Below are 72,089 nucleotides of genomic sequence, written 5' to 3'. Positions count from 1 at the left end.
TCAACCACTTAGAATATTTTTATTAAACTGTTTATATACGAAATCTTGTGGTCTATATATATATTGCTGCCGGCACTAAACCTATATCTCACCAACTTTATGTTGACCTTTTAAAACATGTCTATTCTCAGGTGATTTCTAAAAGCTTCCGCTGTATTATGTTGAATTTGAGCAGGATCTTGCGTACGCATATTTGTGTCAAAAATAAGACTGCATATCCAAGAACTTGTGTTGTAAAATATGCTAGAAATCGTGTTGTTATCATCATTTGTAAAGTTTGTAAGTCGAAGATTATCGCTAAACGATAATCATCTTTATTTCGTCCAAAGCTTGTATCAAAAATAAGAATCATGGTTTGTAATGTATAATATATGCAGTTTTTCTTTTAAAAATGTCGCATATAGAGGTCAATACCTCGCAATGAAATCATACGTTATCTAACACGTTCTTACGGTTAAGGACGGGTTATGACATAAAGACTTCCAAAAAAGACACGCGCTTCTTGATTTAGGTCGGGAAGTTGTCGTCCAGACCAGCTATAGGTTGACGAAAAATCTATAAAAGTCATCTCTAAAATCAGCAGGATATCCACGGACCTCAGCATCAAACAGGGTCGCCAAGTGGTCAGATTTATCCTAACCATGAGAAGGATTTATCTCGTAAAATGGGGAAGGCGCCGTGCAAATTAGCTTGATAAGACTAATGAATCAGACCCCTAGAAAGGATAATCTCCTTAAAGATTAAAAATCAGCTTTTAAGCCTGATATTACTTAATCCTTGAGATTGACTTTAAAGATTGAGAATTACAAACTCATGGAATTCGATGATATCTAAACTCGAACTTGAACGAGAAAATATTTTGATCAAATTAAAACCGATTTGTTTTCTGAAAACCCATTTTCAATGCATTCATTACCATTGAACGTAAAATCCTAGGAATTCACCTGGAATTCATTAGGTCACCTGAACCAAATTGGGTGTCAACCGTAAGAACGGTGGTTGCATAGCATGGTCGAAGACAGGACCTTGTGCTAGACCGAAAAATTATAGGGTGATCTTTTCTATTTCTCCTACAAAGGATAGTAATTACATCCGACACATTTTAGACCATAATCAAAACCATGTCACGGGACATTGCCTTAACAATTGCTTGTTCAACGCTTTCCTTTACAACTGGACGGTAGTTTACCGAAAGGTAATATACGGATCAAGTATACTGGACGTGTTGCTTTCCCAATACAAGGTTAGCAAGTAGGTGACACAAAACCATAAGTTTTGAGCTAAAATTTTCAAATCTGAAACCCACCAAACCCACAAAAACAATTTGCAAACACCAGTGAAGGGTTATTCCGGAAAACTTATCTAAGGTAAAAGCTAGAATGAATTTTCAAAAGATCAAATATTTTCATAAAGATCCAATTTCCTTAAGGATCTAAATTTTATAAGTCATGTGGGACTGTAAACCACATCGTTACTATCATTGTTTATACCGCCGCATCAAAATCACTGATGTGACGACCCGGGAATTTCAGACCAAATTTAAACTTAAATTTTATATGTTTCCGATATGATAAGCAAAGTCTATAATGTTGAATCTCAAAATTTTGGAATTTATATTCATGTAATCAATTATCCTTTGTCTGTGCTCAACGATTCACGAACTATTGTGTGTAAATAAATGTGTATAATTATGTATATATATATATATATATATATATATATATATATATATATATATATATATATATATATATATATATATATAAACAAAAGTATATGTATAATAATTTGAAATAATACAATCTATTATTACTAATACTAATAGTATTATTATTATTATCACTTTTATGAATTTTAGTATCAATATTACTTATTATTAATAATGATATAATTATTATTTTTATTAATATAGATAGATATTAATTATTAATATTAATTTAATTGTATATATATATATATATATATATATATATATATATATATATATATATATATATATAAAAGAAATCAAGAACTGGTACCATTCAGTTTCACATCCACATCCCCACTGTATCTGATTTTTGTATTTGTCGAAGTTTGTTACAAGTCTACTTCAATTTTAATTACAGAACAAATTTTTTTTCATCATATATATCATCTTCTGCATTGTAATTAGATATTAACCAAAAATCAAGAAATAAGCTCGTATCCTCTGGTCTTCATCTTTTTCATCATATTTTGATTTTGAATGAAATTTCAAAATGTAATAATACAGTCTTGTTAGGAATCGTCTATCTAAACTATCTGTAAGTTTTCAATCCTCAATTCTTTCTATTAATTGCCAATTTGAGAGTCAAAGTTTTGGGTTTTAAAAGTCAACTAAGTGTTCTTGAATCAAATTCGAGTTTGTTTTGATATCTCAAGTTAATTTGATGATCCATAAAAATTATAGGAATGATTTTCAACACAATTCATGTTGTAATCATAACTTATAACACTCTTAATCTAAAAATCAATTTTTGAGTTCTTGAGTTTCTTCACAGTAATATACACTAACGTAAATTCGAAACAAATTTCAAAAACTAAAAATGCAGAGTTGTTAGGAATCATTTACTTAAATTTCCTGCAAAATCTCAAGTTCCAATTCTTAATAACGAATTCGAATTTGCGAGTCAAAGTTAAATTGTCAAAAGTCAACTGTTTTGTTCTTGGAGAAATTAGAGCTTGTTTTGATGTTTTAAGTTCAATTGATGATTTAGATAGATTTTAGGAATGATTTGAAACATGTTTCATGTTGTAAAGATTGTCCAAAACGAACTCAAAATTGAAAACAAATTTTTTTTTTCTTGGCTACAAGTAGGATTTTTTTTGTTTTTTTTTCTCATTTTTTTTATATCATGAACACATTTTTTTTTGTTTCATGTTGTTTACAAGTCATAAATGAAAACCCGTTCGATTGTTGTTGAGTTTTTGCCCCCGTTTGATTTTAAACTTGGTGAAGAAGATGATGAACATGGCTAAATGAAATACTAGATATATAGTTTGGGTTGCCTTATAAATTAGATAAACAAGACAGAGGGAATGGTTAAGTGTGTTTGCGGGTGAGCAGGAGGTCTCTAGTTCAAATCCGGTTCATGGCATATTTTTTTAGAAAGGCTTTGGAAGGTAGATTTCATTACCAAAATTATTATTATTATTAGTATTGTGATTATTATTATTATGGTTATTTTTAGAACACTTATTATTACTAATACAAGTATTATTATAAAGACTATAATTTATTATTATAATTATGATTATGATTATTATTATTATTATGAGAATGATACAAATTATTATTATTTTCATTAATATTAGTACTTGTAACATTTTATAATTGTTAGTGTTATTATTATCATCCGCATAGGTATTATTATTAGTATTATCATCATTATTATTAATATTACAAAGTATCATTAATAGACTTATCATTTAAACATTAATATTAGTGATATTGTATAATTACTGAAAATTTCTATTAAAACTATTAAAAATTACCATTATTATTATTAGTATTATTTTTTACTAAAACTATCATTATTATTGATATCAGTATTATCTATGTCATTATTATTAAAATAATTACGATTATGAAAAATAAAAGTCTTAAAGACGTTATTAAAATTATAAACATAAAAATAAAGATTTTATATATAAATATATATTTAATACACATAACTTAACTATACTAATATATCTATATATATAATGAAAATATATATAATGAACCTATTAGTCTACTATATATATAAATTACATCACTAATAATAATATAAATAAATATATTTGTTCGATTACAAGTATGTGTCTTAATAGATATATGAATGATATAGGTTCGTGAATCCAAGGCCAACCCTACATTGTTCAATGTCGTCATATGTATTTTTACTACAAAATACATTATGGTGAGTTTCATTAATCCCTTTTTAAATGCTTTTGCAATATATATTTTTGGGAATGAGAATACATGCGATGTTTTTATAACTGATTTACGAAATAGACACAAGTACTTAAACCTACATTCCATGGTTGAATTATCGAAATCGAATATGCCCCTTTTATTAAGTCTGGTAATCTAAGAATTAGGGAACAGACACCCTAATTGACGCGAACTCTAAAGATAGATCTATCGGGCCCAATAAGCCTCATCCAAAGTACCGGATGCTTTAGTACTTCGAAATTTATATCATGTCCGAAGGAGGATCCCGGAATGATGGGGATATTCTTATATACATATTGTGAATGTCGGTTACCAGGTGTTCAATCCATATGAATGATATTTTTGACTCTATGCATGGGACGTATGATTATGAGAAATGGAAGTATGAAATCTTGTGGTCTATTAAAATTATGAAATGATTATTTATGTTAAACTAATGAACTCACCAACCTTTTGGTTGACACTTTAAAGCATGTTTATTCTCAGGTATGAAAGAAATCTTCCGCTGTGCATTTGCTCATCTTAGAGATATTACTTGGAGTCATTCATGACATATTTTAAAAGACGTTGCATTCGAGTCGTTGAGTTCATCAAGATTATTATTAAGTCTATTATAGTAAGATATATTACGAAATGGTATGCATGTTGTCAACTTTCGATGTAATGAAAGATTGTCTTTTCAAAAATGAATGCAATGTTTGTAAAATATATCATATAGAGGTCAAATACCTCACGATGTAATCAACTGTTGTGAATCGTTTATAATCGATATGGACTTCGTCCGGATGGATTAGGACGGGTCGTTTCAGTTGGTATCCGAGCGGTGGTTTTAGCGAACCAGGTCTTGCATTAGTGAGTCTAACTGATAGTCGTTAGAATGCATTAGTGAGTCTGGACTTCGACCGTGTCTGCATGTCAAAAGTTTTGCTTATCATTTTTGTCAGAAATCATCTATTTATCATCCTTAGGAAATTACCTGCTTATCATTCTTAGTCTAGACACATCTTACTACAATGATTGCATGAATAGTGTATAGAAAAGATTCGTATCTTAGCGTATCTGCTAATTCATATCTTAGCATATCTTGTACTGTAGACTTTGTCTGACAACTTCCGTAGATTCCTCCGTAACATATGGGATTTTAGTATTGTATATGCATATGTGAATTATGTATTGCAGGGTACTAATCTACATCCTATAATCTGTTTCTTATCAAAAATACTTCATCTGATCGTACGAGATGAATTCCTCAACCAGTTCGAGTCCCTCAGACTTCGATAGCTAATCCGATAGTTATTCCGAGAGCTATTCCGACATGGATGTTCACCTAAGCTCCGGAGGCAACGTCACGAGAATGAATCAACCAATCAATCATCCCCAATTCATCTGATGGGTTCGTAGTCGACTTAACCGATGGAGATGAGAGGAAGGCGATCCTTTCCACCCACCAACCGAATTTACCTCTTGGCAATGAACCTGAAGCACTTACCGGCGAACCAGTCTGAAACACCATTTTCACCTCCATTTCCTGAATATCTCACCACGATTGTATTCTATCTAAAATTCTAAACCTTATTCATCCGCTCGTACCGACCGACAATCATCCCGGAATAATAGAAGAAGTCAACGAACTTCGCGCTCGAGTAATCAATCTGGAGAATATGGTGCAAAAATTACCAGCTTCAACAATATCACCGGCACCAATAGTACCATCAATAACAACACCAGTACCATCAACAACCCATGCCTCGACGTCTCATTCTATACCTTGAGTACAATTATCGTTCTACGTATCGATCTACATCATTTATCTTCGTTCGACATGGCGATTATGTAATCTCTAATGTTTTAGAGATTATATATTCTTGTTCCAATGGTAAATCAAATGAGTTTAATATCATATTGACTCATTAAATCCATGATTACATCTGAAGAAAATATATATGTATATATATTTTCATAAAGATTGTAATTAAAAATTCTTGTGTACAAACTGTTAATGGTGAAAATATTTTAATGAGTAGGTAATACCCGAGGAATATTTAGATTTCACATTAATAAGTTACACTGTACATTCTTCAAATCTTATTCAACAGTCGTTTACTATCCTACTTACGTCCACCGATATACAAATCCGTTCACCACAGAATAACCATATTCATCCAATTTCATATTTGGATTTTGATTTATCAAAAATCAAGTGGCATAATGAAGGAAACATTTGACAAAATAAAATTTGTTAGAAAAAAACAAATTAACTATAAGAAATTTTGTTAAGAATCCACGCTAACTGTTCCTAACTAATTGTTACCAGCTAACTGATTACACTTTATTTATCGCAATTTAATTATCGCAATTTACATTCTCGCAATTTTATTTATCGTCATTTAATTTCTGTTATTTACTTTACGCACTTTATTTATCGTCATTTAATTTCTGTTATTTATTTTACGCATTTTAAATATCGGGACACGTATACAAGGTTTTGACATATCATATCGACGCATCTATATATATTATTTGGAGTAACCATAGACACTCTATATACAGTAATGCAGGAGTTAGCTATACAGGGTTGAGGTTGATTCTATAATAATATATATAGTTTGAGTTGTGATCGAGTCTGAGACGTATACGGGTCGCGATACGTATTAATTAATTCGAATATTATATATTAAACTATATATGAATCATTGGATTGTTAACTGTGGACTATCGACTGTGGACTAATAATATTGGACAATTAAAATGAATTAAAATATTGATTATAACATAAGAAACTAAACAATTCTTCAAGTTTGTCACTTGATTTCATTTTAAATCTCATTTGTATCTTGACGATTACAATCTGCGTTCAAATCTTTCATAATTCTTGAAAACACCTCAATCGAGAGGATGAACCAACCGCACTTCATCTACGAAAGAAAAGATCTATGCATATAGCTATGCACCTGAAAACTCTCGAAAACTGAGTAAACATTTAACGCGTAGCTGTGCTAATTCCTTTATCGTTATTATTACCGAAGATAACTTTGCAATCTCTTTCCAAATTAGCCAATTTTTTCACAGCTCCAACAAGTCAACTCCGACTCTTCGTCCGAAACAACCTCATTATAACCTTGATATATATGCGTACTCTTTTATTGTTACCAGAGAACCTTTTATATTCCACCATATTACCAGCAGATATACCAGCAACCTCGTCGCTCCTTGGTTTAAATCTCTCCGACAAATCCCTATATTTATCTATTGAAGTCTCATCATGTACTCATCTGCATCTTGTAACAAGAATTGCCATACCAATTACCGAGAATCAGCAATCAGTATTTCGAATTTCGTAGTATTTCTACATCAATAGTTATATGTATACATATAACAATTATCTCCTAAAATTACGACCTTCAATTCTGAAATTTTGAAAAGCACCTAGCCTACGAATCAATACATTGAACTTTGAAAAAGCTGAATGAAGCAACAGAAACTGCGGACAACTGTAAACGACCTTAGTCGTCAGAAGTTTGATAATAAAGAATAATATGTTGGAAAAGCTCAGAAATGTTGGAACTGGAAAACGGATAAAGTTAACCATGAAGGAGACCAAGGACAAATACAAGGACCATACCCTATATTCAAAGAATCCAGATAATTCTGGATCCGTTGAAATCTTTAGAGAATATCTTGCTCCGAAGTCATGTTAAAATCTTACGGAAAATTTTTCTCCATCAACTATCAAACTTAGAAATTCCAAAATATCATCATCAATATCTTCAATATTTCTGAGGATATTTTCATAAATATTCTCGTCCGAAATTATATACCTCTTCGTGCTTCCTGTGTATCATTATATTTGAAACATTCAATAGAAAATTTAGTACCGAAAAGCGGATTATGCGAAACTATGAAGGAAGCCGTGGACAAATCACAAGGAATAAGTTTGACTTCAAGAAATCCAAATGATTCTATTTCTGATGAAATCTTTAGCGAATACCTTGATTCCGAATCTAAACCCTTACGGATAAATCTTCTTCATCATCCATCGATATTAGAAATTCCAAGATATCATCGTATATCCATTTATAAATATCCTCCATATTTCTTAAGATATTTTCATAACTGTTCTTATCTGAAATCATTTATCTCTTCGTGCTATCAGTGTTACATCATATAGAAACTGTTAGTTTGTAGATTTTGTAAACTTTCGAGCTTAAAATATGAAAGCTATTGAAGTAATGTTGGGAACTGATGCATGAGTTAGTATAATATAATGACACTTGATCAACGTGATTATATTACAGTAAGTCATGCTGAGTTTCTAAATGGAACATGATGATTCACAGATTATAACGTCATCATGTGTCAAGTTACATAACTCTTTAATTCTGCTTAATTTCTGAACATATCAAGAAAATATATTCTTGATAGTTCTATTCTCAGTGATTCTGGTAATTTGACAAATCAAATCGTGCTATTACGTTCTTTCTTGTTTAGAACATTAAGTTCATTCAAAATTTCATACTTACGAATTCTGGACCGTTACTCGCTTTACTAGAGGTCGAGAAGATAATAAAAAGGCAAAGAGCTCCAAAATATAAGAGAAAATATAAAGCCCAATAAAAACACGGAGGTTACAAACCGTGTGTAGTGACCCGAACTTTTCCATGTTTATATATATTAATTGAGATTGATATTTACATGATTAAATGTTTCCAACATGTTAAGCAATCAAACTTGTTAAGACTTGATTAATTGAAATATGTTTCATATAGACAATTGACCACCCAAGTTGACCGGTGATTCACGAACGTTAAAACTTGTAAAAACTATATGATGACATATATATGGATATATATATAGTTAACATGATACTATGATAAGTAAACATATCATAAAGTATATTAACAATGAACTACATATGTAAAAACAAGACTACTAACTTAATGATTTTTAAACGAGACATATATGTAACGATTATCGTTGTAAAGACATTTAATGTATATATATATATATATATATATATATATATATATATATATATATATATATATATATATATATCATATTAAGAGATATTCATACATGATAATATCATGATAATATAATAATTTAAAATCTCATTTGATATTATAAACATTGGGTTAACAACATTAATTGAGATCGTTAACTAAAAGGTTTCAAAACAACACTTACATGTAACGACTAACGATGACTTAACGACTCGGTTAAAATGTATATACATGTAGTGTATTTAGATGTATTAAAATACTTTTAGAAGACTTCAAGACATATATCAAAACACTCATACTTAACGAAAATGGTTACATTTACTTTCCCATTCTTTTCTTTCATCAAGAATTCTAGTCGTATTTTTACCCGTATTATACACAGCTTCAAAACGTACTTACTATGGGTATATACCAATAGGAACTAGCATGGGATTCCACTCTTGATTATGTCGTGTATGACTAATCAATTTTAACTTCTACCATGAGCTATTCAACTAACTAGAACTCCTTTTAACCCCACTCACCACTCACCAATTACCACTCATCATTCACTCCATTTCACTTCCAATTCTCTTTCTGATTCTCTCTCAACACACCCACACTATTATGAATGTATTTTTCCAGTAGTTAATCATCATCTTCATCAAAAATCACTTCAAGAATCAAGCTATAATCATCATAGGAAGAACACTTCAAGAACACTTCAAAAATCCCTTCAAGTTTACTAATTTACTTCCAAGCTTTCTAATCCATTCCAAGTAATCATCTAAGATCAAGAAACCTTTGTTATATACAGTAGGTTATCTTTCTTATTCAAGGTAATATTCATATTCAAACTTTGATTCAATTTCTATAACTATAAACTATCTTAATTCGAGTAAAAATCTTACTTGAACTTGTTTTTGTGTCATGATCCTACTTCAAGAACTTTCAAGCCATCCAAGATCCTTTGAAGCTAGATCATTTTTTGTCACTTCCAGTAGGTTTACCTACTAAAATTGAGGTAGTAATGATGTTCATAACATCATTCGATTCATATATATAAAACTATCTTATTCGAAGGTTTAAACTCGTAATCACTAGAACATAGTTTAGTTAATTCTAAACTTGTTCGCAAACAAAAGTTAATCCTTCTAACTTGACTTTTAAAATTAACTAAACACATGTTCTATATCTATATGATATGCTAACTTAATTATTTAAAACCTGGAAACACGAAAAACACCGTAAAACCGGATTTACGCCGTCGTAGTAACATCGCGGGCTGTTTTGGGTTAGTTAATTAAAAACTATGATAAACTTTGATTTAAAAGTTGTTATTCTGAGAAAATGATTTTTATTATGAACATGAAACTATATCCAAAAATTATGGTTAAACTCAAAGTGGAAGTATGTTTTCTAAAATGGTCATCTAGACGTCGTTCTTTCGACTGAAATGACTACCTTTACAAAAATGACTTGTAACTTATTCTTCTGACTATAAACCTATACTTTTTCTGTTTAGATTCATAAAATAGAGTTCAATATGAAACCATAGCAATTTGATTCACTCAAAACGGATTTAAAATGAAGAAGTTATGGGTAAAACAAGATTGGATAATTTTTCTCATTTTAGCTACGTGAAAATTGGTAACAAATCTATTCCAACCATAACTTAATCAACTTGTATTGTATATTATGTAATCTTGAGATACCATAGACACGTATACAATGTTTCGACCTATCATGTCGACACATCTATATATATTTCGGAACAACCATAGATACTCTATATGTGAATGTTGGAGTTAGCTATACAGGGTTGAGGTTGATTCCAAAATATATATAGTTTGAGTTGTGATCAATACTGAGATACGTATACACTGGGTCATGGATTGATTCAAGATAATATTTATCGATTTATTTCTGTACATCTAACTGTGGACAGCTAGTTGTAGGTTACTAACGAGGACAGCTGACTTAATAAACTTAAAACATCAAAGTATATTAAAAGTGTTGTAAATATATTTTGAACATACTTTGATATATATGTATATTTTGTTATAGGTTCGTGAATCAACCAGTGGCTAAGTCTTACTTCCTGACGAAGTAAAAATCTGTGAAAGTGAGTTATAGTCCCACTTTTAAAATCTAATATTTTTGGGATGAGAATACATGCAGGTTTTATAAATGATTTACAAAATAGACACAAGTAAGTGAAACTACATTCTATGGTTGAATTATCAAAATCGAATATGCCCCTTTTTATTAAGTCTGGTAATCTAAGAATTAGGGAACAGACACCCTAATTGACGCGAATCCTAAAGATAGATCTATCGAGCCCAACAAGCCCCATCCAAAGTACCGGATGCTTTAGTACTTCGAAATTTATATCATGTCCGATGGAGGATCCCGGAATGATGGGGATATTCTTATATATGCATCTTGTTAATGTCGGTTACCAGGTGTTCACCATATGAATGATTTTTATCTCTATGTATGGGATGTGTATTGAAATATGAAATCTTGTGGTCTATTGTTACGATTTGATATAAATAGGTTAAACCTATAACTCACCAACATTTTTGTTGACGTTTAAAGCATGTTTATTCTCAGGTGAATATTAAGAGCTTCCGCTGTTGCATACTAAAATAAGGACAAGATTTTGAGTCCATGTTTGTATGATATTGTGTAAAAACTGCATTCAAGAAACTGATTTCGATGTAACATATTTGTATTGTAAACCATTATGTAATGGTCGTGTGTAAACAGGATATTTTAGATTATCATTATTTGATAATCTACGTAAAGCTTTTTAAACCTTTATTTATGAAATAAAGGTTATGGTTTGTTTTAAAAATGAATGCAGTCTTTGAAAAACGTCTCATATAGAGGTCAAAACCTCGCAACGAAATCAATTAATATGGAACGTTTTTAATCAATAAGAACGGGACATTTCAGTTGGTATCCGAGCGTTGGTCTTAGAGAACCAGAATTTTGCATTAGTGTGTCTTATCGAGTTTGTTAGGATGCATTAGTGAGTCTGGACTTCGACCGTGTTTACTTGAAAAATGATTGCTTAACAAATTTTGTTGGAAACTATATATTTTTAACATGTGAATATTATGTGATATATTAATCTCTTAACGCGTTTGATATTACGTGATAGATGTCTACCTCTAGAACAAGTCCCATTGACTCACCTAATAATAATGAAGAGTCAAATGTAAATTGAAATGATTCGTGGACTGATTCACAAGTTCCCGAAGAGGAACCGGAAGAAGAGTTGGAACCAGAAGAAGAATCGGAACCGGAAGAAGAATCGGAACCGGATGAAGAAATAGAACCGGTGGGGGAAATAATAAAACGGTTAAGTAAAAGAAAATCCTCAACCAACCGACCAAGGTTAATTATGGTCAATGGTGTTTCCGTTAAGGAAGCAAAATATTGGGAGGATTACCAATTCTCCGATGAATCGGATTCTAACGAGAATTCCGATGATGTTATAGAAATTACCCTAACTGAATTTAAAAAGGCAAAAGAAAATAATAAGGGAAAGGGCATAAAAATAGAGAAATCTAATTCCAACCCCGATGAACTTTATATGTATCGTCAACCCCCGAAGTCCTTAAGTTGTAACAATGACCCGGGAACCTCTAAACCACCAGGTTTTTCTAAACCAATGTGGAAAACGACGGCTCGTATTAGGGGAACATCATATATCCCTAGAAACTTGGCAAAACGAACCAAAACCGAAGAAGAAGAAACAAGCGAGTCGGAATAAGATAGTTGTATTCGTGTGGTGTAATATATGTAATATAGTGTGCTTATGCTTTATGATATATGTAAAAATTGCTTGTATTAATAAGTATTTTTTTATGAATCTTACTCTTGTCTATTTTACAGTATAAAAACACAAAATAGATAGACAACCCAATATTTTAAGAGACCTACCCGAAGACATGATTGATGAAATCTTGTCTAGAGTCGGTCAGAATTCTTCGGCATAACTATTTAAGGCGAGATCAGTTTGTAAGACATTCGAAGAACGTTCCAAGAATGCCTTGGTTTATAAAAGGCTTTCGTTCGAAAGATGGGGGATATCACATTGGGAAATCCATAAGTTACGATGTGTTTACTTTGATGCATATATTGCGGGGAACCCAAATGCTATTTTACGCAATGGGTTAAGAAATTATTTTGACTCAATATATCCGAATATTGGACTTCGTGATTTAGAAAAAGCGGCTAACATGCAACATAAAGAAGCATGTTATGCTTACGGATTAGTAATGTTCGCTTCTCACCAAAGTGAGAACAAGAACATCGGGCTACATCTATTAAACAAAACGTTCCCACAAGTGACAGAGTCGGTAATTGGGGTAAGAAATGAGGTTTTTAGATTGTTACGGGACTGTTGGACATTACGTAACCCTCGTCCCTTTGACGACGTTACAACACGCTGTCTTATCAACGGCCATAACGGTTATGTTCCACAAGACCAAGGATGGGAAGTAATCCTAGTAAAATCAGAATGCATGACTTGTTTCTGGACGTATGAATTACGTGTCTTTATTGCCTTTGCTGAATGACTTGTGTACTAGCTAGAATTATCTTCACAACCATCTTGTATCAAATTTATTGTGTGCTATATTTCATGCTATATGTAAAATAAGCGGTATTGTAAGTTTGTAAAATTTGTGTAAAAGTTTGAACGCAAAATATTATTATAATCAGTTTTTCATATAGAATTGTAGTAGTTGAATTGTATATTAGCTACTAAGTATGAACTTAACGGGTAGGTACTACCCGAATTTAAACTTATAAAACGCTAATATGAAGAAAAAGCTTTTATAAATGAGTTCATATTATGCTACGAAATACTATTAACTACTCTTAATATTCTGTATGATTAACTTATTCCATATGACTATTTTGAAGGAAATGGCACCGACTACTCGACACACCGTGATTATGAATGAAGAGGAATTCCGTACTTTTCTAGCTTCAAACATAGCCGTAGTACAGGCTGCGCTACATACCAACAATAACCTTGGATCTAGTAGTACAGGAAATCATGTAGGATGCACCTACAAAGAATTCACTGCCTGCAAACCTTTGGAATTTGATGGAACCGAAGGACCGATCGGATTGAAACGGTGGACCGAGAAGGTCGAATCTGTGTTTACCATAAGTAAGTGTACTGAAGAGGACAAAGTAAAGTACACTACACATACCTTCACAGGTTCTGCGTTAACATGGTGGAATACCTATCTAGAGCAAGTGGGACAAGACGATGCGTACGCACTACCGTGGTCAGCATTCAAGCACTTGATGAACGAGAAGTACCGTCCCAGAACCGAGGTCAATAAGCTCAAGACAGAACTTAGAGGGTTACGAACCCAAGGATTTGATATTACCACGTACGAAAGACGATTCACAGAATTGTGCCTATTGTGTCCGGGAGCATTCGAAGATGAGGAAGAGAAGATCGACGCGTTTGTGAAAGGATTACCGGAAAGAATCCAAGAAGATATAAGTTCACACGAGCCCGCCTCCATACAACAGGCATGTAGAATGGCTCACAAACTAGTGAACCAGATTGAAGAAAGAATTAAAGAACAGACTGCTGAAGAGGCCAATGTGAAGTAAGTCAAAAGAAAGTGGGAAGAAAACGGTGATAAGAATCACCAATACAACAACAACAGCAATTACAACAATAATCGCAACAATTATCCCAACAATCGCAACATCAATCGCAACTACAACAAACGGCCCAACAACAACAACAACAACAACAACAACAACAGCAACTACAACAATCATCCCAACAACAATAATAATCGCAACAACAACAACAATCAGAAGCAGCTATGCCAAAGGTGTGAAAAGTATCACTCGGGGTTCTGCACCAAATTTTGCAACAAGTGTAAAAGAAATGGTCATAGCGCTGTGAAGTGTGAGGTCTACGGACCAGGGGTTAATAGAACGAAAGGAACAAATGGTGTCGGAACGAGTAATGGCGGAGCAAGTAGTGTCGGAGCAAGTTATGCCAATGTAGTTTGTTATAAATGTGGAAAACCGGGCCACATTATTAGAAATTGCCCGAACCAGGAGAACACGAATGGACAAGGCCGCGGAAGAGTTTTCAATATTAATGCGGCAGAGGCACAGGAAGACCCAGAGCTTATTACGGGTACGTTTCTTATTGACAATAAATCTGCTTACATTTTATTTGATTCGGGTGCGGATAGAAGCTATATGAGTAGAGATTTTTGTGCTAAATTAAGTTGTCCATTGACGCCTTTGGATAGTAAATTTTTACTCGAATTAGCAAATGGTAAATTAATTTCAGCAGATAATATATGTCGGAATCGAGAAATTAAACTGGTTAGCGAAACATTTAAGATTGATTTGATACCAGTAGAGTTAGGGAGTTTTGATGTGATAATCGGTATGGACTGGTTGAAAGAAGTGAAAGCGGAGATCGTTTGTTACAAAAATGCAATTCGCATTATACGAGAAAAAGGAAAACCCTTAATGGTGTACGGAGAAAAGGGCAACACGAAGCTACATCTTATTAGTAATTTGAAGGCACAAAAACTAATAAGAAAAGGTTGCTATGCTGTTCTAGCACACATCGAGAAAGTACAAACTGAAGAAAAGAGCATCAATGATGTTCCCATTGCAAAAAAATTTCCCGATGTATTTCCGAAAGAATTACCGGGATTACCCCCACATCGATCCGTTGAATTTCAAATAGATCTTGTACCAGGAGCTGCACCAATAGCTCGTGCTCCTTACAGACTCGCACCCAGCGAGATGAAAGAACTGCAAAGCCAATTACAAGAACTTTTAGAGCGTGGTTTCATTCGACCAAGCACATCACCGTGGGGAGCTCCTGTTTTGTTTGTCAAGAAGAAAGATGGTACATTCAGGTTGTGTATCGACTACCGAGAGTTGAACAAACTTACCATCAAGAACCGCTACCCACTACCGAGAATCGACGACTTATTTGATCAACTACAAGGCTCGTCTGTTTATTCAAAGATTGACTTACGTTCCGGGTATCATCAAATGCTGGTGAAAGAAGATGATATTCCAAAGACTGCTTTCAGAACACGTTACGGTCATTACGAGTTTATGGTCATGCCGTTTGGTTTAACTAATGCACCAGCTGTGTTCATGGACCTTATGAACCGAGTGTGTGGACCATACCTTGACAAGTTTGTCATTGTTTTCATTGATGACATACTTATTTACTCAAAGAATGACCAAGAACACGGTGAACATTTGAGAAAGGTGTTAGAAGTATTGAGGAAGGAAAAACTGTACGCTAAGATCAAGAAACCTTTGTTATATACAGTAGGTTATCTTTCTTATTCAAGGTAATATTCATATTCAAACTTTGATTCAATTTCTATAACTATAAACTATCTTAATTCGAGTAAAAATCTTACTTGAACATGTTTTTGTGTCATGATCCTACTTCAAGAACTTTCAAGCCATCCAAGATCCTTTGAAGCTTGATCATTTCTTGTCACTTCCAGTAGGTTTACCTACTAAACTTGAGGTAGTAATGATATTCATAACATTATTCGATTCATATATATAAAACTATCTTATTCGAAGGTTTAAACTCGTAATCACTAGAACATAGTTTAGTTAATTCTAAACTTGTTCGCAAACAAAAGTTAATCTTTCTAACTTGACTTTTAAAATTAACTAAACAAATGTTCTATATCTATATGATATGCTAACTTAATGATTTAAAACCCGGAAACACGAAAAACACCGTAAAACCAGATTTACGCCGTCGTAGTAACACCGCGGGATGTTTTAGGTTAGTTAATTAAAAACTATGATAAACTTTGATTTAAAAGTTGTTATTCTGAGAAAATGATTTTTATTATGAACATGAAACTATATCCAAAAATTATGGTTAAACTCAAAGTGGGAGTATGTTTTCTAAAATGGTCATCTAGACGTCGTTCTTTCGACTGAAATGACTACCTTTACAAAAATGACTTGTAACTTATTCTTCTGACTATAAACCTATACTTTTTCTGTTTAGATTCATAAAATAGAGTTCAATATGAAACCATAGCAATTTGATTCACTCAAAACGGATTTAAAATGAAGAAGTTATGGGTAAAACAAGATTGGATAATTTTTCTCATTTTAGCTACGTGAAAATTGGTAACAAATCTATTCCAACCATAACTTAATCAACTTGTATTGTATATTATGTAATCTTGAGATACCATAGACACGTATACAATGTTTCGACCTATCATGTCGACACATCTATATATATTTCGGAACAACCATAGACACTCTATATGTGAATGTTGGAGTTAGCTATACAGGGTTGAGGTTGATTCCAAAATATATATAGTTTGAGTTGTGATCAATACTGAGATACGTATACACTGGGTCGTGGATTGATTCAAGATAATATTTATCGATTTATTTCTGTACATCTAACTGTGGACAGCTAGTTGTAGGTTACTAACGAGGACAGCTGACTTAATAAACTTAAAACTTCAAAGTATATTAAAAGTGTTGTAAATATATTTTGAACATACTTTGATATATATGTATATATTGTTATAGGTTCGTGAATCAACCAGTGGCCAAGTCTTACTTCCCGACGAAGTAAAAATCTGTGAAAGTGAGTTATAGTCCCACTTTTAAAATCTAATATTTTTGGGATGAGAATACATGCAGGTTTTATAAATGATTTACAAAATAGACACAAGTAAGTGAAACTACATTCTATGGTTGAATTATCAAAATCGAATATGCCCCTTTTTATTAAGTCTGGTAATCTAAGAATTAGGGAACAGACACCCTAATTGACGCGAATCCTAAAGATAGATCTATCAGGCCCAACAAGCCCCATCCAAAGTACCGGATGCTTTAGTACTTCAAAATTTATATCATGTCCGATGGAGGATCCCGGAATGATGGGGATATTCTTATATATGCATCTTGTTAATGTCGGTTACCAGGTGTTTACCATATGAATGATTTTTATCTCTATGTATGGGATGTGTATTGAAATATGAAATCTTGTGGTCTATTGTTACGATTTGATATATATAGGTTAAACCTATAACTCACCAACATTTTTGTTGACGTTTAAAGCATGTTTATTCTCAAGTGAATATTAAGAGCTTCCGCTGTTGCATACTAAAATAAGGACAAGATTTGGAGTCCATGTTTGTATGATATTGTGTAAAAACTGCATTCAAGAAACTGATTTCGATGTAACATATTTGTATTGTAAACCATTATGTAATGGTCGTGTGTAAACAGGATATTTTAGATTATCATTATTTGATAATCTACGTAAAGCTTTTTAAACCTTTATTTATGAAATAAAGGTTATGGTTTGTTTTAAAAATGAATGCAGTCTTTGAAAAACGTCTCATATAGAGGTCATAACCTCGCAACGAAATCAATTAATATGGAACATTTTTAATCAATAAGAACGGGACATTTCACCGTGGATATTAATACGAATAGCAATATAAAGACATGGTAAAATTAAGAATAGTATCACCCTAAGGTAATAGTAGAAGTAAACAGATTTTTCTGGTGGAAGACTGAAAAGAAGGATGACAGAAATGATAATTAGGAAAATATCAAGGATGAGAACTGGATTAAACATTTTCACAATCTTTTGGATGTATGAACTAAGAAAGAAAGTATAGGAATGGTGAGAATAATGGAACAGAAGAGTTTAATTTATAATGGAAATATCAGACAGAGAAATCGAGGCAGATCACTGTATTTAATTATAGAGATCTTAATTTACTTATTCGCCGAAGAATCAAATCTTTTAGATATCAAAGATTTTCTTTAAATCCCTTGAATTTCGGAATTCAACAAAGACAACGGAAAAAATTAAGACGCACCTTATTTTCTAAATTCAACCACGACTAGTCAAAAGTTATGATGAAACTTGTCTTTCTCATTTCACTATTTAGTGATAGCTTCATTCGTGCGCTTCGAGTAATCGAATTGTCTTATTCATATTACTCAACGGTGATAAAACTCTATTTATCAACTCATATTCGTCATAAAAACATTTTTAATGTTAGCCATGATAATCTCGATCAAATTTCGGGACGAAATTTCTTTAACGGGTAGGTACTGTGACGACCCGGGAATTTCAGACCAAATTTAAACTTAAATTTTATATGTTTCCGATATAATAAGCAAAGTCTATAATGTTGAATCTCAAAATTTTGGAATTTATATTCATGTAATCAATTATCCTTTGTCTGTGCTCAACGATTCACGAACTATTGTGTGTAAATAAATGTGTATAATTATGTATATATATATATATGTATATATAAATATAAACAAAAGTATATGTATAATAATTTGAAATAATACAATCTATTATTACTAATACTAATAGTATTATTCTTATCACTTTTATGAATTTTAGTATCAATATTACTTATTATTAATAATGATATAATTATTATTTTTATTAATATAGATAGATATTAATTATTAATATTAATTTAATTATATATATATATATATATATATATATATATATATATATATATATATATATATATATATATATATATATATATATATATATATATATATATATATATATATATATATATATATATATATATTAAAAAAAAGAAATCAAGAACTGGTACCATTCAGTTTCACATCCACATCCCCAATGTATCTGATTTTTGTATTTGTCGGAGTTTGTTACAAGTCTACTTCAATTTTAATTACAGAACAAATTTTTTTTCATCATATATATCATCTTCTGCATTGTAATTGGATATTAACCAAAAATCAAGAAATAAGCTCGTATCCTCTGGTCTTCAACTTTTTCATCATATTTTGATTTTGAATGAAATTTCAAAATGTAATAATACAGTCTTGTTAGGAATCGTCTATCTAAACTATCTGTAAGTTTTCAATCCTCAATTCTTTCTATTAATCTCCAATTTGAGAGTCAAAGTTTTGGGTTTTAAAAGTCAACTAAGTGTTCTTGAATCAAATTCGAGTTTGTTTTGATATCTCCAGTTAATTTGATGATCCATAAAGATTATAGGAATGATTTGCAACACAATTCATGTTGTAATCATAACCTATAACACTCTTAATCTAAAAATCAATTTTTGAGTTCTTGAGTTCTTCACAGTAATATACACTAACGTAAATTCGAAACAAATTTCAAAAACTAAAAATGCAGAGTTGTTAGGAATCATTTACTTAAACTTCCTGCAAAATCTCAAGTTCCAATTCTTAATAACGAATTCGAATTTGCGAGTCAAAGTTAAATTGTCAAAAGTCAACTGTTTTGTTCTTGGAGAAATTAGAGCTTGTTTTGATGTTTTAAGTTCAATTAATGATTTAGATAGATTTTAGGAATGATTTGAAACATGTTTCATGTTGTAAAGATTGTCCAAAACGAACTCAAAATTGAAAACAGATTTTTTTTTTCTTGGCTACTAGCAAGCAATAGGATTTTTTTTTGTTTTTTTTCTCATTTTTTTTTTATATCATGAACACATTTTTTTTTGTTTCATGTTGTTTACAAGTCATAAATGAAAACCCGTTCGATTGTTGTTGAGTTTTTGCCCCCGTTTGATTTTAAACTTGGTGAAGAAGATGATGAACATGGCTAAATGAAATACTAGATATATAGTTTGGGTTGCCTTATAAATCAGATAAACATGACAGAGGGAATGGTTAAGTGTGTTTGCGGGTGAGCAGGAGGTCTCTAGTTCAAACCCGGTTCAGGGCATATTTTTTTAGAAAGGCTTTGGAAGGTAGATTTCATTACCAAAATTATTATTATTATTAGTATTGTGATTATTATTATTATGGTTATTTTTAGAACACTTATTATTACTAATACAAGTATTATTATAAAGACTATAATTTATTATTATAATTATGATTATGATTATTATTATTATTATTATTATGAGAATGATACAAATTATTATTATTTTCATTAATATTAGTACTTGTAACATTTTATAATTGTTAGTGTTATTATTATCATCCACATAGGTATTATTATTAGTATTATCATCATTATTATTAATATTACAAAGTATCATTAATAGACTTATCATTTAAACATTAATATTAGTGATATTGTATAATTACTGAAAATTTCTATTAAAACTATTAAAAATTACCATTATTATTATTGGTATTATTTTTTACTAAAACTATCATTATTATTGATATCAGTATTATCTATGTCATTATTATTAAAATAATTACGATTATGAAAAATAAAAGTCTTAAAGACGTTATTAAAATTATAAACATAAAAATAAAGATTTTATATATAAATATATATTTAATACACATAACTTAACTATACTAATATATCTATATATATAATGAAAATATATATAATGAACCTATTAGTCTACTATAAATATAAATTACATCACTAATAATAATATAAATAAATATATTTGTTCGATTACAAGTATGTGTCTTAATAGATATATGAATGATATAGGTTCGTGAATCCGAGGCCAACCCTACATTGTTCAATGTCGTCATATGTATTTTTACTACAAAATACATTATGGTGAGTTTCATTAATCCCCTTTTAAATGCTTTTGCAATATATATTTTTGGGACTGAGAATACATGCGACGTTTTTATAACTGATTTACGAAATAGACACAAGTACTTAAAACTACATTCCATGGTTGAATTATCGAAATCGAATATGCCCCTTTTATTAAGTTTGGTAATCTAAGAATTAGGGAACAGACACCCTAATTGACGCGAACTCTAAAGATAGATCTATCGGGCCCAACAAGCCCCATCCAAAGTACCGGATGCTTTAGTACTTCGAAATTTATATCATGTCCGAAGGAGGATCCCGGAATGATGGGGATATTCTTATATACATATTGTGAATGTCGGTTACCAGGTGTTCAATCCATATGAATGATATTTTTGTCTCTATGCATGGGACGTATGATTATGAGAAATGGAAGTATGAAATCTTGTGGTCTATTAAAATTATGAAATGATTATTTATGTTAAACTAATGAACTCACCAACCTTTTGGTTGACACTTTAAAGCATGTTTATTCTCAGGTACGAAAGAAATCTTCCGCTGTGCATTTGCTCATCTTAGAGATATTACTTGGAGTCATTCATGACATATTTCAAAAGACGTTGCATTCGAGTCATTGAGTTCATCAAGATTATTATTAAGTCTATTATAGTAAGATATATTACGAAATGGTATGCATGTTGTCAACTTTCGATGTAATGAAAGATTGTCTTTTCAAAAACGAATGCAATGTTTGTAAAATATATCATATAGAGGTCAAATACCTCGCGATGTAATCAACTGTTGTGAATCGTTTATAATCGATATGGACTTCGTCCGGATGGATTAGGACGGGTCGTTTCAACTGATGTATAAAGTGTGAGAATAAAAAAGTGATTCAAGTGAAGTGTGATTTTATTTTAAGTTCTGTATTGCTTGAGGACAAGCAACGCTCAAGTGTGGGGATATTTAATAGTGCTCCAAATGAACATATATTTAGGCACAATATCCTTCCAATATGTAAAGCTTTTAGTTGCAATTGTTCTATTTTTATGTAATATTCGTTTAAATAAATAAGTGCGAAGACAAAAAAAGAAAACGACGATTTGAAGACGCAAATGACCAAAAAGCTCAAAAGTACAAAGTACAATCCAAGTGGTTCAATTTATTGATAAGAAACGTCCAAAAATGATAAGAGTACAAGCCACAAAACGCAAAGTACAAGATATTAAATAGTACGCAAGGACGTTCGAAAATCCGGAACCGGGACCTGAGGCAACTATCAACGCACGACGCATCGGACAAAAAATTACAAGTCTACTATGCACAAGAATATTATATAATATTTAAATAATTATATAAATTATTTATATATTATATATATTTAAATAAAACGTCGACAAGCTAGAAACAAAAGAGATTGACCTGCATCCAGCTGGCCATGCGATCGCATGGCCTGGAAGAAGCATTTCCATGCGATCGCATGGTTTCAATTATGAGGCCACATCTATAAAAGCCAGCGAATTCGATGTATTTGATATATCTTTTTCTCTTCTCTTCATCTGTAACATAAATATATATATTTATAATTTTAATTTTAATTTAAGTTTAATAATAATTGGGTTATTGTAAGAAATGTTTTACGGGTTTTAAGTCGAAATTTTGTCCGTGTAACGCTACGCTATAAATAATCACTGTAAGCTATGTTCTTCTTTTTTAAATTAATGTCTCGTAACTAAGTTATTATTATGCTTATTTGAGCCAAAGTAATCGTGATGTTAGACTAAATATTAAGAGGGGTTATTAGATTTTGTACCATAATTAAGGTTTGGACAAAAGACCGACACTTGTGGAAATTGGACTATGACTATTAATAGATAGGGGGTATTGTCTAATTGAGCAACAACTCATTGGAACTTGTCGAACTTATCTTCAAATTAGTTAATCTAATAATTATTAAAATGATTATGTATGTCCTATTTAGTGACATTTATACGACATCTTTTACGATCATTTAATTAATTATTCGGGTTGGGTAATTGATTATTCATTCTGATCAAGTGGGTAAATTAATATTCATATCTCATTAAAACAGGAGTGGATTACATACAAGGATAATTGGTGTAATTGTTAACAAAGTATTAAAACATTGGATTACACGTAGTCGATAACCTGGTGTAACTATTAACAAAGTATTAAAACCTTGTTACAGTTCAAATCCCTAATTAGTTGGAATATTTGACTTCGGAAAAAAGGTTAATTTGACGAGCATTTTATAATTATGACCAATGGACTATCATGGACAAAAAACCAAATAGGTATCAAATAATCCAGGACAAAGGACAATTAACCCGGCCAACAATTAATTAAAATCAAAACATCAAACATCATGATTACGGAAGTTTAAATAAGCATAATACTTTTATTTCATATTTCATCGTACCTTTATTTACTGTCATTTTAATTACTGCAATTTACTTTATCACAATTTAAATTTTGTCATTTATATTATCGTCATTTATCTAAATATAGTTGTTAAAAATATAGCGTTAAACGGTAAAAACCCCCTTTTATAATAATATTACTATATATAATTATATATATTTTATATAAATATAGTTGTTAAAAATATAGCGTTAAACTTGGCTAGCTCCCTCTGGAACGAACCGTACTTACTAAAAACTACACTACTGTACGATTAGGTACACTGTCTATAAGTGTTGTAGCAAGGTTTAGGTATATCCACTTTATAAATAAATAAATAACTTGTGTAAAATTGTATCGTATTTAATAGTATTTCCTAGTAAAATATAAGCTATTTCGTATACACTTCGCAACACATCACTTGCAACATATTTTCTATCTGATTCAACAAGGTCTTCCCGTCCAACGAATTTTCATGCAAGTTCAAGCAAGTCCGACAGTACGCTGCTTAGGACCGGTGTACCCTGGGAACAGACGAAGAATCTGTTTAAAGGAATTGTGTCAAACACAAGCCCGGTTCCATTGTATTTCAGTTTGATCGTTTATATTATTGTTTAGTTAAATGTAATCAGTTTCGTTATCTATTTCCTACATAAAAAACTTCCAATTTTATTACGTTTGGTACATTTCAAATTTGTAACATCCCGTTTTTCCCGTACATATCTAAAGGTGCATACTTAATCGTAGTACGTTTGTAACTTGTTCGTTTATGTGATTAAATAAATTGTTGTGTTAGTTGTTGTATAAACGTATATGTATAAATACTTGAGAATGTATGCATGTATAAGTATAAACGCGGTTAGGAGTGTGGTAAGTCTTGTGAGACTATTTGGTGAAGTCTAAATGTGAATAGGAAGCGAGTACGAAATGTACAAATCGTGAAAATCATCGTGGGTTTAATTTATTGCGCGGTGGTCAGGTGGCGGCAATCGCCGCGCCGCGATGACCTTTGCTGCGCCGCGGTATCTCAAGCAAAACGAAGTCAGGAGGCATGCTAAGGAGGGTCAGTTTTTCCTTTATGTGTCGCGCCGCGACAAATGGAGCCGCGCCGCGGCAGTTCTGCTGGACTGACTCCGGATTTAGCTCATTTTAAGTGATTTTAAGGGGCAAATTGGTAATTTGGCGTATAGATCTGATGGGAGCATTTAATCTCCACCACTTATCCATTTTCCTCATTTCTTTTCCATTTTCTTTCTCCATTTTACTCTCAAACATAAATACCCATTTGAATTCAAGTGATATTTGTGAGTGAAGAATTGAGAGTTGATCTTTGGAGCAAGAATTAAAGTTGTTCTCCTCATTCTTGGCTACGAGTGGATAGTGTTGGTAAGTCTTAACTCTATGTTTTGAGTTTTAATTAGTTTATGCTAGGGTTTGGTTCATTTGGAACTTGTAAGACCCATTTGGTGGTAATATGGGTGGATTTGGGTTAGATTGTTGAAAGTAAACCCTAATAGCCATAACCTAGGGTTTGGTCTTATGATTTGAGGTTGTAAGTGTTAAATGGTGTTGTTAGTCACTAATACACCTTTAAATTGATGAAAGAAGTGTTAATGGGTAAGTTTGACTCGATTGTGAGTCTAAGTATTTAAAATGGGTCAAATGAGTACTAGTTGACCTAATTGGGTGAAATGGGTATGAAATACCCCAAGTTTGTGTTAGTTGAAGTTAGTAGACTTTAATTCACTAGCTTTAGTGATTAAAGTTGAGTCTTGGCCATTTATGGGCGATTTTGGTGTAGTTGAGCCATTTAATGCAAATTGGGTCATTAAATGCTCAAGAGTGAGTAGTGTGGTTAATTCTACTAGTTGTGTATTGAATGTGTACTTATGTATTAGGTACTTTGCTCGAAGCATACGGAAGCATTAAATCATCACCGAAGTGTTAAGGTGAGTGGAATAATTATATGCGTGCATATATGATGTATTTATTTGTGTAGTATGAGTTGTGAAGTGTCAATGTGTTAAGACACCACTTCTCACGTGGCGAATGAAGTGTCGATGTGTTAAGACACCACTCGGGAGTGAAGCATCGATGTGTTAAGATGCCACTTCGAGAGATGTAGCGAGTTAAGTGTCGATGTTTTAAGACACCACTCGGGGTGAAGTGTCGAAGTGTTAAGGCACTAATGGTTGTTATGAACTCTGACGGTCCTTTAAATACCGTTCCCTCGTTCGATTGGTTAACCATGGTCGTGTGTGTGTGGATTGTAGCATATTATGTTGTTTATACTATATGCTATTGTTATGCTAGCTCGTATGGTGGAAGGTTTAGTATTACACTTGTGATGGTATGATTATTTATATTGCTAGCACGTATGCGGTAAATGCGTAAATGATTGCAAGTAAGTAGGTTGTATATGTAATCGTATAATTGTTACACTCACTAAGCATTAGCTTACCCCTCTCGTTGTTTATCTTTTTAGATGCAGGTGCGGATAGGGGAAAGGGGGTTGTTGGGCACTAGGTGTCCTTTGATGATGTTGTTGGAGCTTTTGAAGTTGGCCTAGCGTTTTGGATAGTTTAGCCCCAAACCATGCTCGAAGTGTCGTTTGGATTATAAACTATCATTTGTAGTGGGTCGAACTTGTATTTAACTTGATTAATGGCCTTCGTACCTTTGTAAAAATTTAAATTGTGGTACATTTTAAATGGAACTTGTGGAATGGTTTACATATTTAATTGGCGCGTAAATATGTATCATAAAAAAAATTATCGTATGGAATACGGGTTGGGTTGTTTCAAGTGGTATCAGAGCATGGTCTAAGGGATTTAGGCGACTTGAGATAGGTGCCTAGACTTAGACTTTATTGTGTGTGCGCTTTATGCGGGACTTGTAAGACTTCGGGTCGGATCGGGAATTGTTAGTGCATAGGTTTATGTGATCTAACCTTGCACTAATTGTTTTGTGTTGTAGTTGAAATCATCAAGCGAGATAGATATTGTACTAATGATTTAATGCGACGTGCTCGCGTAACAATGACTAACTACCATTGTTACAGGTACAAATCGTGTCAAACAAGCGATGTACGACGATTGTTGAGCAAGATGGGGCGGTAAGGTGTATATGTGTATATATGCGTGTCATGTCTTTTCATTCGTTGTTTAACCTCTTTCGTTTTATAGAATGAAGATGCGAAATGGACACGACACAGATAATGGGGGCACGAGCAAGGACCCCGAATTCACGGCCAAATTTGAGGCCATTATGAAAAGTCAACATGCGTCTTTCCTTGAAGATGTTAAGAAAATGTTTCTAGATACGATTGACGAGCAATTAGTCAACGTAGTAAAGGAGCAAATTAAAGTTGTCCTTCAAGGGGACAATGTGGGGAGACGAGACTTTTTCTATAAGAATTTTAAAGATGCTCAACCTTCTACTTTTGAGGGCGAAAGAGGCCTGTTAAAGAGTGCCCGATGGATCTCTGATATGGAGGGGGCTTTTCAAACTTGTGAATGCCCTCTTGATAAAAAGGCGAGGTACGGTAGTAGCATGTTAAGAGGTGATGCTAAGTTGTGGTGGGATGCGAAAATCCAAGTTTATGGTGAAGAGCAATGCATGGATTTTACTTGGGACGAGTTTAAGGCGGAGTTTTTCCAAGAGTACCAAACTTCGGCCGATCTTACTAGGCTTAAGGACGAGTTGCGTTCTTTGAGGCAAGGGTCGATGGATTTGAACACTCTTAAATCCGTTTACTTGTCAAAAACCCAATTTTGCCCGGAGTATGTCGGGAATGATAAAATATTGAAGGAAGACTTTTACTGAATCTTGAATGACAATTATCAAGAAAACATTAGTGTGAACGTGGTGAAGAGTTTTGATGAGTTGTTTGATATGGCCAAAGGGTTTCGAGTCGCTCATCTTGAGAAAGAGTGGCTTTACCTTAGGCAAAAAGAAGTTTGAAGCCTCAAGTTATTCGAACTTTTCTAACAAGAAGCACAAGAAGGGCTCCGAGAGTGTTGGTAGTGTGAGGAATGGTGCTTCCGGTGATTTTACTTATGCTTGCTACAATTGTGGGCAAAGGGGGCACATGGCTCGTGAGTGCCCGAAACCATCGTCCACAACCAAGCTCAATTGTTTTAATTGCGGTAAAGAAGGGCATAAGAAGTCGGAGTGTCCCGATTTACGGGGTGATCATGTTAAGAGGTTAGAGAAGGCGGCGGGCACGACAAAGGGGCGAAATTATTTGATGACCAATGATGAGGCCAAGCATTCCAATGAAGTTGTTTCAGGTACTTTCATGGTTAACTCTAATCCGGCACGGATACTTTTTGATAGTGGTGCTAATTTGTCGTTTGTGTCTCCAAGATTTGTGCCTAAGTTAAATAAACCGCTAGCTAAGTTAAGTCATCCGGTAGAAGTCGAAATAGCGGATGGTAAGACGGTGCTAGGGGTTGATGTTAGTAATGATTGCAATGTTGTGTTTGGTACCGAAACGTTTAAGATCGATCTCATTCCGATGACTTTGGGTGATTTCGATATTGTTGTTGGTATGGATTAGCTCGATCGTTATAGAGCCGATATTGCATGCCATGATAAATTCATTCGTGTGAAGACCCCTAGTGGGGGAGAGTTAATTATTCATGGTGATAAGCGAAGAAGACTTGTGCCCATATGCACTTATGCACGGGCACGTCGTTTCCTTGTTAGTGGTGGCATGGATTTTCTTGCCCATGTAGTTGATACTTATGATGAGCCACCACTCATTCGTGAAATTTAAATGGTTAACGAATTTGAAGACATTTTTCTGGATGAGTTACCGGGTGTTCCGGCGGAAAGATAAGTTGAATTTCGCACTGAGTTGGTTCCGGGGGCTACCCCCATTGCTAAAACTCCTTATCGTTTAGCACCGACGGAAATGCAAGAGTTGTTAAATCAAACCCAAGAGTTTCTTGAAAAGAGTTTCATTCGGCCGAGTTCCTCGCCATGGGGTGCTCCTGTGTTATTTGTGAAGAAGAAAGACGGTAGTATGCGGATGTGCATCGATTATCGGGAGTTGAACAAAGTGACAATCAAGAATCGTTATCCATTGCCTCAGATTGACGATTTGTTTGACCAACTCCAAGGTGCAACGTATTTTTCTAAGATTGACTTACGGTCCGGCTATCATCAAGTACGGGTCCGTGAGGAAGACATAGAGAAAACGGCTTTTCGAATGTGTTATGGGCATTTTGAGTTCGTAGTTATGCCTTTTGGTCTTACGAATGCACCGGCGGCATTCATGGATCTAATGAACCGAGTGTGCCAACCTATGTTGGACAAGTCGGTAATTGTGTTCATTGACGACATACTTGTTTATTCTAAGAGTATGAAGGAACATGAGCACCATTTGCGTGAAGTGCTGAAGACGTTGTGGAAGGAGAAGTTGTATGCAAAATTCTCCAAATGTGAATTATGGCTAAGGGAAGTTCAATTCCTTGGCCATATTGTGAATAAAGAAGGTATTCAAGTGGATCCGGGGAAGATAGAAACGGTGAAGAGTTGGGGAAGACCGACTACGCCTACCAAAATCCCAAGTTTTCTCGGATTGGCCGGTTATTATCGTCGGTTTATCCAAGATTTTTCTAAGATTGCTTCTCCTTTGACGAAGTTGACAAGGAAGAACGTAAGGTTCAATTGGGAAAATGAGCAAGAAATTGCTTTTCAATTGTTAAAAGAGAAGTTGTGTCAAGCTCCGGTGTTAGTGCTACCGCAAGGGGTAGAAGATATGACGATTTATTGTGATGCTTCTTTAAATGGGCTCGGGTGTGTTCTAATGCAAAGGGGTAAAGTCATTGCTTACGCCTCTCGACAATTAAAGGAACACGAAAAGAGATACCCGACTCATGATCTTGAATTGGCGGCGGTGGTACATGCATTGAAAATTTGGTGCCACTACTTGTATGGTGTCAAGTGTACGATTTATTCGGATCATAAGAGTTTGAAACATCTCTTTGATCAACGAGATTTGAATTATCGTCAACGTAGGTGGATGGATGTGGTAAAGGATTATGATTGTGAAATTTTATATCATCCGGGCAAGGCGAATGTGGTCGCGGATGCGTTAAGTCGAAAGAGTCAACATCCGACAATACGAGTAGGATCGTTACGCATGATTATTACTAACGATTTCCTTGTAAAGCTTGGTGAGATTCAAATTGAGGCTTTTGTCAACAACAAGCATGAGGAACGAATCGTGGGGCAAATGGAGTCTATTACTTTAGGCCTGCATGGTTTGTTGTCTTTTCAAGGAAGAGTGTGGGTGCCTAAGATGGGTGATTACCGACGGGTGCTACTTGATGAAGCACATAAGTCAAAGTATTCCATTCATCCGGGGGCGAGGAAAATGTACCTTGATTTAAGGAAGGAGTATTGGTGGCCGGGCATGAAATGTGATGTTGTTAAGTATGTTGAACAATGCGTCACGTGTTTGCAAGTTAAAGCCGAACACCAAAAGCCGTATGGTAAGTTACAACCATTGGAAGTCCCGAAATGGAAATGGGAGCACATTACCATGGACTTCATTACTAAGTTACCAAAGACGGCGAGAACCCAATATGATACGATTTGGGTGATAGTTGATCGATTGACGAAGAGTGCTTTGTTTCTTCCCATTCGGGAAAAGATATCGTCGGAGACTTTGTCCAAGTTGTTTATCAAGGAGGTGATATCGAGACATGGGGTTCCTATATCTATTGTTTCAAATCGAGATACTCGTTTTACGTCTCGGTTTTGGAATAAGTTTCATGAAGATATGGGTACTCAATTGAAAATGAGCACGGCGTATCATCCTCAAACGGACGGTCAAACCGAGCATACGAACTAAACGTTAGAGGACATGTTAAGGGCGTGTGTTATTGATTTCAGCGGTAGTTGGGATGAGCACTTACCATTTGTGGAATTCTCGTACAATAATAGTTACCACACTAGTATTGGAATGCCACCTTATGAGATGCTTTATGGGCGTAGATGTCGAACTCCCATTTGTTGGGGAGAAGTGGGTCAACGAGAAATCGGGAGTACCGATTTGGTTTTGGAGATGAATTGTAAGATCGAGATGATTCAGACTCGACTTAAAGCGGCGCAAGATAGACAAAAATCTTATGCCGATAAAGGGAGGCGAACGATTGAGTTTCAAGAAGGCGACATGGTGATGCTTAAAGTTTCGCCATGGAAAGGAGTTATCCGGTTTCGAAAATGAGGAAAGTTAGCTCCTCGGTTTATTAGTCCCTTCAAGGTTTTGGTACGTATTGGTGAGGTTGCTTATCGACTAGAGTTGCCCGAAGAGCTCGCGGGGATTCATAATACGTTTCATGTTTCCCATCTCCGTAAGTGTCTTACGGATGACTCGACTTGGGTGCCGTTAGATGAGATTACTTTGAACAACAAGATAGAGTATGCGGAAGAACCAATTGCAATCCTTGATGAGAAGGTTAAAATGTTGCGGAGCAAGGAAGTTAGAACTTTCAAAGTGCAATGGCGACATCGAAAGGGTTTCTAGTTTACGTGGGAATCCGAAGAGTTTGTCTTGGTTTATCTTCCGGCTTGTCATGCGGCTTGGATCGCGAGGACGTGCTCCGATTCAAGTGGGAGAGAGTTGTAACATCTCGTTTTTCCCGTACATATCTAAAGGTACATACTTAATCGTAGTACGCTTGTAACTCGTTCGTTTATGTGATTAAATAAATTGTTGTGTTAGTTGTTGTATAAACGTATATGTATAAATACTTGAGAATGTATGCATGTATAAGTATACACGCGGTTAGGAGTGTGGTAAGTCTTGTGAGACTCTTTGGTGAAGTCCAAACGTGAATAGGAAGCGAGTACGGAATGTACAAATCGTGAAAATCATTGTGGGTTTAATTTATTGCGAGGTGGTCAGGTGACGGCAATCGCCGCGCCGCGATGACCTTTGCCGCACTGCGGCATCTCAAGTAAAACGAAGTCAGGAGGCATGCTAAGGAGGGTCAGTTTTTCCTTTATGTGTCGCGCCGCGGCAGTTCTGCTGGACTGACTCCGGATTAGCTCATTTTAAGTGATTTTAAGGGGCAAATTGGTAATTTGGCTTATAGATCTGATGGGAGCATTTAATCTCCACCACTTATCCATTTTCCTCATTTCTTTTCCATTTTCTTTCTCCATTTTACTCTCAAACATAAAAACCCATTTGAATTCAAATGAGATTTGTGAGTGAAGAATTGAGAGTTGATCTTTGGAGCAAGAATTACAGTTGTTCTCCTCGTTCTTGGCTATGAGTGGATAGTGTTGGTAAGTCTTAACTCTATGTTTTGAGTTTTAATTAGTTTATGCTAGGGTTTGGTTCATTTGGAACTTGTAAGACCCATTTGGTGGTAATATGGGTGGATTTGGGTTAGATCGTTGAAAGTAAACCCTAATAGCCATAACCTAGGGTTTGGTCTTATGATTTGAGGTTGTAAGTGTTAAATGGTGTTGTTAGTCACTAATACACCTTTAAATTGATGAAAGAAGTGTTAATGGGTAAGTTTGACTCGATTGTGAGTCTAAGTATTTAAAATGGATCAAATGAGTACTAGTTGACCTAATTGGGTGAAATGGGTATGAAATACTCCAAGTTTGTGTTAGTTGAAGGTAGTAGACTTTAATTCACTAGCTTTAGTGATTAAAGTTGAGTCTTGGCCATTTATGGGCGATTTTGGTGTAGTTGAGCCACTTAATGCAAATTGGGTCATTAAATGCTCAAGATTGAGTAGTGTGGTAAATTCCACTAGTTGTGTATTGAATGTGTACTTATGTATTAGGTACTTTGCTCGAAGCATACGGAAGCATTAAATCATCACCGAAGTGTTAAGGTGAGTGGAATAATTATATGCGTTCATATATGATGTATTTATTTGTGTAGTATGAGTTGTAAAGTGTCGATGTGTTAAGACACCACTTTTCACGTGGCGAGTGAAGTGTTGATGTGTTAAGACACCACTCGGGAGTGAAGCATCGATGTGTTAAGATGCCACTTCTAGAGATGTAGCGAGTGAAGTGTCGATGTGCTAAGACACCACTCGTGGTGAAGTGTCGAAGTGTTAAGGCACCACCCGAGGTGAAGTATCGATGTGTTAAGATGCCACCCGTGGGGTTAGTGTACGAGGTGTTAAGTGCACTAATAGTTGTTATGAACTCCAACGGTCCTTTAAATACCGTTCCCTCGTTCGATTGGTTAACCATGGTAGTGTGTGTGTGGATTGTAGCATATTATGTTGTTTATACTATATGCTATTGTTATGCTAGCTCGTATGGTGGAAGGTTTAGTATTACATTTGTGATGGTATGATTATTTATATTGCTAGCACGTATGTGGTAAATGCATAAATGATTGCAAGTAAGTAGGTTGTATATGTAATCGTATAATTGTTGCACTCACTAAGCATTAGCTTACCTCTCTCGTTGTTTATCTTTTTAGATGCAGGTGCGGATAGGGGAAAGGGGGTTGTTGGGCACTAGGTGTCCTTTGATGTGTTGTTGTAGCTTTTGAAGTTGGCCTAGCGTTTTGGATAGTTTAGCCCCAAACCATGCTCGAAGTGTCGTTTGGATTATAAACTATCATTTATAGTGGGTCGAACTTGTATTTAACTTAATTAATGCCTTTGTAAACATTTAAATTGTGGTACGTTTTAAATAAAACTTGTGGAATGGTTTACATATTTAATTGGCGTGTAAATGTGTATCATAAAAAAAATTTTATCGGATGGAATACGGGTTGGGTTGTTTCAAAATTAGAGTTAACACTTTTATTGAAATTATTATTTCCGTTTCCCAAACTATTTTGATTTCCTTCATTCATAAAGTTGTTTCCATTCACAACATTACTTGAAGAAGGAGTATTTGTCCCAGATTGAGCTAGAAAGACAGATGTTTGAGGCTTGTTATTGTCATCAACAAACAAGCCTTTATGAGATTCTTTTCTTGATAACATAGAATAAGCAGTTTTAATATCAAGCAATGGATCTCTAACAAGTAGATTAATTTAACATGCATATAACAATCATTAAGACCAATTAAAAATTGCATCAATTTAAGCATGTTATTATGTTGAACATTCTGTTGAGCAGCAACACAAGTATACTGAGTCAAATTAGTCATGGTATCATACTGTTTCCATAATGAGTTCAACTTATTATAATATTCAGATAAACAACTATTATCATGTTTAAAAGAACTTATATTAAAGTGTATATTAAAAACAACATATCCAGCTATCTATTCATAAGTTTCTTTTAACTCATTCCACACGTTATGAGCATTATTAGAAAAAATCAAACCAGCATACAATTCATCAGCAATAGAACCAAGAAGCCAAGACATTAGGGCCGGACTTGAGGGTGGACCACAAGTACAACCTCACTGGGCATCATAAGAAAAGGGGCATCAAATTGTTAGTTTCATTTTATTCTTCAAGAAAAGAAAAATGATAAGTTGCAGGAAGAATAATGGAGGAGATGGATGGAAGGGAAGAAAAGAAAGTTAAAAAGTAGAGAGATAGTAAAAAAATGAATTGTTACCGGGTAGTACTTTTGATGGGTAGGCTATAGGCATAATTACTTGTACTTTCTAGTATACAACACACTCCGTACAATGTTTACTCTAAAAGAAGGTGTACGGAGTATTTTTTACGGTGAATCTTTTATTCCATTGTTAATTTTTTTTAACTTTATGGAGAATATAATTTAATATTTAATTATAATCTTTTGAATTGAATTTATATCATAATATAGTGTATAAATATGAATATATAAACTTGACTAATCGTTAAGACAATACATTTATAGTTATTATACTATCTCAAATAAATATTACTCCACGATAATAAGTAAAATATTATATTTTACTATAATATATTTCAAAATTTTGAATTTTTCTAATATCAATTCTCAAAAGTCTTCTAAAGTTGTAAAGAGTTATTCTGTAACACCCTGATTTTTTTTAAACACAGCGGAAGTAAATATGTAATTACCAAAGTAACCTTAGTTAATGTTTACATAACATTGTTTACAAACCAACTTTATACAACAACGGTGTTACGTGAAAACATAATTAAATTAAAAAACATCAGAGTCAACGCATAGTTAAACATGTCTTCTAATCCGTCCGCAAAACCCGTCCTAACCAGTAGTACCTAAACCTGCAAGGGGTGGAAATGTGGGGGAATTAGCACAACTGCTAAGTGAATGGATACTATCTAACAGACCAAGCATATGCAACTAAACATGCAAAGGTCACAGATATGCTAACGTCCTGAACTAGCATATAACAACAACTGACAATATGAGGATCGACGGCTTGTACGAGCACACGACTTAGTTGATCAAGCTACAGTCTACCGATAGTCCGCTTTACTAATTCCACTGCATAACCGTCCAGACGCAACACATGTGTCCTTCTATGCTATACTGAACAATCAGTAACATCATGACCCGACCAGGCTACCACAGTCGACCTCACACTACTACAGAACGGGCTATTTGGACGTGTGTAAAAGGCCATGTAGACGTGTTGAATGACACGTCTAAATGGCACAGCACTAATTGATATTGCCAATTACACCGGTTCCTTGCACCTGTCTAATAAACTTATATAGACGCGTCGAATCTCAACAAATATACATGTTCAACAGAGGTTAGACGATAGGTAGTTAGACGTGTTCCGTTATCTCAATTAGAAATGGTCCGTTATGTCAGTTAGACGTGTTCCATTACTTTAAATAGACGTGGTCAAAAGCCATTTGGACGTGTTCCGTTAGTGTAATTAGTCGTGTTGTTAGTAAGAACTAGACGTGTTCTTAATGAATTTGAAAACCCAATTAGTCGTGTCCCGTATTAACTTGTACCCGCCATTTTTCCCCCAAATATTTTAAATATCAGAATATAATATTAAATATTTAAATTTTTAAACAGCTGCTAATATTAACTACCATTCAAAATTTCACGCCAAATATAATAGACTATCAATTAGACGTGTTAGCAAATAGACATGTTAGCAATTAGACATGTTTGCAAGTTACCAATTAGACGTGTTAGCTAGGTAAGTTTCTGCTGGCAATTAAAATGTGCTGCAAAAGTGGTTTAACTGAAAAAATTATTACATGATTATAAATAAATGTATAAACATTCTACAGATAGACAAATTAAAATTGTTACACCACACTCAACTATACAATTGACATAATGTATTTGATTTGTACCTATATCTAACAAAATGTAATACAAAATACATCTATCGTTAATATACTTTAAACGTAGAAAAAACGAAGGTCTTTGCTCCAAATATATATCACGCCCAACTAGCATTCTGCCCATTTTGTAAGCATCCAAGTTTGTCATTCTACTATAAACCTACATAAACATCCAAATATGCCATCAATTAATGCAAACTTGATATGCAAAATGATTCTTGATCAGTGTAAATAGTAATACAAACAGTTAATTTAACTTACAATTATACAACCATTATAACATACCTTGTTGAGATCAAAAAGGACTCCACAAATGCCATCTTTCAAAAATATCGTGTAGATCGATGGTAGAAAGGCAACGTTCATCCCACGAAAGCTGTAGATTTCAAATAGATTCCCAATATATACTTTATTATATATTTTATATTAAGATATATAATAAAGTATAAGTTTTATTTAAAAACATACAAACAGAAATAATTTAGTAATTTTTCACAATACTAACAACTTACTTCGTCAATACAAAATTCTCTCTTTATACCTCCACTTGCGATCGAATACATCCAACTGAGGACATAGTAACCGCACTCCCAACTGCCTGGTTGTTGATTGCACTGCATGACAAGTGCAAACGCGTTTAACATGTAAAACGTATACAATAACATTAACATAAACATATGAACCTCAACATTAACATAAGACTATGAGATGTTTGTACAAACCTTGACTACTTCCCAGTTCAAAGGACCCCTAGCCCTATTGAAAATTAGATAAAAATACAAATAATTAACAGTTAATGCAGAATACTGTTATTTAAAATAATATTTAAATAAACAATTAATTAAAATAAACAAAGCAGTCTTACTGATTTATACAATCTGCGAGTAAATAATTGTTTATCGTCTTCTGTTGTTTCTGTGACGACCCGTTCTGTGACGACCCAGAAATTTCTGATCAAATTTAAACTTAATCTTTATATGATTTCGACACGATAAACAAAGTCTGTAATGTTGAGTCTCAAAATTTTTGAACTGTTTACAAGAATTCATTTAACCTTTGACTACTTCGATGATTCACGAACCATTAATTGTAAATAGAAATGTATATATAAATAATTATATATGTAAGTAATTATATATTATAAATTAAATTATTATATGTTTTAGTTATAATTAAAGATAATTTAAGGTAAAATTAAAATCTATTATTTAAAAACTGTTTAGTTAATTATAGAGAGTATATTGAATGTAAATGAATTTGAACATAAATTATCAACGTTAACAAAGTATTAAATGTATACTTTGAGTTTAGTTGTTTTAATATATATAAGTAATATACCTAATTATGTAATAAAATTTGATAAATAAAACATAATCTTAGATATATTAATTTGAAAATAAATGTATATAAATTCTATACATAAATATTATTATATGTATATTGTAATATATATATATATATATATATTATTATTATTATTATCATTATTATTATTATTATTATTATTATTATTATTATTATTATTATATTAAATATAATATATGATATCAGATAGCAGATAATACGCGTAGCCTCCATCCATATCTATTTTTTTCCTTATATATGTTCTTCTCGTGACTCTATGTCAACAACCCTCCATCCATATCAATCGATCAGCTCCTGGTATTGATAAGAAATTATTTCCTTCGATTTTCCATTATCTATATTAATTTTAATCACTTTCTATTATCTGTTTTTAATTAAATTAAGAAGTCAAAAACATAGCTGTTCTTCTGTTCGTGTCTGATATTGAACAATGAATCAAATTTGTGCGAGTTTTCAAATCTATTATTATGACGATGTTATAAATCGTTCATTTAAACTCTATGTAAAGTTTCAAGCCCCAATTCATCAAATTGATTATTAATTTCAGAGTCAAAGTTAATTTCAAAAAAGTTAACTTTTGTTCATCGATGAAATTCGTATTTTCTGTTAAAACTCAAGTGAAATTAAAGATTTAGATAGTTTCTTGGAATGATTTATCGTATAGTTTATGTTATAAATTTTGGCTAAAACACTATAGAATTCGAAAACTGTTTTGTGTTCTTCGTTGTTCTTCAAACAAGCTGAAACAACATATATATATATATATATATATATATATATATATATATATATATATATATATATATATATATATATATTTTCTATCATTTTAAATCTTGTGATTAAACAGTAACCATCATATTTAATTGATTTCAAATCCATTCTTTTATTTCCAAATGTAATTTTTATGTTATACAATATGAAATCAAATTTTTTTTTCTTTTCTTTTTGTTACACGAACAACAACAGCAGACATCTTTTCCATTTATATATATATATATATATATATATATATATATATATATATATATATATATATATATATATATATATATATATATATATATATATTTGCTTTGATGTTAATATAATTAATCACAAATAAACGTTTTCCATTTCAATTTCATATGTAAATTCAATTTTAAACTCAATTATATGTTATACCTAATTCCTGTCGAATTGCATTTAGAGAAAAAGATAGAAGAGGAAACAGAAATATATAAATAGTATAAATAAAATTTCGTATCAGTTTAATCAGGAAAAATGGAAATGGAATAATGGTTATGGGTGTTTGTGAGTGAGCGGGAGGTCACGGGTTCGAGTCCGGGCATGGGCTGTTATTTTTTGGAACTCATTCTTTTGAGGTAGTCTTTTGTTAATTATTATTATTATTATCATTTTCATTATTATTATTATTATTATTATTATTATTATTATTATTATTATTATTATTATTATTATTATTATTATTATTATTATTGTTATTGTTATTGTTATTGTTATTGTTATTGTTATTATTGATTGTTACTAATACAAGTATTATAATAATTATTATTATTAATACCAAAATAAGTATTAGTTAATATTAATTATTTTCATAATTAAAAATTACAAGTATGATTATTATTATTAATATCGTTATTACTAATATTATCATCATTATCAAGTAATATTATTTAGTATTATTGTTATTATTATCACTAATATTAATATCGTTATCATTACTCGCACTAGTATTATCACTAAATATTATTATTAATACGAGTATTATTAATATAAGTATTACTATTACTATTATGATTAGGATTATGAATTGATGTTATAGAAGCTTTAGTTGTTAGTTTAGAAATTTAACATGAAGATTTTAATTATGATTAACATAAGTATGGTTATTGATATTATCACGAGTAATGAAATTGCTATAATAATAATTATTATTAAGTATCATGTATTACTATAAAAATTATTATTTTCATTATCATTAGTAATAAACTTTTCATTTTATTAAAAATTACTGTTATTATTGTTATTATAAGATGTATTATTAATACTAACGTTAATATCATTATTAATAGAAACATTAATATTATTATCACTATTATTATTTTAATCACTATTAATATTATTTTGGTATTACTATAATCACTATTTTAACAAACAAATGAAATATATATATATATATATATATATATATATATATATATATATATATATATATATATATATATATATATATATATATATTTTAATACATATAACGTAACAAAATTTATATTTTTATATATAAAAATGAATATATATTAATAACTAAAAATATAAGTTACTAATATAAAGTTTTATCATTAATAATAATATATATACATATAATTGTTCGACTACAAGGATATGTATTAATATATATACAAATGATATAGGTTCGTGAATCCAAGGTCAACCCTTCATTGTTTAGTTGTTCGATGTCGTCATATGTATTTTTACTACAAAATACAGTATTGTGAGTTCATTTGATTCCCTTTTCTTCTTTACATTTTTAGGACTGAGAATACATGCACTGTTTTTTACAACTGTTTTATTAAATGCTTTTGAAATATATTTTGAACTGCGAATACATGAACTACTTTTATAAATGTTTTATGAAATAGACACAAGTAATCAAAACTACATTCTATGGTTGAATTATCGAAATCGAATATGCCCTATTTATCATGTTCGAAGTTTTCCCGGAATGATGGCGAATTTATCATGTCTGAAATTTTTCCAGAATGATGGCGAATTTATCATGTACGAAGTTTTCCCGGAATGATGGCAAATTTATCATGTCCGAAGTTTTCCCTGAATGATGGCAAATTTATCATGTCCGAAGTTGTCCCGAAATGATGAGAATATTCTATATGCAACTTGTTAAGGTCGATTAACAGGTGTTCGATCCATATGAATGAATTTTATGCATGATGTTTATAGGAAATGGGAATTATTAAATCTTGTGGTCTATTAAAATGATGAATTTTATTATTATGATAAACCTATGAACTCACCAACCTTTTGGTTGACACTTTAAAGCATGTTTATTCTCAGGTATTAAAGAAATCTTCTGCTGTGCATTAGCTCATTCTAGAGATATTACTTGGAGTCATTCATGACATATTTCAAAAGATGTTGCATTCGAGTCGTTGAGTTCATCAAGATTATTACTAGGTCAATTATAGTTGGATATATTATGAAATGGTATGCATGCCTGTCAACTTTCGATGTAATGAAAGTTTGTCTTTTAAAAACGAATGCAACGTTTGTAAAATGTATCATATAGAGGCCAAATACCTCGCGATGAAATTAACTATTGTGAATCGTTATTAATCGATATGGACTTCGTTCAGATGGATTAGGATGGGTCATGAAAGTTGGTATTAGAGTGGTGGTCTTAGCGAACCAAGTCTTGCATTAGTGTGTCTAACTGATAGTTGTTTAGATGCATTAGTGAGTCTGGACTTCGATCGTGTCTGCATGTCAGAAGTTTTTCTTATCATTTAGTGTCGAAATTTATTTGCTTATCATTCCTAGTCTAGACACATCTTACTGCATTGATTGCATGAATAGTGTATAGACAAATCCATATCTTAGCGTATCTATTACTGTAGACTTTATCTGACACGTTTCCTTGATTTCCTCCATAATCTACGGGATCTTCTGTACTATATTAGATATTCTATATAATTAGAATATTATCCAATAACCGAAAATCATTTCATATCGAAAATCCTCTAACTGATCATAAGAGATGGATCCTACACCTAGCTTGGATTCCATTAGTTCCGGAAGCAATTTCGAGATGCGTATTTAAGTAGCCTCCGAAGTCAATAAACCCGAAGTGTCTCCACCGTTTAGCTATTTTCTTTCTGGAGGAGATGGGGGTGGGTGATGTTATGCGAGGTGTATATAAAATAGTTATAATTTTTACAAGAAAATACTATTAATTATGATACAATTTTACACAAGATATTTATTTATTTATAGAATGGATATACCTAAACCTTGCTACAACACTTATAGGCAGTGTACCTAATCGTACAGTAATGTAGTTTTTAGTAAGTCCGGTTCGTTCCACAGGGAAAATTAAACAAGCTTAACGCTATATTAGTTTTAACTTATAAAAATACAAATATATATATAAGTAATATTATTATTATAAAAGGGGGTTTTTACCGTTTAATAACCGGTTTGTCGATTTTAAAACTTTAGTCGCAGTTAAAACCTAATGTAAAATATTAAAAATAAATATAACTTAATTTAAAACGTAAAGTAAATAACGATAATGAAATTGTGATAAAATAAAATTGCGATAACTAAAAAGTACGATAATTAAAAGTGCAATTAAATACAATGACAATAAATAAAAGTGCGATAATTAAAAGTGCAATTAAATATGAAATAAAAGAATTATGCTTATTTAAACTTCCGTAATCATGATGTTTGACGTGTTGATTTTAGTTTATTCCCATGGGTTAATTGTCCTTTGTCCTGGATTATTTAATATGTCCGTCTGGTTTTTGTCCATAACAGTCCATCAGTCATAAATATAAAGTGCGAGTGTCCTCGTCAAATTATCATTATATCCGAAGTCAAATATTCCAACTAATTGGGGATTTAAACTATAATTACACCAATTTTCCTTGTATATAATTCACCCCTGTTTTAATAAGTCCATTGACTATTAATCCATTCCCGTGTCCGGTTAAATGAACGATTATTAGTGCTTATAAATATCCCGCCCATCGTGTCCGATCGAGTGTATATGGTTATTTATAGGTACGTCCAATTGTAAATCTTTATATTAAATTAACAAACTATCATTTAATTAAACAAATATAAAGCCCATTAATAGCCCATAGTCTAATTTCCACAAGTGTCGTTCTTTTGTCCAAACCCCAATTATGGTACAAAGCCCAATTACCCAATCTTAATAATTTAGCCCAACATCATGATTACTTCGTCTTTAAATAAGCATAATAATAACTTAGCTACGAGACATTAAATTAGAAATAACATTAATCATAACTTACAGTGATTTAAAAATAGCGTAGCGTTACACGGACAGAATTTCGACTTACACCCTTACAACATTCGCTAACATACCCTTATTATTAGAATTTAAAATTAAAATTAAAATTATAATATAAATATATATATATATATATATATATATTTACGTATGATAGATAGAGAGATAGGACTGATTTATGTTTCGTGCAAAGCCTGCTTTTTATAGGCATGTGGCCAGAATTTCAGGGCCATGCGATCGCATGGCAAATATGCCTACAGGCCATGCGATCGCATGGTGGTAGGTATCAGCTCAAAGTTCTTTGTTTTCTTGTTTTTCGACGTTTATAATATATAATATAATATAATATATAAATAATTTATATAATTATTTAAATATTATATTATATTCTTGTGCATAGTTGACTCATAATTTTTAGTCCGTTGCGTTGAGCGTTGAGAGTTGACTTTGGTCCCGGTTGTGGTTTTTCGAACGTCCTTGCATACAATTTAATATCTTGTATTTTGCGTTTCGCGTCTTGTACTCTTGTAATTTTGAGACGTTTCTTATCAATAATTGGAACCTCTTTAATTGTACTTTGTACTTTTGAGCTTTTTGGTCGTTTGCGTCTTCAATTCGTCGAATCTGTCTTTTATCTTCACCTTTTATTATTTAAACGAATATCACTTGTAAATAGAACAATTGCAACTAAAAGCTTGTCTTTCTTGAGGGATAATGCTATGAAATATATGTTCGTTTTTAGCATTATCAAATATTCCCACACTTGAGCGTTGCTTGTCCTCAAGCAATATAGTCTTGAAATAAAAATACTAGAATCACTTCTTTATTCTTCACACTTTGTACATCAGTGATTTCTATACGGCGGTATAAACAATGGTAGTAACGATGTGGTTTACAGTCCCTCATGACTATGAAAATTTAGATCCGTTAAGGAAATTGGATCTTTATGAAAACATTTGATCTTTTGAAAATTAAATCTAGCTTTTACCCTAGATAAGTTTTTTGGAATAACCCTTCACCGGTGTTTGCAAATTATTTTTGTGGGTTTGGTGGGTTTCAGATTTGAAAATTTTAGCTCAAAACTTGTGGTTTTGTGTCACCCACTTGCTAACCTTGTATTTGGAAAGCAACACTTCCAGTATACTTGCTCCGTATATTACCTTTCGGTAAACTACCGTCCGGTTATAAAGGAAAACGTTGAACAAGCGACTGTTAAGGCAATGTCCCCTGACATGCTTTTAATAGTGGTCTATAACGTGTCAGATGCAATTACTATCCTTGGTAGGAGCAATAGTAAAGCTCACCCTTATGATTTTTCGGTTTGGCACAAGGTCCTGTCTTTGACCATGCTATGCAACCACCGTTCTTACGGTTGACACCCGATTTGGTTCAGGTGACCTAATGAATTCCAGGTAAATTTCTAGGATTTTACATTCAATGGTAATGAACGCATTGAAAATGGGTTTTCAGAGAACAAATCGGTTTGTAATTTTGATCAAAATATTTTCTCGTTCAAGCTCGAGTTTAGATATCATTGAATTCCATGAGTTTGTAATTCTCAATCTTTAAGGTCAATCTCAAGGATTGAGTAATATCAGTCTTAAAAGCTGATTTTTGATCTTTAAGGAGATTATCCTTTCTGGGGATTTGATTCATTAGTCTTATCCAGCTAATTTGCACGGCGTCCTCCCCATTTTACAAGACAGATCCTATCATGGTTAGGATAAGTCTGACCACTTGGCGACCCTGTTTGATGCTGAGGTCCGTGGATTTCCTGCTGATTTTAGAGATGACTTTTCTAGATTTTTTGTCAACCTACAACTGGTCTAGACGACAACTTCCTGACCTAAATCAAGAAGCTCGTTTCTTTTTCGAAAGACTTTACTTCCTTTTAATGATGGAATTGATTCATCGTGTAGATCCATCTTTCTTTCAAATATATTACAGTAAATTGGGTAAAACTGTTTAGATTAGTCCAAAGCAAAAGTATCTTCAGTTATTTGTACAAAAATATGTGATATATGTTTTAAATAACTTGGTAGATTTTTCCCACACTTGGCTTTTATTTTCCTTTATTTGCCTTTTTATTGTCCTCTATTCCATTTTAAATGAATTCTAATATTTTGGGTTGCTTCTCAATTTATGTCCTTTCCGAGGTAACAATAATTTCGGTGTTTAACACCTAGTTTTATCATTCATAAATATGTATAAACATGATTTTGAATTCATTTAATTGAAAATTTTGAAAATTTTACTAGAATTGGGTAGTCAGTATATAAGACTAGGGCTGTTCTTTATTATCAGAGAGCACTAGATTCTAATACAACTACTGCTTTACTAGTATTTTTAATGGTAACCAAGTGTATAAGTCAAAAAATTTTAAAAATCCGAAAGAATTTAACCCCTTCCCACACTTAAGATCTTGTAATGCTCTCATTTGCAAGAAATCAGTAACAATTTAAATTATTGAGGGTGTTTAGCGTAGAAAAATAATTAAATTTTACCAAATTTTCCAAACATATTGGCATTTGTTTGCTGAATGATAAATGGTGCACATCATTTGTTCATTCTGTCTTGTTGTTACATCAAATTTGTTTTTCGTTTTGTCGTCAAAATTAGTAGCTTTTGCTGAACTTAATGCCAGTCTTTGAAAATGCGCTGTTTTACCCTGTTTTGTACAATCGACAATATACATACAATACAAATATAAACATGCATGATAATTTGAAATGGGACTTAAAATCCCACTTTCAAATCAAATATGAAACATTAGTACAACAAATAAAAATATTAAACATTACAATAAAAGTATCATAATATAATGTGTTTAAACATAAATAAACAGAAATAATAAAAATTAAAATCATATAAATTACCAACCGGAACTAAATCAATCTGGATAGGGGTTCCAGTTCATGTCGTCGTTCGGGTTCCATGGTTAGTGATAGGTGTACTGGTATGCCTGGTTAGGGTCGTAGAGAGTGAATGGCGGTCTCATCTCGGGCTGGTATGGAGGATAGTAAGCTGGTCGGGTCGGAACGTAGTGATCCTGAGGTGACAGCCGGCTCATAATCTGACGCTGATGATAGTCCCATCTATCATGCTGTCGTTGCCTAGAATGCTCGTAATCATTCCGGGCTTGCCACTGCTCCATCCGACGAAATCTCTCCACGTTTGTCATATCTACCTCCTCTACACGCTGGTAGACATCAGTCATAGCCTCCCGAATGACATCCCTAATGTCACTCGCTTCCTCCATCTCCTCATCTGAGTCTCTCTCTACCTGAGGATGACTACCTTCATAGGGTATTGCCTGGTTCGTCTACTCTTTAATACATTAGCACTCGCATAAACCCTCAATCCTAAAAGCTCAACCTACTCCCTACATTTCAAAAGTGGACCCCCTTGGTTCTTATCTACACCTAAATACTCTCCAATGACAGTAACAATAATACCTCCTCCAATTATCCCCCCTTCATGTATTCCTTCAACCATCTTAGATTAATAAAAACCAACACAGTAAGGGATATTAACAAAGCCTCTTGGGTCTCGAATACACTTTAGGTAAAACCAATCATGTAAGGTCAATTTTTCCTTGTTGTGACCTCTCTGTGTAATCGAGTTAGCCAAAAATCTATGAATTATATGAAGCTCGGCTCTGTTAATATGTAAGTAGGTATGTGTTCCTCCCCGCCCAAAAACATTATAATATGACATACGCCTTCAGACGGCGTTCGCATCAAAATTCCTATCTACCCTTTCACCACGATAAATCAAATTCATACAATCGGGTAGTAGTAATTCAGCGGGCGTATATATCTGCAAAACCCTGGCCATGTCCAGCATGGACATCCTGTACATCCTACGGCCAAGTATAAACCTAAGAAAACTTCTATCATCTAATCTATCTACATCTACATTTAACGCTATAGTACTCATCAGCTCAACACATCATTCCTTATATACTGGTCTACGAATGGTGAATAAGCGTTTCCAATCAGTAAAAGAAGAACTGCCATACATTTGGATCAAATGCTCCCTAACACGGTCAGCAAGTTGAACCATTTCCAAAGGATTCCAATCAATTACCCTAGGCACCTCCTCATCTTTCGTTATTAATTTGAATTTATTACTTTGATATACCGGGTAATCTCTCCAGCTTCTGTCGAATCTCAGATTAGGATGCAATGTATGTTCAGGAATCGTTGGGTATTCTAGTGGCGGATGCATCGGTACTACTATGAATTCATTATCCAACTATAGTGGATCATAATAAGGTACATGTTGATCAGGCTGATGTTGTTGTTCCTGTTGTGGTTCTTGTTCGGGTTCTGGCTCGTATTGCGGTTCATATTCTGGTTCAGGTTCCTGCTGTGGTTGTCTAGATGATGATGAAGCACCAGCAGTATCGGTTTTCTGCAAAATACATTAAACACAAATTTTGTGCATCCAAGTATACATTAGTGTTAGAAAAATAACAACTTAAATTAACCACAATAACATGTTCAATCAAAATTAAACTTATACACATTTTCACATTTTTTACAATTCTACACTTTTTCAAATAAGCACATATGAAAATGTATACAAAGTTCATAAGCATTTAACTCAAATAACATGTTAAAATAGTCATTACTAACAATTAAACAAGTTTCAAATGGCATTTACATCAAATTAATCAAGTTCATGAATTTTGGACTTTAAAAGTCCACTTTAATTTCCAAAAATCATGTTTAGAATCAAAGTTTGGATCATTTAACTACCTAAACATGTTACACTACTTAATTTAGCAATAATTCATGATAAAAATCGGCCATAACCTGTTTATATCAAAAAGCCCCAAATTGCTCAAGAACACAAACCCTAGATTCCTAAAAATTTTGAAGTTTTTGGCTTCAAATCATGTTAAATAGCATCAATCTAGGTTATACATGCATAAAATACTAACAATTTAACACTAATTACACTAGAAATTAACAAAATTGCATTAGGTAAAATATTGGTAATTATCACAAAAACTAGGAAATTTTAGAGTTTAGGGGTGTAATTTTTACCTTTTTGTTGAAGAATCCGAACCTAGGCATGATTAGAGCAAGAAATTTGACGAATTACGGTGAAAATTTGGTGAAATTTGGTGAGGTTTTGAGAGATTTTCGTGTATGTGTGTGTGTATTGTGGTGAAGAGCAGACCAGTCGACTGCTTTTGTTCCTGAGCTGATTTCCAGGGCCATGCGATCGCATGGCTGCAAAGGCCAAACTCCATGCGATCGCATGGAGTCCGGGAACAGTGACTTTTTCCTTTTTTTTTATTTATTTTTTTTTTTATAAAAACCTTATACTTAATAAAACATAAAATTAATAAAATTTTTAAAAATTTGTTTCTTTTTAGGATGAGGGCGTTTCGGATCGTTGTCCTAGTCCGTCCCTCGACAAAATTTTAAAATTTGTCAATTTTTAAGCGTGGTTTTAAAAGCAAAGATTTTTGGGGTTTTTTTTTAATGTTTTTGGCATACTTTAATTCAATAAGGCTAAAAATAATGATAATAAAAGTTCTCGTCCCTCCCTTGGGTAAAGCAATTTCGGTTCAACGACCTAATCTTCAACTTACGACGAATTTTAAAAATCATATTTTTAACTTAGCAAAATAAAGTAAATTTTTGTTTTTAAATTCACACAAAACATAAATTTAAAATGCATAAAAAAAATTCATATTAAAAATTTAAAAATTCATACCAAACTTTTATTATATTTTTGTTTTTATACATACAAACTTATATTAAAAGTATTAATTTTTCAAATAACAAATATTTACAAACTTAATTATATATTGATTTTAAAAAGTTTATATGAATAATTTAATATTAATTTTAAAAACAAAGTAAAAATAAAATTAAAAATCTTTTTGGTCTTTTATCCCACTTTAATCAATCAAATATTATCAAAAACATACGCCCCTCTTTTCGGTAAAGTAATTTCGGTTTCATAACCTAATTTAACTCATGAAGAATTTTTGAAATATTTTGGGTTGATTGATTAAAGATATTTATACCTTAAGAATAAACGGTAAATTTCGCAGTGATGTAATAAATTTTTGTATGATATCAATAATTTCGGTCGCAAAACCTAATTTTATTGAGTGCCATTTTAATACTTTATAGCGAACGATTTAGCGTTTATTATCAAAAGGTTAAAAGCAATAAAAATAAAAATAAAAACTGTACATACTTACCTGTGAAATAGAATTCTTAGATACCTGCTTTAGCCCACTTATAAGATAGTCGAACTAATTGGTTTTCCATAGCTACATAGGCGTAACCTCGAGCATTCAACGTTTTTTCTTCAAAACATATGAACGGTCCATCTCTGCATAAAGTAACGAATTCGGTATTGGAATATGTCTGATTCGTCGAGCATTTTCCTTCGTGTGACCATTTTCCGCATTTGTGACATCTTTCAAGGTGTCCTGCTCTTCTTTTCGCTGCGGATTTTGATTTTCCTTTACCAAAATGTAACTTATTATTTTCGTTTCTGGATTCTTTTCTTACTTCGTCCAATTTACCTCTGATTAATGATACTATTTCACTTGGAAGGGTGTCATTATTACGTTTAGTGATCAAAGCGTGTAGCATTAGACCATGGTTTAATTCACAGGAAGTCTTCAACTCGTAAAACCTAAAAAAATAAAAATTCAGAATGGGGGGAGAAGACTAGTTCTTTAGGGTCTGCTAGGGAAAGACCATTTGGATTCCATTTTCGAGAACTACATGAAAACAGAAATTCTAACTCTAACAGAAATACATATTATCCTTTAAAGACTTGATTCTCCCCACACTTAGTTAGCTGTGGTGTTGAAATTGTGATTAACTTCGTTGTCAACTTCCATCGGACTATCTATGTAATGTTTAACTCTGTGACCATTAACTTTAAATTCAATCCCATTTGAATTTATTAATTCTACTGTTCCGTACGGGAAAACACTTTTGACTATGAATGGTCCAGACCATCTTGATTTCAATTTTCCAGGAAATAGCTTGAATCGTGAATTGAAAAGAAGAACTCTGTCTCCTTCTTTAAATTCTTTTGAACTTCTGATTCTTTTATCATGCCATTTCTTCGTTCTTTCCTTATAGATTAACGAATTTTCGTATGCTTCATGTCTTAATTCTTCTAATTCATTTAATTGACTTAACCATAGACGTCCGGCTTCATGTAAATCAAGATTACATGTCTTCAAAGCCCAAAATGCTTTGTGTTCAATTTCTACTGGAAGATGACATGCTTTTCCGTAAACGAGTTTAAAAGGTGTGGTTCCAATTGGAGTTTTGTAGGCTGTTCTAAAAGCCCAGAGTGCATCCTCCAATTTAATGGACCATTCCTTCGGATTTGATCCTACGGTTTTTTCTAGAATACATTTTAAAGCTCGGTTGGTATTTTCAACTTTTCCACTTGTTTGTGGATGATAAGCAGTTGAGATTTTATGAGTTACTCCATATCTTTTAAGAACTTTCTCAAGTTGATTATTACAAAAATGAGTACCCCGATCACTTATTAAAGCTTTCGGTGTTCCGAACCTTGCAAAAAGACGTTTTAAAAAGTTGACTACAACTCGTGCATCGTTAGTCAGGAGAGCTTGTGCTCCGCCCATTTAGATACATAATCAATGGCAACGAGAATGTAGAGATTATTATTAGATTTTGGAAATTGACCCATAAAGTCAATACCCCAAATATCAAATACTTCACATACTTGAATGACATTTTGTGGCATTTCATCACGTTGACTTATTTTTCCGGCCCTTTGACAAGCATAACAGGATTTGCAAAGAAAGTGTGCGTCTTTTAAAATTGTAGGCCAATAGAATCCAGCATCGTAAACTTTTCTTGCTATAAGTTGAGGCCCATAATGCCCTCCTGTTGGTCCTGTGTGACAATGGTTTAAGATTTGACTAGCTTCGTCTCCGAATACACATCGGCGTATTATTCCATCGGGACAACTTTTAAACAAATGTGGATCTTCTCAAAAATAGTGTTTTATATCACTAAAGAATTTCTTTCGTTTTTGGTACGACAACCCCTTTTCAAGGAATCCACATACTAAGTAGTTTGCATAGTCTGCAAACCATGGAATTTCATTATAATCTATCTTCAATATATATTCATCAGGAAAGTTGTCTTGTATGGCCGATTCATTTAGAACTTCTAATTCGGGATTTTCAAGACGAGAAAGATGATCAGCGGCGAGACTTTCTGCTCCCTTTTTGTCTCGGATTTCAATATTGAACTCTTGTAAGAGTAAGATCCAACGAATTAATCTTGGTTTGGCATCTTGTTTTGAAAATAGGTATCTAAGAGCAGAATGGTCGGTATAGACCACCGTTTTAGCTAGAACGAGATATGAACGAAATTTGTCAAAAGCAAAGACAATAGCAAGGAGTTCTTTTTCAGTAGTTGTGTAGTTTGTTTGTGCTCCTTGTAACGTCTTACTAGCATAATAAATGGGTTGAAATCGTTTTTCAATCCTTTGTCCTAAAACGGCCCCCATTGCAAAATCACTTGCATCGCACATTAGTTCAAACGGTAGATTCCAATTTGGAGTTATCATGATCGGCGCATTAGTGAGTTTCTCTTTAAGAATATTAAAAGATTTAATACATTCATCCGAAAAGATGAATGGAGCATCTTTTTCTAGGAGTTTATTCATAGGAGTGGCAATTTTAGAAAAATCTTTTATGAAACGTCGGTAAAAATCGGCATGCCCTAGAAAACTCCTAACTCCTCTAACATTGGTGGGATGTGGAAGTTTAGCAATTACATATACTTTAGCTCTATCCACTTCAATTCCTTCCTTTGAAATTTTATGTCCAAGAACGATGCCTTCTTTAACATTGAAATGGCATTTCTCCCAATTAAGTACTAGATTTGATTGTTCGCATCTAATAAGCATTCGTTCAAGATTAACTAGACATGATTCAAATGTATCACCGAAGACTGAAAAGTCATCCATGAAAACTTCCATGCATTCTTCTATCATGTCGTGAAAAATTGCCATCATGCACCTTTGAAAGGTTGCAGGGGCGTTGCAAAGTCCAAATGGCATGCGTTTGTAAGCAAAAGTACAATAAGGGCACGTAAATGTGGTTTTCTCTTGGTCCTTGGGTGCTATTGGAATTTGAAAGTATCCGAAAAAACCATCAAGAAAACAATAGTAACTATTTCCGGCTAATCTTTCCAACATTTGATCAATGAAAGGTAAGGGAAAGTGATCTTTTCTGGTGGCGTCATTTAATTTTCTATAATCAATACAAACACGGCATCCTGTTACAGTCCTAGTAGGAATAAGCTCATTTTTCTCATTCGTGATGACAGTCATGCCACCCTTCTTAGGTACGCATTGAACTGGGCTTACCCATGGACTATCAGAGATTGGATAAATTAAACCTGCATCAAGCAGTTTAATAATTTCTTTCTTAATAACATCTTGCATATTAGGATTTAGTCTTCGTTGGCGTTGCACATACGTTTTATGACCTTCTTCCATAAGGATTTTATGTGTACAATACAAAGGACTTATTCCTTTAATATCATGAATTTTTTATGCAATGGCTGGTTTATGAGCTTTTAGCACAGAAATGAGCTGAGATTTTTCACTTTTAGTAAGAGAAGACGATATTATTACAGGTAATTCAGATTCACCATGTAAATAAGCATATTCCAAATGGTTTAGAAGTGGCTTTAACTCTAATGTCGGTGGTTCTTCTATCGATGATTTGTATAGATATCTGTCTTCCTCTTTTAGCATTTGAATTTCTTCTGTTGTTGATTCATATCCATTAGCCATAAGTGTAGCTAACATTTCAGTTTCATCAATTGGTTCAGTTCCTTCTCCTAAAGAACATTCTCCTGTTCCTTGTAATTCTGGAAATTCTTCTAACAATTCTGCATGTGAATCTATAGTTTGAATATAATAACATGTATCATCTGCAGATTGCGGTTGTTGCATTGCTCTATCAACTAAAAAGGTAACACTCTCATCCTCTATACTTAGGGTCAGTTTCTTACGGAACACGTCTATTATTGCTTTAGCCGTGTTTAAGAATGGTCTTCCTAATATGAGAGGAACTCGAGAATCTTCTTCCATGTCCAGAATAACAAAATCTACTGGAAATACTAAAGTACCAACTTTAACTAGCATGTTTTTCATTATCCCTCTAGGATATTTTACTGATCTATCGGCTAGTTGTATACTTATTCGTGTTGGTTTCAATTCTCCAAGGTCTAGTTTAGCGTATAGTGAATACAGCATTAAATTTATACTAGCACCTAAGTCTGCCAATGCTTCTATTGAACTAAGACTACCCAGAAAACATGGAATTGTGAAACTTCCTGGATCTGATAATTTTTCTGGTATCTTATTCAACAGCACTGCTGAACAGTTTGCATTCATAGTAACAGCCGAGAGTTCTTTCATTTTCTTTCTATTTGTGATTAGATCTTTCAGAAATTTAGCATATCTAGGCATTCCTGAAATCACATCAATGAAAGGAAGATTGACATTTATTTGTTTAAACATATCCAAGAATTTGGATTGCTCAACTTCAAGTCTCTCTTTTCTCATTTTACTCGGGTAAGGAAGTGGTGGTTGGTATGGTTTAACATAAGGTTTAGCCTTAACTGTGTTATCTTCATTAACCTTTTCATCTAACGGTTCTTTTTCCTTATCTTGATCAGATTGTGGTTCTTGTGGAGTAGGAATAGCATCATCAGAAATTACAGGTATTTCAGGTGGTTTAAGTGTGATACCACTTCTTGTGGTAATGGCTTTAGCTGTTTCATTCTAGGAGTTAGCATTAGTATCACTAGGTAGACTTTCCGGTTTTTTTTCACTTATCAACCTTGCTAGGTTACTTACTTTTTGTTCCAGATTTTGAATAAAAGCTTGTTGATTTCTAAATGCTTGAGCATTTTGTTCATTGGTTTGTTTCTGAGATGTGAAAAACTGCGTTTGAGATTCAACTAGCTTCTACATCATGTCTTCTAAATTTGGCTTTTTATCATCGGTTTGTGGTGGTTTATTTTGAAAATTAGGTCTTTGCTGGTTGTAAGTATTATTAGATACTTGTTGATTGCTAGGACCTTGTTGATTGTTGTATGGAACATTTCGGTTATAATTCTGATTTTGATTGTAGATTGGTCTTGGCGGTTGATAATTATTCTGATAATTATTTCCCGGCCTTTGGTTAATGTATGAAACATTCTCTCTTTGTGCCATTGTTTGTTCAATACTGAGACAATCATGTGAGTGGGAAGCAGTGTTATCAATAATTTTGTAAGCATCAGTTGCTGTTTTCTTCATAATGGAACCACCAGCTGCTATGTCTATGTCTTTTCTTGTAGTGATGTCGCATCCTTGGTAGAATATTTATACTATTTGACAGGTGTCTAAACCATGTTGCGGATATCCTCTTAATAACTTTCCAAATCTGGTCCACGCCTCATATAGAGTTTCATTTGGCTTTTGTGTGAACGTAACAATTTCTCCATGAAGTCTCACGGCTTTAGATGCCGGAAAGAATTGTTTAAGAAAATTTTCAACTAAAACGTCCCATGTATCAATCGCCCCTTCAGGTAACGATTCTAACCAATCTTTGGCTTCTCCCTTTAAAGTCCAGGGAAATAACATGAGATATATCTGTTCATCCTCCATTTCTCGAATTTTAAATAGAGTGCAGATCCTATTAAATGTTCGAAGATGTTCATTTGGATCTTCCTTCGGCGCACCACTAAATTGGCATTGATTAGTCACCATGTGTAGGATTTGTCCTTTGATTTCATAATCTGGTGCATTTATGTCTGGTTGAGTAATTGCGTGACCTTGGCCAGTGCGTTTAGCTCGCATTCGGTCTTCCATACTTAGAGGTTCCAGATTCTCCATTATTGAATTTGTTGAATCTGAATCACTAGAGGATTCTGATTTAATGGTTCGTTCCTCAACAATCTCTGTTTGAATGATTGGTGGTTCCGGAGGAAAGATTAATGGTTCAGGATCTATGAATTGTCCCTGAATATTCTCCGGATTCTCAATTGTGAGGTCGGGTTCAAAAAATGGATTATTGGAAATTTGAATTGGAGTACTTGGTCGACTGGATGACGATTCTAAAGAAAAATCAACGGCAACAATATTTGCTAGATGTCTTGATCGAGTTACAGGTGGTGAACGTACAAAAGGTGGTGAAAGTTTTGCTCGGTGCATTCACTGAACATCATATTAGTTTTTTAAAAAGAAAGAAAAATTATATAAGTTATCAAATTAATAGACTTTTCTGATTTTGCCCACGTTTCGAATAGCCAAAAGATGCAGCAGAGGGGCATGATTCGTTTGGTCTCAATATAATTGAGTACTGTTTGGCTCCAATAACCCGGTCCACGTACATATCCAACTATTACTACGAACCAGAAAATTTTGATGTCTATCAATTTAACCACTTAAAATAATTTTTCGTTTAAATTTAAAGAAATTTTAGAGAAGAAATAGAAATTTTTTTTATGTCCTATAAACTAGAGCGTCGAGAAATAAGAAAGAAAAAGAGCGCGTCAAAAAACGTCGAGAAAAAAAATCGAAAAATAATAGGCGTCGAAAAATAAAAATAAGAAAGTAGCTCGTCGAAACTAAAAAAGGAACTAAAAACTAAGAATTATAAGTTGCGTCTAAAAATATTAAAGATTAGAAGAAAAACTTTATCCCAAATGGCAATAACTGAAAAAGGTACTAAAATATATAAAACGGCGTCGCAAAATTCTAAAGCACCTAAATCTTAGTATAAAAAAAAAGCACTTAAGGGATTTTACGGCAAAGCCTAAAAATCTAGAAATAAAAATAACTATGGCAAAAACTATGACTTAAAACTAAATACGATCGAAAAATACAAATATTACGCTAAAACGAATAAAAAGATACAAAATATAAAAAATAAACTTAAAGTTGTAAAAAGTAAACTTTTTTTTTATAAAAATATTATTTTTATATTATTTATTTTATAAAACTATTAATTTTATAATTTATTAAAACTTATTAAACTTAAAATACAAATTAATTAATAAAACTAAACTAAATAATATAAAAATATATCCCTAATTAGGGTTTAAAGTAATAATAATAAATAATACACCGTAATTAATGCGAAACTAGGTCAAAACAGGCGTGTCAGTCAGGGCCATGCGATCGCATGGTCCTCACCTTAAAAATCCATGCGATCACATGGATAAGAGTATCGGGCCACACTTTGGACTGCTACAGTACGGACCTCGAGTTTTTATATTTTTTTTTTCTGTTTTCTGATTTAGATATTTATATAATATATTTATATAAATTAAATAAAACTTATATTTTTACAAAATAAAAATAAAGAAACTTTATAGAACTTAAATATTTAACTAACTCTTAAAAATATATAAATTTTGTTTTTCTTTTTATATTTTTGGAAACTAAAACGTATTTTTACAAAAATGTATTTTTATAAAAGTAAACTAAAAATTAATAAAAATCTTTTTTTATATAGCGTTGTGCTTCCGGCGTTTAAACAAGAATCTCCCCAGCAGCGGCGCCAAAAATACTTGATGTTATGCGAAGTGTATATAAAATAGTTATAATTTTTACAAGAAAATACTATTAATTATGATACAATTTTACACAAGATATTTATTTATTTATAGAATGGATATACCTAAACCTTGCTACAATACTTATAGGCAGTGTACCTAATCGTACAGTAGTGTAGTTTTTAGTAAGTCCGGTTCGTTCCACAGGGAAAATTAAACAAGCTTAACGCTATATTAGTTTTAACTTAAAAAAATACAAATATATATATATAAGTAATATTATTATTATAAAAGGGGGGTTTTTACCGTTTAATGACCGGTTTGTCGATTTTAAAACTTTAGTTGCAGTTAAAACCTAATGTAAAATATTAAAAATAAATATAACTTAATTTAAAACGTAAAGTAAATAACGATAATGAAATTGCGATAAAATAAAATTGCGATAATTAAAAAGTACGATAATTAAAAGTGCAATTAAATACAATGACAATAAATAAAAGTGTGATAATTAAAAGTGCAATTAAATATGAAATAAAAGAATTATGCTTATTTAAACTTCCGTAATCATGATGTTTGACATGTTGATTTTAGTTTATTCCCATGGGTTAATTGTCCTTTGTCCTGGATTATTTAATATGTCCGTATGGTTTTTGTCCATAACAGTCCATCAGTCATAAATATAAAGTGCGAGTGTCCTCGTCAAATTATCATTATATCCGAAGTCAAATATTCCAACTAATTGGGGATTTAAACTATAATTACACCAATTTTCCTTGTATATAATTTACCCCTGTTTAATAAGTCCATTGACTATTAATCCATTCCCGTGTCCTGTTAAATGAACGATTATTAGTGCTTATAAATATCCCGCCCATCGTGTCCGATCGAGTGTATATGGTTATTTATAGGTACGTCCAATTGTAAATTTTTATATTAAATTAACAAACTATCATTTAATTAAACAAATATAAAGCCTATTAATAGCCCATAGTCTAATTTCCACAAGTGTCGTTCTTTTGTCCAAACCCCAATTATGGTACAAAGCCCAATTACCCAATCTTAATAATTTAGCCCAACATCATGATTACTTTGTCTTTAAATAAGCATAATAATAACTTAGCTACGAGACATTAAATTAAAAATAACATTAATCACAACTTACAGTGATTTAAAAATAGCGTAGCGTTACACGGACAGAATTTCGACTTACACCCTTACAACATTCGATAACATACCCTTATTATTAGAATTTAAAATTAAAATTAAAATTAAAATATAAATATATATATATTTACGTATGATAGATAGAGAGATAGGATGGATTTATGTTTCGTGCAAAGCCTGCTTTTTATAGGCATGTGGCCAGAATTTCAGGGCCATGCGATCGCATGGAAAATATGCCTACAGGCCATGCGATCGCATGGTGGTAGGTATCAGCTCAAAATTCTTTGTTTTCTTGTTTGTCGACGTTTATAATATATAATATAATATATAAATAATTTAAATAATTATTTAAATATTATATTATATTCTTGTGCATAGTTTACTCATAATTTTTAGTCCGTTGCGTCGAGCGTTGAGAGTTAACTCTGGTACCGGTTGTGGTTTTTCGAACGTCCTTGCGTACAATTTAATATCTTGTATTTTGCGTTTCGCTTCTTGTACTCTTGTAATTTTGAGACGTTTCTTATCAATAATTGGAACCTCTTTGATTGTACTTTGTACTTTTGAGCTTTTTGGTCGTTTGCATCTTCAATTCGTCGAATCTGTCTTTTGTCTTCACCTTTTATTATTTAAACGAATATCACTTGTAAATAGAACAATTGCAACTAAAAGCTTGTCTTTCTTGAGGGATAATGCTATGAAATATATGTTCGTTTTTAGCATTATCAAATATTCCCACACTTGAGCGTTGCTTGTCCTCAAGCAATATAGTCTTGAAATAAAAATACTAGAATCACTTCTTTATTCTTCACACTTTGTACATCAGTGATTTCTATACGGCGGTATAAACAATGGTAGTAACGATGTGGTTTACAGTCCCTCATGACTATGAAAATTTAGTTCCGTTAAGGAAATTGGACCTTTATGAAAACATTTGATCTTTTGAAAATTAAATCTAGCTTTTACCCTAGATAAGTTTTTCGGAATAACCCTTCATCGGTGTTTGCAAATTGTTTTTGTGGGTTTGGTGGGTTTCAGATTTGAAAATTTTAGCTCAAAACTTGTGGTTTTGTGTCACCCACTTGCTAACCTTATATTTGGAAAGCAACACGTCCAGTATACTTGCTCCGTATATTACCTTTCGGTAAACTACCGTCCAGTTATAAAGGAAAGCGTTGAACAAGCAACTGTTAAGGCAATGTCCCCTGACATGCTTTTAATAGTGGTCTATAACGTGTCGGATGCAATTACTATCCTTGGTAGGAGCAATAGTAAAGCTCACCTTTATGATTTTTCAGTTTGGCACAAGGTCCTATCTTTGACCATGCTATGCAACCACCGTTCTTACGGTTGATACCCGATTTGGTTCAGGTGACCTAATGAATTCCAGGTGAATTTCTAGGATTTTACGTTCAATGGTAATGAACGCATTGAAAATGGGTTTTCAGAGAACAAATCGGTTTGTAATTTTGATCAAAATATTTTCTCGTTCAAGCTCGAGTTTAGATATCATTGAATTCCATGAGTCTGTAATTCTCAATCTTTAAGGTCAATCTCAAGGATTGAGTAATATCAGTCTTAAAAGCTGATTTTTGATCTTTAAGGAGATTATCCTTTCTGGGGATCTGATTCATTAGTCTTATCCAGCTAATTTGCACAGCGTCCTCCCCATTTTACAAGACAGATCCTATCATGGTTAGGATAAGTCTGACCACTTGGCGACCCTGTTTGATGCTGAGGTCCGTGGATTTCCTGCTGATTTTAGAGATGACTTTTCTAGATTTTTCGTCAACCTACAGCTGGTCTGGACGACAACTTCCTGACCTAAATCAAGAAGCGCGTTTCTTTTTCGGAAGACTTTACTTCCTTTTAATGATGGAATTGATTCATCGTGTAGATCCATCTTTCTTTCAAATATATTACAGTAAATTGGGTAAAACTGTTTAGATTAGTCCAAAGCAAAAGTATCTTCAGTTATTTATACAAAAATATGTGATATATGTTTTAAATAACTTGGTAGATTTTTCCCACACTTGGCTTTTATTTTCCTTTATTTGCCTTTTTATTGTCCTCTATTCCATTTTAAATGAATTCTAATATTTTGGGTTGTTTCTCAATTTATGTCCTTTCCGAGGTAACAATAATTTCGGTGTTTAACACCTAGTTTTATCGTTCATAAATATTTATAAACATGATTTTGAATTCATTTAATTAAAAATTTTGAAAATTTTACTAGAATTGGGTAGTCAGTATATAAGACTAGGGCTGTTCTTTATTATCAGAGAGTACTAGATTCTAATACAACTACTGCTTTACTAGTATTTTTAATGGTAACCAAGTGTAAAAGTCAAAAAATTTTAAAAATCGGAAAGAATTTAACCCCTTCCCACACTTAAGATCTTGCAATACCCTCATTTGCAAGAAATCAGTAACAATTTAAATTATTGAGGGTGTTTAGCGTAGAAAAATAATTAAAATTTACCAAATTTTCCAAACATATTGGCGTTTGTTTGCTGAATGATAAATGGTGCACATCATTTGTTCATTCCGTCTTGTTGTTACATCACATTTGTTTTTCGTTTTGTCGTCAAAATTAGTAGCTTTTGCTGAACTTAATGCCAGTCTTTGAAAATGCGCTGTTTTACCCTGTTTTGTACAATCGACAATATACATACAATACAAATATAAACATGCATGATAATTTGAAATGGGACTTAAAATCCCACTTTCAAATCAAATATGAAACATTAGTACAACAAATAAAAATATTAAACATTACAATAAAAGTATCATAATATAATGTGTTTAAACATAAATAAACAGAAATAATAAAAATTAAAATCATATAAATTACCAACCGGAACTAAATCAATCTGGATAGGGGTTCCAGTTCATGTTGTCATCCGGGTTCCATGGTTGGTGATAGGTGTACTGGTATGCCTGGTTAGGGTCGTAGAGAGTGAATGGCGGTCTCATCTCGGGCTGGTATAGAGGATAGTAAGCTGGTCGGGTCGGAACGTAGTGATCCTGAGGTGACAGCCGACACATAATCTGACGCTGATGATAGTCCCATCTATCATGCTGTCGTTGCCTGGAATGCTCGTAATCATTCCGGGCTTGCCACTGCTCCATCCGACGAAATCTCTTCGCATTTGTCATATCTACCTCCTCTACACGCTGGTAGACATCAGTCATAGCCTCCCGAATGACATCCCTAATGTCACTCGCTTCCTCCATCTCCTCATCTGAGCCTCTCTCTACCTGAGGATGACTACCTTCATAGGGTATTGCCTGGTTGCGTCTACTCTTTAATACCTTAGCACCCGCATAAACCCTCAATCCTAAAAGCTCAACCTGCTCCCTACATTCCAAAAGTGGACCCCCTTAGTTCTTATCTACACCTAAATACTCTCCAATGAGAGTAACAAAAATACCTCCTTCAATTATCCCCCCTTCCTGTATTCCTTCAACCGTCTTAGATAAATAAAAACCAACACAGTAAGGGATATTAACAAAGCCTCTTGGGTCTCAAATACACTTTAGGTAAAACAAATCATGTAAGGTCAATATTTCCTTGTTGTGACTTCTCTGTGTAATCGAGTTAGCCAAAAATCTATGAATTATACGAAGCTCGGCTCTGTTAATATGTAAGTAGGTATGTGTTCCTCCCCACCCAAAAACATTATAATCTGACATACGCCTCCAGATGGCGTTCGCATCAAAATTCCTATCTACCCTTTCACCACGATAAATCAAATTCATACAATCGGGTAGTAGTAATTCAGCGGGCGTATATATCTGCAAAGCCCTGGCCATGTGCAGCATGGACATCCTGTACATCCTACGGCCAAGTATAAACCTAAGAAAACTTCTATCATCTAATCTATCTACATCTATATTTAACGCTATAGTACTCATCAGCTCAACACACCATTCCTTATATACCGGTCTACGAATGGTGAATAAGCGTTCCCAATCAGTAAAAGAAGAACTGCCATACCTTTGGATCAAATGCTCCCTAACACGATCAGCAAGTTAAACCCTTTCCAAAGGATTCCAATCAATTACCCTAGGCACCTCTACATCTTTCGTTATTAATTTGAATTTATTACTTTGATATGCCGGGTAATCTCTCCAGCTTCTGTCGAATCTCAGATTAGGATGCAATGTATGTTCAGGAATCGTTGGGTATTCTAGTGGCGGATGCATCGGTACTACTATGAATTCATTATCCAACTGTAGTGGATCATAATAAGGTACATGTGGATCATAATAAGGTACATGCATCGGTACTACTATGAGAAAATTTTTGTTAAGAATCCACGCTAACTGTTCCTAGCTAACTATTCCTAGCTAACTGTTCCTAGCTAACTGATTACATTTTATTTACCGCAATTTATATTCTCGCAATTTTATTTATCGTCATTTAATTTCTATTATTTATTTTACGCACTTTAAATATCGGTACACGTATACAAGGTTTTGACATATCATATCGACGCATCTATATATATTATTTGGAATAACCATAGACACTCTATATGCTGTAATGCTCGAGTTCGCTATACAGGGTTGAGGTTGATTCTATAATAATATATATACTTTGAGTTGTGATCGAGTCTGAGATATGTGTACGGGTTACGACACGTATTAATTAATTCGAATATTATATATGAATTATTGAATTACTAACTGTGGACTACCAACATTGGACAAGTAAAAATGAATTAAAATATTGATTATAACATATGAAACTAAACAATTCTTCAAGTTTGCCACTTGATTTCATCTTAAACCTCCTTTGTATCTTGACGATTACAATCTATGTTCAAACCTTTCATGAATTTTGAAAACACCTCAATCGAGAGGATGAATTAACCGCATTTCATCTATGGAAGAAAAGATTGATGCATATAGTTATGCACCTGAAAAACACTCGAAAACTGAGGAAACATTTAACACGTAGCTGTGCTACTTCCTTTAGTGTTATTATTACCCAAAATAACTTGGTAATCCCTTTCTAAGTAGCAAATTTTGTCACAGCTCCAGCAAGTCAACTTCGACTTTTTGTTCGAAACAACCTTATTATAACCTTAATATATAAGTTGTCTTTTCATCATCGTTACCGGAAAACCATTTATATCCCATCACATTAGCAGTAAACTTACCAACAACTTTGTTGATCTTTGACCTTCCAAAGAATCATTATATTTATTGAAACCTTATCATATACTCATCCACATCTTGTAACGAGAATTGCCATATCAATTACTGGTAATCAGCAATCAGTATTTTGAATCTCGCAACGCTTCTATATTAACAGTTATATGTATACATATAATATTTATCTCTTAGAATTATGATGTTCCATTCTGAAATTCTGAAAAGCCCCCAGTCTACGAATCAATAACTTAAAGTTTTGAAAAAGCTGATGAAGCAGTAAAAACTGAAGACTGCCAACAATCAAAAGTTTAATGATAAAGAATGGAGTGTTGGAAACACTCAATGGAAAATTTGTACTGAAAAAAATGGATTGAGCAAACCATGAAGGAGACTCTGAACAAATCACAAGGACTAAAATGGTACATAAAGAATCCTGATGATTCTGTTTCTGATAAAATCTTTAGTGAATACCTTACTCCTTAATCACTCTAAATCATCGTGAATGAATTACTTCATCACAATTTGATTCTAAAATTATAAGATGCTATCGTATCTTTCATTATAAATATCCTCTATATTTTTGAAGGTATCTTCATAAATATTCTTGTCCGATATTAATTATCTCTTCGCGCTATCTGTGTTACATCATAAAAGAAACTATTTTAGTTTCTAAATTCTGAAACCTTCGAGTTTAAATTATGGATGATTTTGAAGTAGTGTTGGGAACTGATGCATGAGTTAGTATAATATAATGACACTTGATCAACGTGATTATATTACAGTAAGTCATGTTGAGTTTCTAATGAAACGTGATAATTCACAGACCACAACGTCATCATGTGCCATGTTACACGACTCTTATATTCTATCTAATCTACAAACCTATCAAGAACATATTTTCTTGATAATACTATCTTTTCTCTTGAATTTTGGTAATTTAATCAATCAAGATCGTGCTATTACATTTTTCTCTCTTAGAACATGAGCTATGTTCATTCAAAACTCCATACTTACGAATTATGGACCTTTACTTGTGAAGAGAAAACAAAAGGATGGAACTCCAAAATATAAAGGGAATGAAAAGAGTGAATTTATAATGGAGATATCCGATAAAGCAATCGAGACAGATCACCGTATTTATTAAAAGAGATCTTAATTTCCCTAATTACCGAAGAATCAGATCTTATAGATTTCAAAGATTTTCTTTAAATTCTTTGATTTCCGGAAATCAACCGTGACTACGTCACCGGACAAGATAAATCTGCATTTATTCGTTTCACTCATTTGTGATAGCTTCACTTATACTATTCGCGTAATCAAATTTTTTATCCATATTACTCAATGATGATAAAACTCTATTTATCAACTCATATTCGTCATGAAAACAATTTTATTGTTAGCCATGACCACCTCACTCAAATTTCGGGACGAAATTTCTTTAACGGTAGGTACTGTGACGACCCAAAAATTTTCGATCAAATATAAACTTAATCTTTATATGATTTCGACACGATAAGCAAAGTCTGTAATGTTGAGTCTCAAAAATTTTGAACTGTTTACATGAATTCATTTAACCTTTGACTACTTTCGATGATTCACGAACCATTCATTGTAAATAGAAATGTATATATAAATAATTATATATGTAAGTAATTATATATTATAAATTAAAATATTATATGATTTAGTTATAATGAAAGATAATTTAAGGTAAAATTAAAATATATTATTTAAAAACTGTTTAGTTAATTATAGAGAGTATATTGAATGTAAATGAATGTAAATGAATTTAAACATAAATTATCAACGTTAACAAAGTATTAAATGTATACTTTGAGTTTAGTTGTTTTAATATATATAAGTAATATACCTAATTATGTAATAAAATTTGATTAACAAAACATAATCTTAGATATATTAATTTGAAAATAAATGTATATAAATTCTATACATAAATATTATTATATGTATATTGTAATATATATATATATATATATATATATATATATATATATATATATATATATATATATATATATATATATATATATATATATATATATATATATATATATATATATATATATATATATATATATATATATTAGTAAACATTACATAAAGTGATAAATTGTAACATTAATATACTAAAAATAATTAAAAGTTAATGTATAGTTAATATAGTTAATATTATTATTACTTTCATTATTATTATTAATAGTAATATCAATATTAATATTATTAATATTATTGTTATTGTTATTAAATATTTATGATTAACAAAAATAAAGGTGATAAATAATAATCTTATCATAAGAAATGAATAAAAACTATAATTTTAATTATTATTATGATTATTATTATTTTTATCATTAGTATTATTATTAATATTATGGAAATTAAGATTTTAATAACTTTATTAAAGTAATGATTCAAATGAATTATTAGTTATTATAATTTACAAAAATTTTCATTTTTATTATTATTAAATGTCATTAATAACATTATTATTACCATTTTTATAATTATTACTATTATTATTATTTAAATTAATATTAAAAAGTATTATTATTAATATATTTCTATTTATTATTATTATTATTATTATTATTATTATTATTATTATTATTATTATTATTATTATTATTATTATTATTATTATTATTATTATATTAAATATAATATATGATATCAGATAGCAGATAATACGCGTAGCCGGTTTAATATCAACATCAGTTCTATTTTTTTTCCTTATATCTGTTCTTCTCGTGACTCTGTGTAAACAACCCTCCATCCATATCAATCGATCAGCTCCTGGTATTGATAAGAAATTATTTCCTTCGATTTTCCATTATCTTTATTAATTTTAATCACTTTCTATTATTTGTTTTTAATTAAATTAAGAGGTCAAGAACATAGTTGTTCTTCTGTTTGCATCTGATATTGAACAGTGAATCGAATTTGTGTGAGTTTTCAAATCTATTATTATGCTGATGTTATAAATCGTTCATTTAAACTCTATGTAAAGTTTCAAGCCCCAATTCATCAAATTGATTATTAATTTCGGAGTCAAAGTTAATTTCAAAAAAAGTCAACTTTTGTTCATCGATGAAATTCGTATTTTCTGTTAAAACTTAAGTGAAATAAAAGATTCAGATAGTTTCTTGGAATGATTTAGTGTATAGTTTATGTTATAAGTTTTGGCTAAAACACTATAGAATTCGAAAACTGTTTTGTGTTCTTCGTTGTTCTTCAAACAAGCTGATACAGCATATATTTTTTTTCTTTCATTTTAAATCCTGTGATTAAACAGTAACCATCATATTTAATTGATTTCAAATCCATTCTTTTATTTCCAAACGTAATTTTTATGTTATACAATATGAAATCAAAATTTTTTTTCCTTTTCTTTTTATTACACGAACAGCAACATCAGACATCTTTTCCTTTTATATATATATATATATATATATATATATATATATATATATATATATATATATATATATATATATATATATATATATATATATATATATATATATATATATATATATATATATATATATATATATATATATATATTTTGCTTTGATGTTAATACAATTAATCACAAATAAAAGTTTTCCATTTCAATTTCATATGTAAATTCAATTTTAAACTCAATTATATGTTATACCTGATTCTTGTCGAATTGCATTTAAAGAAAAAGATAGAAGAGGAAACAGAAATATATAAATAGTATAAATAAAATTTTGTATCAGTTTAATCAGGAAAAATGGAAATGGAACAATGGTTATGGGTGTTTGTGAGTGAGAGGGAGGTCACGGGTTCGAGCCCGAGCATGGGATGTTATTTTTTGGAACTCATTCTTTTGAGGTAGTCTTTTGTTAATTATTATCATTATTATTATCATTTTCATTATTATAATTATTAGTGTTATTGTTATTGTTATTGTTATTATTGATTGTTATTAATACAAATATTATAATTATTATTATTATTAATACCAAAATAAGTATTAGTTAATATTAATTATTTTCATAATTAAAAATTACAAATATGATTATTATTATTAATATCGTTATTACTAATATTATCATCATTATCAAGTAATATTATTTAATATTATTGTTATTATTATCACTAATATTAATATCGTTATCATTACTCGCACTAGTATTATCACTAAATATTATTATTAATACGAGTATTATTAATATAAGATTACTATTACTATTATGATTAGAATTACGAATTAATGTTATAGAAGCTTTAGTTGTTAGTTTAGAAATTTAACATGAAGATTTTGATTATGATTAACATAAGTATGGTTATTGATATTATCACGAGTAATGAAATTGCTATAATTATTATTATTATTAAGTATTATGTATTACTATAAAAATTATTATTTTCATTATCATTAGTAATAAACTTTTCATTTTATTAAAAATTACTGTTATTGTCGTTATTATAAGATGTATTATTAATACTAACGTTAATATCATTATTAATAGAAACATTAATATTATTATCACTATTATTATTTTAATCACTACTAATATTATTTTGGTATTATTATAATCACTATTTTAACAAACAAATAATATATATATATATATATATATATATATATATATATATATATATATATATATATATATATATATATATATATATATATATATATATATATATATATATATATATATATATATATATATATATATATATAACGTAACAAAATTTATATTTTTATATATAAAAATGAATATATTTTAATAACTAAAAATATAAGTTACTAATATAAAGTTTTATCATTAATAATAATATATATACATATAATTGTTCGACTACAAGGATATGTATTAATATATATACAAATGATATAGGTTCGTGAATCCAAGGTTAACCCTTCATTGTTCAGTTGTTCGATGTCGTCATATGTATTTTTACAACAAAATACAGTATTGTGAGTTCATTTGATTCCCTTTTACTCTTTACATTTTTGGGACTGAGAATACATGCGCTGTTTTTTACAACTGTTTTATTAAATGCTTTTGAAATATATTTTGAACTGCGAATACATGAACTACTTTTATAACTGTTTTATGAAATAGACACAAGTAATCGAAACTACATTCTATGGTTGAATTATCGAAATCTAATATGCCCTATTTATCATGTCCGAAGTTTTCCCGGAATGATGGCGAATTTATCATGTCCGAAGTTTTCCTGGAATGATGGCGAATTCATCATGTCCGAAGTTTTCCTGGAATGATGGCGAATTTAACATGTCCGAAGTTTTCCCGGAATGATGGCGAATTTATCATGTTCGAAGTTTTCCCGGAATGATGGCGAATTTATCATGTCCGAAGTTTTGCCGGAATGATGGCAAATTTATCATGTCCGAAGTTGTCCCGGAATGATGAGAATATTCTATATGCAACTTGTTAAGGTCGATTAACAGGTGTTCGATCCATATGAATGAATTTTATGCATGATGTTTATGGGAAATGGGAATTGTTAAATCTTGTGGTCTATTAAAATGATGAATTTTATTGTTTATGATAAACCTATGAACTCACCAACCTTTTGGTTGACACTTTAAAGCATGTTTATTCTTAGGTATTAAAGAAATCTTCCGTTGTGCATTAGCTCATTCTAGAGATATTACTTGGAGTCATTCATGACATATTTCAAAAGACGTTGCATTCGAGTCATTGAGTTCATCAAGATTATTACTAGGTCAATTATAGTTGGATATATTATGAAATGGTATGCATGCCTGTCAACTTTCGATGTAATGAAAGTTTGTCTTTTAAAAACGAATGCAATGTTTGTAAAATGTATCATATAGAGGTCAAATACCTTGCGATGAAATCAACTATTGTGAATCATTATTATTCGATATGTACTTCGTTCAGATGGATTAGGACGGGTCATGAAAGTTTCCTATTCAGTGAATCAAGTATAATTCCTTTGTTCTCTTTTAGCGATACAAAAAAAGAACACCCAGTGGCCTCTAGAAAAACAAAAACAATGTTCATTTAGAAGATAAAATATATATAAGCATTGTTATATATATTAGTAATGATATAATTTGAAGATTTACATACTTCTGAACATATAGTGTGAAGAAATAATCATAAGTGGATTTGAAGGCGGTCTTCAAGTAGTCTATCACATCATTTTTGCCAGATTCAATCAAATTGCCTTGGATCGAATAAGGGTTAATTAACCCATATGGTTTGGTAAAGGCTATTTTCATAAAGTTGTGTAGACCCCTGACAAATATGAAGTAAAAGGCCATATGATGTTACCGTTCAACTTAAACTATAGTCAAACATGTGCATAAGTAAAATATGATACATATGAAAACATGTTACTGTCAATGTAACCTATATGAATATGAAAACATGTGTAAAAGATAACATAAATGTACTTACATTATGAAGGAAAATATAATGCTGCAATCCAACCAACCCTTTTTCCAAAATGTCATGATGTCATCAACATCAATCGTAGTTACCAAATTACCTGATACGCCTGCAAACATACCAGGAGGGGGATTAAGTGTACATCCAGATGTAGGATCTTCTCTAGTCATCCATCTAGTATACACTTCTTGTACAATTGGTCTGTCGGGTATGGCATTCTCCAATATGATCAGATGGGTAAGCACATCTTGTTTTTTCTTTTTTTGTAAATCTGTTATTGGTTGGTTAGTTGCAACAACCTGAACACCACATCATCAAAATTTTCTTATATATTAATATAATTTTGTAAGTTAAATTATATATGGTAAGTACTAATTTGAACATATACCTGCTTACTAATAGGAGCAGCACTTATATCCATCTGCTTATTACTTGGAGCAACATTTTTATCAAATTTTTTTTTGTAATTCACCAGTGTTTGATTTTGTTTCACCCTCTCGTTAACAAATATAATATTTACATTAAAAAATAGTTACTAATCACACTAGTTTTGTAGTTACTGTTGTATGTTAGTGATTTATCATTTTAGGAAATTCTAAAAATAAGCAATTATGTAGGTACCTTTTTATTTAACAGACGCATTCTCAAGACATGCCATGGTATGAAAGCCCCTACAGCTTCCTTCAATGTATTAATCTTAAAATCTTTATCTGGTATTGGAAGCAACACAGATTCATAGCGAGGCAAGACATGTTTTACCGACACCTTCATGTATCCTGGTAACATACGTTGTCCATGTATTAGGGTATGGTTGGTTCCATACAAAATCCCCCTAGCACACGGTACATGTTCTGTACTTTTGGGATTCAGCAACATGATTTCTGTATGCATCTATAGTGAACATGAATAAGGAAAAATTACATTTACAGTTAAAAGTATAAATTTATGTATCACATAGAAGAATAATGAGTAAAATTTTTTTACAATAATTGAGAGTAAAAACAATAACCTTTATTTGTTGCAATTCAATCACTGTTTGTGGTGTCAACCCTATTATTTTTCCATTACTTTCTTGCACAGTACAATCGAAGGGAGCCAGTTTCATAACACGCCATTGAACATGTGATCCTACGACATCCTTTAAGATCTCCTTCTTCGAATCTTTTGAAATGCCTTTTAGCGGTATTGGAATTCTCATGGACATGTAACCCTTAATAATTTTTGTTATTTTAACCTTCATGTAAAAAGGTAACACTTTTTCCCCATCTACTTCTGTATCTTCGTTGGTTGGGTATATCGTACCCTTAGCACATACAATATGGTCTATACGATCCGGGTTAAATGAGAAGACTACAACCGGCTCCTAAAAACATCAGCAAAATAAGAAATGTATTTATTAGTTATAATCTAATTTTAAGTGAATGAAAAACTGCCAATTACCTGTGTGGTTTACAAATTTAACAGCGATTTGTATTTCGCCCGATCCCTCGATTCACGAGACCCTTGATTTTGCATGGCTAGTCCTTCCTCGTTATGTTGTTTCGTCACCCTTTGCTGTTCAACCTCTCTTCGCTGTTCAACCTGTCTCCTCTGTTCCTCCTCTCTACGCCTTTCCTCCTCCCCACTCTTTTATACCTCTATCCGCCTATCCTCCTCTCTACGCCTTTCCTCCGACCTCGTTTTTTCCTCCTCTATCCGCCTTTCATCCTCTCTACGCATTTCCTCAACTCTCATTTACGCATTTCCTCAACTCTCATTTGTTCTTCCAGATCTTGATTGTTATAAACTACCTCATCATGCCCCATCACTTGTTCGTCTACTACTTGTGCGTCCATTAGTGGCATATATATCTCTGAGTCAGCATGTGATCCGGAATTTTCTTTTATTTTACGCTCTTCTATACGCTCGTCTACTATTGCCCTTATCTTTTCCACTGTAAATACTTGTTCTACCTTTTGTTTTTTTCGTTCTAGGCTCGTGCTATATCCTAACATGCTACTAAGACCCCTAGTTCTACCTCCATGTTCTTTCCCTACATGTTCTAATAACGCATCCCCACCCTCTTTATCCATCCTAACCTGAAACAAATCAACAAAAAAGTTTATGTTATACAAGTATTTTAAATACTTAATTATAAGAATATAAATTAATACAAATTAAATTCTAATACAATTTTATCTATAAGCGAAGAATTTGTCTCGGGAGATTTCATCTTCACTTCTTTATCTGGCCTCATCCTACCCAAAACATAATTCCTCGCAGCGGGATTACTGATATCATGGTATATCGTACGCTTGTTAGGATCATTTTTTTCCAGCTCCCACTTTTTTTCAAGGCCACGATATCCTGACCGACCAACACGGGCATAATTATCTTTATTTTGTTCCAACGCATTTTTCCTCCCTCATTCTCGTAGAGCCTTAACATGTTACATATGATTACAGAACACATTAGTTAAAATAGCACAATCTAAATACAAAACCATTAGATGTTCAATGAATAAAACTAATCCTTTTTGCTGGTGTGTTTTCTCGTTCACAAAACGTTCTCCATTTATCCGGGGTAATGAAAAAGTAATCTTCAACTTCTTCATAAGGAAGCAGTTTATCATCCATATACTTGCCTAACTTTTGCCTAAATCTCTTAAACGCCCCGTTGCAATGATGAAGTGTTTTTATCTTTGCAAAATCATCTCGGATGAAATGTGTTTCCTGTTGAATTAAACTTAGTTGATATAGAAATAAATAACGATTACATACGCTAAAATCACTAATTGGTTACCTTGATTTCCAACCATAATGCATCTTTCTCCTCTGGAGGTATTAGTTGCCAATAATCTACAAGATAATCAATCCTTCGCATAGTTATAGCACCTATATTAGTGGAAAAAAACTTTTGATTTTCTCCAATGGCTTCCCCAAAATTGTTAAACTCTATCTCAATCGGAACCACTGGTGTTTTTAGTTTGTTAATACCTCTCTTTGTCTTGTTATTCCTTTGTGGTTGTTGGGCAACAACACCCATATCAAGTGCAGTGTTATTGTTTTGATTCTGTACACCATACACATTAGTAAATACAAATGTAACATTACTAACATTTTCA

Source organism: Rutidosis leptorrhynchoides, chromosome 10 (assembly GCF_046630445.1).
Source record: "Rutidosis leptorrhynchoides isolate AG116_Rl617_1_P2 chromosome 10, CSIRO_AGI_Rlap_v1, whole genome shotgun sequence".
Classification (NCBI taxonomy): Eukaryota; Viridiplantae; Streptophyta; class Magnoliopsida; order Asterales; family Asteraceae; genus Rutidosis; species Rutidosis leptorrhynchoides.
The sequence above is the reverse complement of the archived record's forward strand: the minus strand, read 5'-3'. Positions refer to the sequence as shown.